Here is a 69,763-nt window from a genome sequence, read left to right as displayed (position 1 = left end):
GCTGGGGCCTTTGTGCCCATGGTCACCAGCTCTGTCCTTCCAGCTTCAGTGTGCTGAGGTCAGAGTGAGCGCAGGGCAAGGAGGGCTGGGGTGGCCTCACCGATCCGTTGCATCCCTGGGGGCTCCTTTGCCACGCAGGCCGCAGTGGCAACCGTAGAAGCCATAACTGGATGCGGCATTCTTTCTTGTCACCAAGGAGATCATGGTATGGAAATTCACAAGATCCCCCTGGGCCCACATTAGGCCTGAAAGGAAATTGATAAATAACTGGTGATGGGGTGCCAGGCCCCATGTCCCTCCTCTCTGCCTCTCTCTGCTTCTCTCGCTCCCCGCCGTGGCCTCTGTTCTCCTCCCACGGGGACAGGACTGTTGTAAAGGGAAGGAAAACTTGGGGTTTGTGTTTCTCCCCCTCCCCTGGGGCTGCCCCATGCTGAGCTCAATGTCAGCTCTTACCAAAGACCATGATCACTGCCAGTAGCAGGAGCGTCCGCATGCTGAGAGTTCTGTGCAGGACGAGGGCAGCTGGATAGGTCTGGGCTCCTCTCCTAGGTGGCCCTGGCTCCTGCCTTGGCTCCTATTCTGCCCAGCTCACAGTCCTAGAGCACACAGGCATGCTACTGCACTGGCCCAAGTCCAGGGAGAACGCCCAGAGTACCCACCCACGCATGGCTCCACCAGGGGGCTCCTAACACCACCCCGAACCCTCACTGCTCTGTGGAATAGCTTTGCATACGTGCAGGCCCTGGGACCGTGGAGACCCCACATGAGACATGAGTCCCCTGTTCCTCAGAAGACTGAGAATTCTTGAGAAGCTGGAACCAGGTTCACCCACATATTTGGGAACTCTCTGAGGTCAGAGGTTGTGTCCCCCAAACACGTTTCACCCACGTCCCTATGCTCAATTCAAGCCTTGGGAATTCCATCCAAGGTATCAGAGTCCCAGTAATTTTCTCCAGAACTAAAGCAACACACCGCAAACCTTTCCAACCCTATGCACGTGCACACATACACACCCCTGTGCTGCTACACGGATGCCCCTGGACATCTACCTAACTAGCGCACATGGCCTCTTGTTTAGCCTGCTCACAAAACCACACAACACACTTGTCCACTCACGCCCTTCTTTTACATACCAAGTTGTGCACAGGCATGCTTATGTCCACGTGGGCTCACAGACAGCACACACAAACACACAGCACAGCCATTCTCAAAGGCAGCAGATGAGCAGGGATTCTAATGCCTGTCATGGAATATTAATTTCTGGGTATTTACCTCTCAGAAGATGCTGGAACTGATAGCTCCAAATGACCCTCTTGTTCTTCCTGAACAGCTGCTCTTAAATAACTGCTTCCCCTGGGAAGTCGGGGGCTGGCGAGGCGCAGGGGTGGAGGTGGGTGTGGCCTGTTGGTGGACTTGAAGATTAGCATGGGCCTGGGTAATCCCCTTTTTTCCCCCTCGTCAACTGGCAAGACAGAGCTGAGGACTGGACAATCTTTCATGCCACGAGCTGCTGCCAGAATAAATTTCAGGTCGTGTTGAAGCCTTTCCCATGGCTGAGCGCCCAACTGGGTAAATTTCCATAACCAGCCATGGGTGTGACCACCAGTCAGTCACCTCCCTGCAGCCAGTTTCATGGATGGGCACACACCGTGCTGTGGCAGGCACAGTGAATGGGCTGCTGCATGTGGCACTGGGGAACAGGAAAAGGGCATTCGGTGCTACCCATTCATCTCCTCAATCCTTCCTTCCTTCATTCATTCCCAGGAGTCCACGCTGAGCCTCTCCGGAGTTCCAGGACCTGCGCAAACCTCTCAGGACTTGATGAGACTGTTCCCTCATCCTGCCCGTGGGCTCCAGGGGAGCAAGGGTTGAATGGGGAGGATTCTCCTTCCCCCTAACTGGAGCAGAGCCTGCACCTTCTCTGCCCCCTCCTCTTTATTCCCCTCCTCCTCTCATCCCACATGAGTTTCCAAATTCAGGAAAAGCCAGAAGCCGCTTTGAAGTTCCCACCAAACCACTGCCTCCACCTTGTACACGCTCCTCACCTGTTTTGGGAGACGGGTCCATTAATGCTCCCTGAGGGTATTAGTCCTTTATTCTTCAGTCTTTGGGGATTCAGTGACTCTAGCTAAAGTAAATTTTTACCTGAAGTAAATATCTTTCTTCCTGCCCTCCAATCTATGCTGGGAATTCAGTTTCCAAGGTCTTTAGTAAACATCCCAACACTGGTCCTAAAGCCCCTGCCGCCGAGGCTGTGGTGTTCAGGAACATCCCCTCTGCGCCCACCATCTGCAGCCCCTTGCTGTGTACAGCCCTGTGTTCGCTCACACATGAGCGTTTTCAGGAAGGGCCACTTCCAGGCTGAGACCAGGAGCAATCCCTGGCCTCTCTGGGCCTCCCATGTGGACCTGCAGGTGGAAGCAGTCTGGGTTACGGAGACATAGCTCGGAGGACTGCTGTCCTGGAAAGTTCTGCTGCCTCCACGGACATGTGGTGGCAGTGTGAACCAGAGATAAACTTCTGCTGAGTTAAGCTGCCGAGAGCTGAGCTCAGCGCTCGTTGCAACCTTACCCACTTTATCCTGAGGGCCATCAGACGGCTCTTCTCTTGAAAGTGGGATTTCCTTCGTGTGCCAGAGCTGTGGTATGGGTTCAGTTGCATCCCTCCTGCTTCTCCCACTTCCTATGTTTAGGTCTCAGAATGTGGCCTTATTGGAAATAGGGTCATTAGAGATGAAATTAGTTCAGATGAGTTCTTAAGCATGGAACCTAATCCTAGATGACTGGGGTCTTTACAGAAGGGGATGTTTGGACGCAGACGCTCACGCCTGGGTAGAATGCCCTCTGAAGGTGAAGGCAGAGATGGGGCCATGCTTTCACATGCCAAGGTGCCAGGAAACTAGCAAAGCCCCCGAAGGTAGTAGCCTGGCCTGGAGCAGACCCCCGTCTCAGCCCTCAGAGAGAAGCAGCTGTGGGGCAGCATCTTTGTCCTTTGCCTCCAGATCTGTGGGCCGTGATCTTCTGCTGTTTAAGCCACTCACTTGGGGGCGCTTTGTTCCTGGTACAAAGCCATAGTGAACAACACAGCCCCCAAACTCTGGGCTCCGTTCAGTCCTGTTCCGTTCCTCCAGTGGCTGGTTTCAAGCCACCATCAAGGTCTAGGGGTCTCGCGCCCTGGGGTGGATCATCACCTGGCGTTCAGCATCTCAGCCTCTGGAGCACTTGTAACTACAATAGGCAGAACCCCTCCCCCCCCCTTACATCCTGGTGTCCCAGGCGTTGGGTCCAGGCGTTGGGTCCAGGCGTTGGAAGTGCTTCAAAACTCAAGGGCCTTTTGATATCAGACGGTGCCTCTCCACTTCCATCTTCTCAGCAATGTTTTTGGGAATTCAAAGTCTATGATTTGACCCTCTGTTCATTCTCTTTCATCCAGGGTCTAATCTCAGCCCTTGGACATTGATGAACAACCACTGCAACTACAAAACTCTCTGCTCTCCTGGGGCTTACACTTCCATGACGAGGAGACCATGGGAGGTAGATGAAAACCCGAATGTTCTCTAATGCATAAGTTTGCAAAAATCCTCAACAGTAACTAGCAAATAAAATCCAACAGAAGATCAGAAAGGTCATACCCTGTGATCAAGGAGGATCACAACAGGGAGCAAAGATGGTTTAGCATTTGCCAATCATTAAATGTAATATGTCACATGAACAGAATGAAAAAACCCAAAACATATGATTATCTCAATAGATGCAGAAAAAGCATTTGATAATTCAACCTTCATGATAAAACCTCTCAACAAATTATATGTAGAAGGAACACACTTCAAAATACTAAGGACGATATATTACAAGCCCACAGCCAGTATCATACTGAAAGTGGAAAAGCTGAAAGAGTTTCCTTTAAGATCTGGAGCAAGATAAGGATGTCCACTTTTTTTTTTTTTTGTACCAGGGATTGAACTCGGGCACTCAACCACTGAGTCACATCTCCAGCCCTATTTTGTATTTTATTTAAAGACAAGGTCTCACTGAGTTGCTTAGTGCCTCATTTTGCTGAGGCTGGCTTTGTGCGAAACTTCAGTCTCAGCCTCCCAAACTGCTGGGATTATAGGTGTGCACCCCTGCACCTGGCTAAAATGTCCATGTTTGGCATACTTATTTAATATGGTATTGTAAGTCTTAGCAAGAGCACTTAGGCAAGAGAAAGAATTAAAAGGCATCCAAATTAGGGAGGAAAAAGTCAAATTATCCATGTTTGCAGATATGGTTTAGATATGTGGTGTCCCCCAAAAGTTCATGTGTGAGACAATGCAAGAGGGTTTAGGAGTGAAGCAATTGAGTTATGAGAGCATTAACCTAATTTGTGTATTAATCCTCTGATAGGGGTTAACTGGGTGGTAACCGTAGACAGGTAGGGTGTGGCTGGTGGAGGTGGCTCATTGGGGATGTGCCTTTGGGTATATATTTTGCCCATGTTGAGAGGAATCTCTCTCTCTCTCTCTGCTTCCTTTTCCCAGGTTCTCAGCCGATTTCCTCCACCACACCCTTCTACCACCATGTCCCTCCAGCCCAGAGCCATGAGTCAGCCATCTACAGACAGAGAGACCGCTGAAACTGTGAGTCCCCAGATGAACTTTTCCTCCTTTAATTGTTCTTGTCAGGTCTTTTGGTCACAGCAACAAAAAAACTGACTAAAACAGAAATTGATACTGAGAAGTGGGGTTGTTATGATGACCCACCTGACCATGTGGTTCAGAAGCTTGGGAGCTTTCTGGAATTTGTGGAAGGAATTTTGGAAAGTTTAGTGATGCAAGCTGGAAAATTTTTAGAATGTTGTAAGAGGACTTTAATGGACAATTCTGGTGGGAGTTCAGAAGATCAGAATGCCAGTAAGACTGTGGACAGCAAAGACTGGGCTCATGAGGTTTCAGAGGAGAAGGAAGACTCTTGGAATTTGGACTTCAGGCCATTTGTGTTATGTTCTGGCTAAAAAGTTATCTACACTTTGCCATGTCCCGAGACTATCTGTGAGGCTGAACTTAAAGGTGATGTACTTCTTGATCTGGTAGAAGAAATTTTTAGGCAGCATAGTATTCAGGCAGTGGCGTGGATATTGCTGGCAGCTTTTAGCCAAATTTATTGTGATAATCAAGAGCAGTGTTATGATTTGGATGTGAGGTGTCCCCCAAAAGCTCACTTGAGACAATGCAAGAAGGTTCAGAGGAGAATTGATTGGGTTGTGAGAGTCTTAACCCAATCAGTGAATTAATCCCCTGATGGGGATTAACTGAGTGGTAACTGAAGAGCTAGGGTGTGGCTGGGGAAGGTGGGAACTGGGGGAATGGCTTTGGGGTATGTATTTGTATCAGGCAAGTGGAGACCTCTTTCTCTGCTTCCTGATCACCCTGTGAGCTGCTTCTCTCTTCTGCCATGCTGTTCTGCCTCAAGTCCTGAGGGATGGAGCTGGCCTTCTATGGACTAAGGCCTCTGAAACCATGACCCTTTAAATAAACTTTTCCTTCTCTGCAGTTGTTCTGGTCAGGTCTTTTAGTTACAGCAGAAAAAAAAAAGTTGACTAAAACAAGCAGGAAGTAAAACATAAAGATTTGAAAAACACAGTTTGGCCAGAAAACCTTGAGTAAAACTGGGGCTAAGGAAGGTGTGCTTGTTAAAGACATCACAGCCACTAAAGAAATGCTGAATACTTTTCCAAGAAACAATAGTAAAGATGACCTCAAGGCATCTCAGGAATTGGCATCCATTTCAGGCTCAAGGGTGTAAAATTCAAATTCCCACGAAAAAAGAGCAGTGAGGCACCCTGCTTGCTCAGCCACCCAAGCTCTCAAAGAATCCCGTAGCCAGGTTCCCTGGAGGCTTGGCTACTGCTCAAGATGGCGGCAGAGTCTGGCAGCAACCACATGGTGCTGATTCTGCAGGAATGCAGGCCGCTGGAGTTAGGGGGTCATAGAGGCTTCCAGTGAGATTTCATGGGAAGGCCTGGGAAGTCAGCCAAAGTGAAGCAGGGTCAGAGTCCTTGTGATGCATGGAGATATGAGAATGAAGCCAAAGCTGCAATGGAGAACCCTGAGTTTAAGAAATGCCAGTCAAGGAAAGCTGCAGGAATTGAGCAGAGAAAGGCCAACAGAGAGCTTATGTGGGCTGCAACCACCAATGCCATAGGGTGGAGCTGCAAAAGCCCTTCGGAGAGAACGTCAGGATGCCACGTGCTCCACATGCCAGACACGGAACTATAGGACTTGTTTGCCCAGCTGGGTTTCGGTCTTGTTCTGGTCCCATCCCTTCTTTCTATGCCTCTAAGACTCCATTTTGGAGTGGAAACTTTTACTGTGTGCCTTTATATATTGAGTATATGTAACTTTGCTTTTGGCGTTCACAGGTACTCATGCTGAGAGTTTGCTTTGAGTCTCAGTAGAGCTATTGTACTTTTGGACAGTCTTGGAACAGTTGAGACTATGTGGACTCTTGAAATGGACTAAATATATTTTTCATTTTGAGATGTGAATGAGCTTTAGGGGTCCAGGGGTGGAATGTTATGGTTTAGATATGTGTTATCCCCAAAAAACTCATGTGTGAGATAATGCAAGAGGGTTTAGGGGTGAAGTGATCAGGCTATGAGAACCTTAATCTAATCAGTACATTAACCTGCTGATAAAGATTAGCCAGGTGGTAATGGTGAGTTGATAGGGTATAACTGGTGGAGGTGGGTCATTGGGGATGTGCTTTTGTTCGTGGTGAGGGGAGTCTCCCTCTCTCTCTCTCTCTCTCTCTTTCTTTCTCTCTCTCTCTCTCTACTTTCTGGTGCCACATTCTTGTGATGGGTTGACATATTTGACTCCATGGAAATGTTATAGGCCAGGATACATGGACAATTACTAAACAGACTCCATTTAATGAGACTCCATGTTACGTAGGAAATGCTTCTCCCATGGGAACACCCCACCTCTGTACCCATCAACATTTGCTTAGCATGGCATGTTTGGCAACACAAAATGGCAATTCTTACTTAATGTAAAATTGTTCTTTTTTTGGCTCCTATTTTTCTTGGACAATTACCACCTAGACAATGATTGTCTAGATGTTAGTAAACATTCTTTAACTTGTACCCAACTAAGGTTGTTTTGACTTTCTGCTTATAATATTAGATCTCATGATGTTAGTTTGTAGTTTTGAGTCATAGTAACAGACACTTATGATTGATGTACTGACTTATGGTATAAAAACCCCTGCAACCCTATAGTTGGGCTGTTCTCCCAATAGCCATTTTGGGCATTGTGTGAGACACTCAGCTGGCCTGCTAATAAAGACTCTCAAATTTGGACTTCTCAGTGGTGATCGGTCTGTTCTTAAGCTGCACCCCACAACATTCCCAATTAATTTCCTTCCCCACACCCTTCCACCAATGTTCTGCCTCCCGTCCAGCCCAGAGCAACAGAGCCAGCCATCTGTGGACTGAGACCTCTGAAACTGTGACCCCCAAATAAACTTTTCCTCTTTAAATTGTTCCTGTCAGGTCTTTTGGACACAGCAACAAAAAAATCTGACTATAACAGCTGATAAATTTTTTATAGGTAGGAAAGCCTAAATACTCATTAAAAAAATTAGAATTGATAGATGAATTCAGTTAAGCTGTAAGATACAAATTCAACATACAAAAACCAGTAGTATTTGTATAACAAACTTGTTGAAAAAGAAATCAAGAAAGCAATCCCATTGATAGTAGTTACAAATAATTTAGAAATAAATTTAACCAAGATAATGAAAGATCTGGCCATTAAAATTATGAATCATTGATGAAAGAAATTATAGAGGAAACACACACAAAATTGGAAAGATATACTATGTTCATGGATCACAAGAATTAATATTGTTAAAATGAACATACTACCCAAAGCAATCTATAAATTCAATTTGATTCAAGACTTTCTTCACAGAAATAGAAAGAAACAATCCCCAAACCAGTATGTTACCACAAAAGGCTCAAAATATCCAAAGCAATCCTGAGCAAAACAAAACAAAAAATAAGCACATCAATAAACAAAACCAAAGCTGGAGGCCTTAAAATACCTAAATTGAAAACATACCACAAAGCTGTAATAACCAAAACAGTGTGGGTACTAGCCTAAAAACCAGTGCATAGATTGATAGAACAGAATAAAGAACCCAGATATTAATTCATATACATACAGCCAACTGATTTTTTTTTTATAAAGGTGCCAAATCATACATTGGAGAAAAGTGATGGGAATACTAGATATGCATATGCTGAAGAATGAAATTAGTTCCCTTCCTCTCGCTAAACACAAAAATTAACTCAAAGTGGACTGAAGTTCTGAATGTAAGAACTGAGACTGAAATTGGCACAAGAAAACAAAGGAGGAAACACTCTGTGTAGGGAATTTTTTTTTTTTTTTTTTTTTTTGCATGGGATTCCAAAGGCAAAGGCAAGAAGAATAAAAATAGACAAAGGGGTCATATCAAACAGAAGTTTCTGCCCAGCAAATGAAGCAATCAACAGAATTAAGAGACAACCTATTGAATGGGAGAAAATTTTTGCAAACTGTTCATTCAACAAGGAATTAATACAGAGAATACGTAAGAATAGTGTAGCCATTATGGAACACAGTAGAGGTCTTAACAATCTAAAAACTATGATATGATCCAACTATCCTGCTATGGTGTATACATCCAAAGGAGAGGAACTCATTATATAAAGCTATATCTGAAATATCTGAACTCCTGTGTTTGTTACAACACCCAGTCAAGGTATGGAATCAACCAAGGTGTCCAAGGCAGATGAATAAGGAAAATGTGCTATGTGTACATGATCCACTCTTATTCAGCCATGAGAAAGAATGGAATTCTTGCATTTGTAGCAACATGGATGGAACTGGGGGCCATTATGTTAAATGAAATAAGCCAGACCCAGGAAGACAAATGCCACATGTTCCCACTCATTTACAGAAACTGAAAAGTTGATTTCATGGGAGGAAAGAGTGGAATAGTGGTCGGTAGACACTGGAAGGGCAAGGGTGAGGGAGACAGAAATAAGGTAGAAGGGGGGCATTGAAATGGAGAGGAGGAATCAGCTCCGGTTTCCTATAGCACAGTGTGATAACTACTGGTTACAATGATCTGTGTACATAGAGAGTTCAAGCTTTATATTTCAGAATAACTAGAAGAGGACAAAAGTTCCCAACACACAAAAATGATTAACGGTTGAGGAGATGAAAGTGCTTGTTACCCCGATTTGATCATCATGTACTGAATACATGTATCAAATTATCACTGTGCACCCCACAAAGATGTACAGATCATGTCTCAATTAAAAAGCAAAAAGAAAAGTGTTCTTCCCATCCTCGCACCCCGTGACACAGCAGTGTGTCCCCAGTTGTGTGTGGGCTCTCCACTCCACATCGGACAGTGCTCCAAAGATCAGCAGCCAGATGTCCTTGAGTTCAACTCAACCAAGACTAGTCTAACTGGAGCTGGTGTCACATTCCTCAGGGCGAGGGCTCCGTCCCCAAGATGGCCCACGTCACCTGCTAATCACAAGGCCCAGGTTGTGTCTTCTGCTTCCGACCCACTGACTGAAAATACGGGTTCCCTCGATGCCTTCCTCAGATCCTGTTAATTTGCTACAGTAGCTTAGAGAATTCAGGGGACACTAATAAACACTTATCAGCTTGTTAATAAAGAATATTATAAAGGATATGGAAGAACAATCTGATGAAAAGGTACATGGGTTATAGAAGGGTCCTGAGTAGGGGAGCTTTTATGTCCCCAGGGAGTTGGGGTGCTCTGCCCATCCTGCACCAGAATACACTCACCACCCTGGAAGCTCGTAAACCCCATAATGCAGGGGTTTTGTGGAGGCTCGTCATGAAGGCACAAGCCATTCCTTTTCCAGCCTCTTTCCCCTCTCAGCAAAGTAGATATGTAGATTTGTTTAGTTATTCCACAGACCAACAATAAAAGCCATAATAAGTAAACAGCACAGTATGTTAGGTGGTGAACACACAGTAGAGAGAAGCCAGGGAGATGGCTGGGGATGGAAGGAATGTGGGGGTGAGGGGTGGGCTGCCACTTCAAATAGGATGGATGTTCTCAGAGGGGAGATGCTCTCAGGGTAGCCAGTGCTTGCAAGAGCTTTCTTCAATTGTAAATAATCAAAAGAACCAGCATCCTTTTCAATATCAGGTCCTGGTAGCAATTTTTCTATTCTCTGCCTTCTACTTTTGCCCTTGTGAACATGTATTGCTTATCTGGTTCTTATTTTGAGATAAATTTTCACTTACAGAAAATTTGCGCACCTCGAGTTCCTGTGTGCCTCCCACTCAGCTTCCCTGATACTGTACCTCCCGCGAGGTGTGGTGCCGGTGCTTGAGATCCCAGCTCATCTGCAGATCTCACCTGCATTTCATCAGTTTTCCTACTAATGTCTTGTTTCTGGTCCAGGATCCAGTCGGGGGTCCTAGCCTGTGGGTACTTTTCAGCTCTCCTTGGCCTCTTCTGATCTGACAGCTCCTTTTCCGTGTTTGTCTTTTATGATCTAAACACTCTTGAAGGTGTTGGTCAAGTTCTTGTAGAACGTCCTTCAACTTGGATTTGTCTGATGCATTCTTAGGGCTGAGGTGAGGATGTGCAAGGATATCAGGGAAATGATGTCATGTCTTCAATGAATCTTACCAATAGGACCTGATATCGATCGATGTCTCATTATTCTCCATGTTAACCTTGATCACTTTGGTGTCTTACTGTTTTTTCTTTATTATTGCTCTGGAGGAAGATACTCTGAGATGATATAAATATCCATTTCTCATACTTTCTTCCACTCACTATTTTTAGCATTTTTACCACTCATCAATGGTTCTTGTCTGCAACACTTTTTCTGATTCCCTGATTCCTTCAACGATAAAAATTGAAATTCAGCTGCTGGTTAGAAACTCTCCTTGCATTTAGTCAGAGTCGTGTGGGCCACGGCCTGGATAAGTGTCCCCCAAAGGTCTGTGTTAAAGACTTGGTTTCCAGCCCAGGTGCTGTTGGGAGGTATGGGAACCTGAGAGGGTGGGGCCTAGAGGCATTAAGTTAGATTACTGGGGTAAGCCCTTGAGAGAGATATTTGGGCTTTGACTCCTCTCTTCTTTTGCTTCCTAGCCCCCACGAAGTGAGCATCTTCCTCCACCATGCACTCCCACCAAGTCACCAGGATCTGAAACTCCCAAAACTGTGAGTCAAAATAAACCTTTCTTCCTTATATCTTGTTGAAACTCAGTTATTTTGTCACAGTGATGGAAAGCTGAACAATACAGCGTGGACTCATCATTTTCATGCATGGGTTGTAATTAAATATCATCTTTATTTTCACAATCAAATTGTTCCATCTTGGCCATGGAGAGCTCTTTCAAGTTAACACCCAAGTCCTTTTGACATGAACCCACCATTTTTTTTTTAAGCATTCTCTTACTTTCTGGAACCTAAGGTGTTCTGAAAATGTGTTGTATTTCATCATTTTATCTCACCAAGTCCTGAAATCAGTGTTTTCCCTGAGGGGCCCTGGTTCTTTTGTTGTCAGAACATGTTATTTAGAAACAAAGTTCTGGGAGTGAGAGGTGCTCAGAGCTACTGGGCTGCCACTGCTTTGGGGCCTCCTCAGGAGTCAAGGCTGGGAAATACACACACACACACACACACACACACACACACAGAGTTCATACTATACCTCTGATTCCAACCCAACACCTTCCTTTTCTCTACAACTCCTTTCTCAGCTAGGAGTGTCATTATTCACAATAAGTATAAGCCTTTTTGTCCAATGCTAGTGTGTAGAAATAGTTTCAGAGTTGTTCACCTGTACCTCTCTGGCAGGCAGATTTACAATCTGGTCTACAAGATTTGTGTATAATGCTTTTCACTTTAAATCTTGTGGTACACCATCAAAATACTGTTTTGCAAATGTAGGGCGGTGATTTTCTTCTCTTTCCTTGAAGTGTTTATGCCATTCACTTGTAACATGTGTTTGTATATTGGTGACTGCTTGCAGTCCACTCTGGGTTCCACCTACCTCCCGATAGATTTTATTTATTTATTACTTGGGGGTTGTTGTAGTTTGGATCTGGAATATTCCCCCGTGACCCCATGTATTTAACGACTTGGTTCTTGGCTTGGTGCTATTGGAAGGTGCTGGAACCTTAAAGAGGTGGGGCCTAGGGAGAGGTTTTAGGTCACAAGCAGACGTGCCATCAAAGGGGATTATGGGACGCTGGTCTCTTCCTCTCTGTGCCCTGGCTGTGTGTGGGCAACCTGCTCACCACACATGCCCGTCACAGTGTGCTGCCTTGCTCAGGCCCAGAAGCAGCAGGAGTGGACGCATGCATATTTTCTTTTACCTCTTTTTCCTTATATGAAGAGTAGCAAATGACAGACATTTTTGTACCTTTTCACCCAAGAATGTATCAAGGAAACTACTCCAGAGTAGCCATAGAGATCTTCCTCTTTCTTTTCTTTTTTTTTTTTTGCGGTGCAGGGGATTGAACCCAGGGACTTCTGCTTACAAAGCAAGCACTCTACCTGAGCTATCTCCCCAGCCCACTCTTTCTTTTTACACAGTATTCTACTGCATGGGTGTATTAAATCTTTTCAGCTACACTCCCAGGATTGCCAGTCAGAACGTCTCCAATATTTTGCAATTGCAAACAGTGCTTCAATGGGTGCCTTCATGCATATGTGCCTTCATAAGGTTGTGTGTGTATCTTCTGGATAGACTCCTAAAGGCAGGATTAGTGGGTCAACGGGTAGGAGCATATGTAGCTTTGTAAGGTGCTGCCAAATTCCTGCCTGGAATGGTTGAACTAGTCTGCTTTCCTGCTAGCAACGTAGGAGACTGCCCGTTCCTCCACAGCCTCGCCAACAGGATGTTTTTGCTAGACTTTTAACTGCATGCATTCCTCTTATATATTTTTTAAGTCCTTATTCCCGCAATAAATATTTATTGAAGATGTGCTCAATAATCCAGGCAGCATGTGTGGAATGCAATGGTGAGAAATACAGAGGCAGTTTCTTCTCCGATGGTGTTTTCAGTCGAGCAGTAGAGACAATGATCATGTGATCACACACATGCAATTATAGAAATACAATGCGCTGGATCATTCCGTGATCTACTAGGTTAATCTAGGAGTTGTCTTTCTCAGAATTCCCTTTTCCACATGGTTCAGGGTTGGAGCACATCAACAGGTGAATCTACAAGGTTTTAGGAGGTAGAAGCAAATCGGTGTCCATTATTCCCCACAAGAATTCTGGATGGACAGGTGCTCAGGTTTCTAGAAGGTTCCATTTGTTCCCATTCTCTTCTGCGTTGTGTCCAGTTTTTCTTCCTGAGTGCTGGTCTTGATGACTGGCTGCAGCCCTTGACCCACCCCTGAGACCTGGCTGCACCCCAGGAGGGTGCTATGGGACAACGGCCTCTCACAGACTTCTCCAGAAACCCTTGCCCATCTGGCTTTGGCAAGTGGAGATGGCTTCTCAGATTTCCTGCAGGTTGCAACTTGTCCATCTGCCCAGTGCTTCTGGAGGCCGAGTAGTAATTCTTCTCTGATCCTCTGACTCCCTCTTTAGGAATTTGTTTCCTGAGTCCTTCCTCCCAGAACGGTTGCGCCTCCTGCTTCCCGAGACGAATCTCTCACCCTTTCATGCTGACGGCAGTTCTGCTTCCCTGACCCACGCACAGAGTAAGTACTGTGCAAAAATACACATGGCGGGAGTCCTCAACTCGTCTGGGAAGGAGAAGGCTTCCAGGGAGACGACATTGTATCCGAGGTCTGCAGGGAGCTTAAGAGTTAACCACTGAGTGTGTTAACTTGGCCCACTTGACATTTAGTCCAACCCACTAGTGTCTCTCTCTGGATTCCAGAGTCTAGAAGTCTGAATGCCACCTTTCCTTTTCTCTCTCTCCCTGTCTTCCTTTGTTTCTTAAAGTGGCAGGAGTCCAAGTAAAATTGAGGTGAAAAATACAGAGTCCCCACCTATTCCCTCCACCCCAAACATGCAACCTGATCCACCGTCAACATCCTGTACCAGTGTGGCACACCTGCTGCAATCAGTGAATTGACTTTGACATGTCACTATTGAATAAAGTCCGTAGCTTACGTTACGGTTCACTATTGGTGTTGTACATTTTGTGACTTTCAGCAAAGGTATAATGACATGGACCCACTCTTAAAGTACCATTCAGGACACTTTCACTGCCTGAAAAGTCCTCAGTGCTCTACCTGTTCACCCCTGCCTCACTCCAAACTCCTGATGTGTTAGCTTTCTGTTGCTGTAACGAAATGCCTGAGACAAATAACTTAAAGAGAGGTAAGGCTTATTTTGGCTTATGGTTTTATAGATTTCAGTCCCCAGTCACTTGGCCTCATCACTTTGGGGCTGTAGTGAGGCAGAACATCATGGCAGAGAAAAACTGCTTACCTCGGGTGGCTAGAAAGAAAACAAAGAGGGAGGGACCAGGGTTCCCATATCCCCTTCAAGGGCCTGCCCAGAGCGATCTCACATTTTCCCCTGGCTCCACCTCCTGAAGGTTCCACTGTGTCTCAACAGTGCCACAGGCTGGCAACCAAGGCTTTAACACATGGTTCTGGGAGACACTTAAGACCCAAATCATAATACCTGGCAACCATTGATTTTTACCGTCTCCACAGTTGTTTTCTTTTCCAGAATGCCAGGTCCTACAGTCTGTGGCCTTGTTTACCTTGGCTTCTTTCAATTAATCTATGACTTTAAGGCTCCTTCATGTCCTTCCACGATTTGATAGGCCATTTCTTTTTGTCAGTATTTTGTACTTCAGTCATTCAAACAGGTACGCAAGGCTGCCTTGTAGTAGCTGTCTAGTGACGTGTGTTTGTTGAGCATCTTTTCATATCCTTCACTGTGCATCGTCTCTGGTGAGATATCTATATAGATTCTTTGTTCTTTATTTTATTGAGTGTTAAGAGTTCTTCATATATTTTAGATGATATTTCTTTATCAGATAAGTCCTTAAAAGCATTTTTTCCCAGTCTGAAGATTTTCTTCTAATTCTCTTGGCAATTTTTTTTTTTTTTTTTTTTTTTGTAGAGTAGAAGTATTTTATTTTAATGAAGTCCAATGTATCTAAAAGTTCACGGCCAAACTTGAGGCCATCTAGATTTCTCCTGTGTTATCTCTAGGAATTTTACAGTTTGTGTTCTCTTTGGGGCTATGATCCATTCTGAGTTAATTTTTGTGAACAGTGTAAGGTCTGCATCCAGGTTTGTTTCTTTTTCCTGTGGATCCAGTTGTTCCAGCACCACTTGTTGAAAAGATAATTGTTTACTCATTAAGTTGCCTTTGCTCCTGTGTCGAAGACCAGTTGATCATATTTTTGAGCTTACTTTCTGTTGTGCTCCATTGATCTTTTTGTCCATTCTTTTGCCATTACCACACTGTATTATACTATAGCTTTGTACTAAGTCTTTAAGTCAGGTAGCGTCCGTCCTCCAACTTGGCTCTTCTTTAGTAAGGTGTTGGCTATTCTGGGTCTCTTTCCTCTCAATATAAAATTTAGAATCTGTTTGTCAATATCCACAAAATAAATGGATTACTTGAATTTTGATTGGGATCATTTTGAATCTGCAGATAGAGTTAGGAGCAACTGACATTCTAATAATTTGAATCTTCCTCTCCATGATCATAGAATATCTTTATTTAGTTTTTTAAAAAATTTCTTTCATCAGAGTTTTGTAGTTTTCCTTATGTAGATCTTTTTTTCTAATCTATTTTATCAACACATATTAATTGTACCTACTAATAGGACTCACTGTGATATTTCCACATGCATGTACCATGCACTGATCATCTCCATCCAGTCTTCTTCCACTCTGGCCAGCACCCCTTCCCTCAGCATCCTTCCCAGCCCTAGTAACTGCTGTTCTACTTTCAAGTCAACTTAAAAAAATTTTTTTTTCAACATACGAGAGGGAACATGCAATGCTTGTCTTTCTGAATCTGGCTTATTTTACTTAACATGATGTGCTTCTGTTTCACCCGTAAGGCAAAAATGATAGGATTTCATTCTTCTTTATGGCTGAGTAATATTCCATGGTGTATATGTACAATATTTCTTCATCTGTTGATAAGTACCTAGGCTGAATTCATATCTTAGCTAGTGTGAATAATAACACACACACACACACACACACACACACACACACATACACACACACACAGATCATGGGTGTGCAAGTATCTCTCTCATATGTGACCTTCATTTCCTTTGGGTGTACACCCAGGAATAGGATGACTGGATTATATGGTAGTTCTATTTTTAGTTTATTGAGGGACCTCCATCTGTTTTCCATAGTGGATGTACTAGTTTACATTCCTACCAATAGTATATAAGTATTGCTTTTTAGTCATATCTTCACTATCATTTGTTGTTTTTTAAAAAATAATAATCATTATAACTGGTAGTTTCAATTTGCATTTCTCTGTTGGCTAATATATTGAGCACTTTTATTAGCCATTTGTATTTCTTCTTTTGAAAAGTGTCTATTCAGAAAATATCCCCATTTTTACTCGGGTTGCTTATTTTTTATTATTAAATATTTTTAGTTCTTCATACAGTCTGGATATTAACCCTCTGATGAATGGCAGGCAAATGTTTTCTCCCACTCCCTTGTCTCTTTCCTCTGCTGATTGTTTCTCTTGCTGTGCAGAAGCTTTTTAGTTTGATGAAATCCCATTGATCAACCTTTGCTTCTGTTTTCTGTGCTCTTGGGTCCTATCCTGAGAACCATTGCCTGAACCATTATATTGAAGTTTCCCTCTGTGCTTTCCACTAGTACTTTCAGGTCTCACATTAAACTCTTTGATACATTTTGAGTTGTTTTTTGTATGGGGGGAAAAGGGATCTAGTTTCAATCTTCTGCAAATGGGTATTCAGTTTTTCCCATCATTATATTTTGAAGAGGTTCTCTTTTTACCAATGTATGTTTTTGGTACCTTTGTTAAGAATCAGTTGGCTGCAGAGGCATGGGTTTATTTATGGGTTTTCTATTCTGTTTCATTGGTCTATGTGTCTGTTTTTATGCCAGTGCCATGCTGTTTTGTTTCCTATAGCTCTGCAGTATGTCTTAAAATCAAGTATTGTAGTACCTCCAACTTTGTTCTTTTTGCTCAAGAATTCTTTGGATATACAAAGTCTTTTGTTGCTTCCATTCCAATTTTAGGATTTTTTTCCCCAGTTCTATGAAGAATGTCATTGATATTTTGATAGAAATTGTATTGAATCTGTAGATTGCTTTGGGTAGCATGGACATTTTAACAATATTAATTCCTCCAGTGTATAAAACGTAGGAAGTCTTTCTACTTTTCTTTGTCTTCTTCAATTTCTTCCATGAGTGCTTTGTAATTTTCACTGTAGAGATTGTTCACTTCATTAGATTTATTCCTAGGTATTTTATATCTTTTTTGGTGGTTATCGTGAATTCAAATTGCTTTCATGATTTTTTTTTCTCAGCAAATTTGTTTTTGGTATATAGAAAAGCTACTACTTAAAGTTGATTTTGTATCATGTCACTGTGCTATATGAATTTATCAGTTCTAATAGTCTTTTGGTGGAATCTTCATCTTTTTCTACATGTAGAATCATAGGGTCTGCAAACAGAAAACTTTGACTTCCTTCTTTCCTATTTATATTTCTTGCTTAATTGCTCTGGCTAAAGTTTCTGTACTACATTGAAAAAGAATGGTAAGAAGGGACATCCTTGTCACCTTCCTAACCTTAGGGGAAATCCTTTCCGTTTTTCTCCACTCAGTATGACATTGACTGTGACTTCCTCAATGTGACCTTTATTATGTTGAGGTAAGAAGTTAGGGAGACAATGCAGGATATGAATGAGAAACCTATTAAAGAAATAGATGTTTGGAGAAAGACCCTAATAGAAATCTTGAAAACAAAGAGCTCAATAAGTCAAAAACAAAATTTACTTGAAAGCCTCAACAGAAGATGAGAACAAGCAGAAGAAGGAACATCAGAGTTTGAAGACAGGTCTTTACAAGTGTCATATTGATGAAAAATAAAAGAAAATAAGAAAGAATGAAGACAGCATTCAAGACCTTAGGGGAACCATTAAATTATTAAATATCTACATCATTGGTTTATCTAAAGGAGAAGTGATGGTTAAGGACATAGAAAATCTATTCAATAAAATAATAATATAAAAAACTTCCTTAGTCTTGGGAAACAAATGGATAAAGAAATAATTTTAAAATCTGCAAGAGAAAAGTGCCAAGTCATATTTAAGGGCAACCCCATCAGATGACAGCAGATTTCTTAGCAGAAACACTACAGGCCAAGAAGCAATAGAATGATGTATTTCAAATCCTGAAAGGAAAATAATTCTGACCAAGATTACTATATCCAGCAAAGACATCCTTCAGAAATGACAAAGAAATAAAGATATCCAAAGATAGATAAGCAAAAATAGAGGGAATTCATGATTACCACATTAGCCTTATGAGAGATACTTAAGAGAGTCCTGAATTTTAAAGTGAAAGATAATTACCATTATAATAGCATATGAATTTATAAGCCCCACTTTGAAAGTAGATGCTTTACTACTCAATAGTAACTTATATAAGACTCATAAATATTTTGTAAGACATATGTCTATGTTTGATTTTGGGTGGTGTGAATATAAATTATATGATTTTTAATTTCAAATTCCAGTTGTTCATTACTGATATATGGGAAAGTAATTGACTTTTGTAAATTAGTCTTATATCTTTCAATCTTGATTAATTGGGTCAAGAGGATTTTTTTTGTTGCTGATTCTTTGGGATTTTCTACATACAGAATAATGCCATCTGCAGAAAAAGACTAGGTTTTTTTCTTCCCAACCAGTGTATCTTTTATTTCATCTTCTTGCCTTATTGCATTTGTTAGAACTCTTGGTACAACCTTGAATAAGAATGTGAGAAGAGACATTCTTGTCTTGTTCCAGTCTTAACAGGATAACATCTAATTTCTCACCATTAAGTACAATGTTAGATTTTTTTGGTGGATAGTCTTTATCAAGTTGAGAAAGTCCCTTTTAATCCTAGTTTGACGAGAGTTTTTATCATGAAGGATGCTGAATTTTGTCAAGTGTTTTTCTGCATCTACTGTGCAGATTTTTCTTCTTTAGCCTGTGGATCCCATGGGATGCTCTGTCCAGGAAACAAACTGCCCGTTGTCCTCTGCTGCCATCCCACAATAAACACAGAAGATTTCTGTGACCTCAGAAGGTGTATATTGTTTAGATGTGAGGTGTCCCCCGCACCCCAAAGCTCATGTGTGAAACAATGTAAGCAAGTTTAGAGGTGAAATGATTGGGTTATGAGAGCCTTAATCTAACCTGATAGGGAATAACCAGGCGGTAACAGTAGGCAGTAGGGTGTAACTGGAGAAGGTAGGTCACTGGGGTGTGCCTTTGGGGTATCTATTTTGTTGCCGGAGAGTGGGGCTCTCCCTCTGCTTCCTGTGTGCTGGGTCCTGAGCCACTTTCCTCCTCTGCACCTTTCTACCTTGATGTTCAGCCTCATCTCAGGCCCAGAGCAACGGAGCTGACTGTCTATAGACTGAGACCTCTGAAACCATGAGTTCCAAATAAACTTTTCCTCCTCTATGTTGTTCTTTTCAGGTCTTTTGGTCATAGAGGAGAAAAGTCCGACTGAAACAGAAGGCATGAGATTTCTCCCCACGTGCGAGTAAGTAATCCATTTTGCAGCAGACACCAGCTGGATGTCCTCCAAGTCATCTCAGTCCTGACACCATCTATCTGAAGATAGCCTTAGGTCCAATAGGTTGAAGGCCGAGTCCCAAGACTATTCTCGTGTCTCCCCTACCCCACACTTTAGGTGCCAGTCTTAAATCCCAGGTTGTATTAACTGTGTGTCTGACTGAGTACAAACCAGGATTCCCACCACCCCCTCCATGGGTTCAACTAATTTGCTTGAGCAGCTCACGTAACTCAGGGAAATGTTTATATATAGAATATACAAAAACTACAGGTAAAGAGATGCCTAGGTCAAGGCGTTGGGGAAAAGCGTGGGGCTTCCATACCCTTTTGGGAGTGCCACCCTCTGGGAACCTCAGTGTGTTCAGCTGTCCAGAGGTCACACGTAGGCACGACAGAGCATGGACAACTATGTTCAAATGTGAGTGGACCCAGGTCAAGGCCTGTCTGCTTCACTGTCTTTATCAACCTCTCTGTGCACTACTCCTTCCTCCCTGGCATGGGGCCGGAACCCTCTGGAATGAGGAGGAACTTTTGACCTACTATCTGATAAGGGTAGGTCCAAGAATTTCCTTATGGCCAGCTCCAAGATAGAAAGGTAGGGGAACAGGAGAGCTTCTACAACCTATCTTGGGCAAGAGAAATTCTAGTTTCTGTGGCCTGCTCTGGGGAGTAAATTATGAGCCAAGAACTATGTATAAAAACGACATTATGTGTATATACATATATATAATATTACAAATACACTAATTTATTTTAAAATATTGACAGCTTTTTATATCTGGCATATACCCTCTTGATTTTGAGGTGTGATTCTTTTTAGGTATTATTGTATTTGATTTGCTAATATTTTGTTAGGTATTTTTTCCACTATGTTCACAAGTGATGTTGGTTTATATGTTCTTTTTTGCAATATTTTTGTATTAGGGTAATTCTGGTCTCAGAATGAGGTTGGGAGTATTCTCTCTGCTTCTGCCTTCTGAAAGACATTGTAGAGAATGGGTGTAATTTCTTTTTTGAAACATTTGATTGAATTTACCAGTAAAACCATCTAGGCCTGGTGGCTTCTGTTGGAAGATTATTTGCTATTAATTCAATAGATATTGACCTATTAAAATTATATGCTTTGCGTGAGTTTTTACAGATTGTGTCTTTCAAGGAATTGTTTCATTTCATCTAGAGTCTCAAATTTGGGGGTATGGATTTACTCAGACTATTCCTTTATGATCCCTTTAATGTCCAGATCTGTAGTGATGACCCTTATATATCAGTGACTCACGTATTCTATCTTTCTGTCTTAGCTGTCTGGCTAGTGAATTATTGATTTTGTTTATCTTTTCAAAGAACTAGCTTCGGGGATCATTGCTTTTCTCTGTTGATGTCTTGTTTTCAACTTCATTGATTTTTTTTCCTTAATTTTTTCTATTCCTGTCCTTACTTTGGATTTAACTTTACCTTCTTTGTCTTGTTTCCTAAGGCAAAGCCTAGCTTATTGATTTTAGAGTTTTCTTCTTTTCTGATGAATGCTTTCAATGTTATAAATTTCCCTTTAAGCACTGTTTTCATAGCATCTCATAAATTTTGATAAGTTTTATTTTCACTTAGTTTAAGATATTTTAAAATTTCTCCTGAGACATATGTTATTTAGAAGTGTGCTGTTAGTCCTCCAATTATTTCCAGATTTTTCTAGCCAACGAGCTTCATGTTACTGACTTCTAGTTTATCCCATTGTGGTCTGAGGGCAGGCAGGGTGTTGTCTGTGTTCTTTTCAATTTGTTTAGGTGTGTTTTATGTCCCAGGATGTGATCTGTCTTGAGGAACACTCCTTGTGAGTTTGAGAAGAAGGTGCTGTTTTGGGGTGAAGTATTCTATACATGTCGTTTAGATCCTGTTGATTTATGTTGTGTCTTCTAGTTCAACCACAGCTATATCAATTTTCTGTACATTTTCTGCTGATTCTGTCCATTACTGAGAGAAGAGTAAGTCTTCAACTACAATAATATATTCATCCATTTCTCCCAACAATTCTATCAGTTTGTGCCTTGCACATTTTGATGTTACTGTTAGTGCATACACATTAAGGATTGTCAAGGGTTATTAAAGAACTGACCCTTTGTTGTTATGTAAATGCCCTTCTTTGTCCCTGATAACTTTCCTTGCTCTGAAGTCTATTTATCTAAAATTGCTGTAACTGCGCCTCTTTCTTTCAATTAGTGTTAGAATGATATGTCTTTCTCCATTCCTTTGCTTTGAATTCATATGTCTATTTTTAAAGTGGGGTTCCTGCAGACAGTATGCCTGATCATTTTTGGAGCTAAGTTGATGAATGAGATTCAGGTTCTGTAAATAAGACACCATTATATGAGGCTTGAATTTGGAACTGAATTTAGTGGCAGAGAAAAATCAGGGTTGCCTGAATCTGTTTTGAGGGGGCACTGCGTGTCAGAGGTGCTGAATTTTGGAGCCACAGCAAGTTCTTGGTTTGACAAGTGCATTAAACTTCTGATAGGGATTAACTGGGCAGGGAGCCTTTGGCTGGAGGAGGTGGGTCCCTGGAGGGGCGCCTCTGGGGTATTTATTTTGTCCTGTTGAGGAGCATGCGCTCTCTCTCTCTCTCTCTCTCTCTCTCTCTCTCTCTCTGTCTCTCTCTCTACTTCTTGATGTGATGTCCTGAGCCACTTTCTTCTGCCCTGAAGCCCCAGGGAATGGAACTGGCCTTCTGTGACCTGAGACCTCTGAAACCGTGAGCCCCCAAATAAACTGTTCCTCCTCTAAAATTATTCTTGCCAGAGCAGCGAAATAGCTGACTGAAACAGGCCTGGATTCCCACGAGGATTCTGTAGGAGGTGCATACCTTCCATAGATGGTCGTCTTCTTACACGGAACCCTGGCTGACGCCCTAGGGGATGTTTTGGGGGCGTCCTAGGCAGGGGCAGTTGACAGTATTGTACAACACACAAGGTGCAGCGGGAGAAGGTCATCTGGCGAGACCCAGAAGGGAAGCGTGGGGGGAGGTGTGCTGGGGTCGGATTGCCACAGGCCTCTGGCCTTCTTTGCTCAACCAATGACACTGTGACGCCTTGCTTCAAAAGCTGGAGTGCCAGGGGTCAGCCTCTATCCTCAGGTTTAAGCTGGATGTGAGGACAGCCTGCTTCTGGAGAATGATTTCAAGCCCCAGAGGCCAGTGTTGGCGTGACCTCTAGGAAGCGCCCACAGCGCATTTGGGGCTCAGTGGAGCAATCTCGGAGCAGCGGAGGGCTGGGCTGGGCTGGGCGGCCCGCTGTGGACCCCAGCCTGGCGATCCAGGCCTCCGTGCCAGGTTGACTGCCTCTCTCCACCGCTCTGGCCTCTCTCTGGGAACACCCATAAATTCACCTCTTCTTCATTTCCAGAGAGCAAAGTCCATTCTCACCCTACCCCATTCAAAACGAGTGACTCGGGATGGCCGTCTCTTGCCACTCACCCCAGCCTGGCTGCCCCACTGAGCACGATTCTGAATGTGAGCCTCTCCTTTGTGCTCGAAATGAACAGGGCCCAGGAGAATCCTCTCCACATGTCTTACTCCAAGACCAGCCCCGGGGATAAGCCACCTCCAGCCCTTCCTTCAGCACGTCAGTCCCCTGCTTCTTCGCTGGGCTCTGCAGATGTGAGTGTCCAATCTGAGCCTCAGGCAAGGAGCTCTGCAAAGCCTGGGGACTCTCCAAGCACAGAGGCTGCGTATGTCCCTTCAGACTGAAGCATGAACAGGCACTGATCTTTCCCAGCAGGCGGCGGATTGCCTGCCTCTCACTGTCCTCTATCTCCCCAGCTAACGTTCTAAGAAGGCGTCAGAAATCCGTCCTTCAAGTCAAACCGGATGGAGCAGCGTTTCAGTGCACTGAAGGTAAACAGGGAGATCCTCTGAGGTGAAAACCTCTGGTGGCCTTAGAGGGTCAAGGAGAGTCCTCCTTCTCTTCTGAGATGAAATCTCAGACAGACCCTGTCACAAGGTGAGATGGTCAGCCTCTGTCTTTCTGGGTCCCTGGCACACAGCACAGGCCTGTTGAGTGGAAGGCCGCCCTCGGTGCGCGTGGAGTGACTGAAGGAACGGCAAGCCTGAGGACAGGCCCCATTCCAGACTCCAGGCAGACGGGGGCACGCCGAGGCCTAGGCCCACCCGGGAGCGGTGCTGAGCTGCTGGTCAGCGTCACAACTGGCACATCACCGGACTGAGCTGTAGACCAAAGCTTCTAGAGCCCGGCCTGCCACTGAGAAGGACCAGGGACGGTTCTGAGATGCCCTCACTCTTGGCTTTTGCAGGACGTGGACTTATTAAACCGCACCAGTTCAGTTTCCTCATAGCACAGAGGCGCTGTGGTCAGGGCCGGCTGTCCATTCAGGCATTTCTTTGACTTTCTGAGTTTGAATCCTTTGGTCCCAGGGGGCAGCTAGAAACCTCTCCAACCAGACGTGCCCAGGCACCCTGAGGTCAAGGCGACGGGGTTAGAGGTGTGGGGAGAGGTGGGTTCTGTCTTTGCCCAGCACCTGGTCTGCCCACCTTGGAATGCAAGTCTTCCCTGGCTTTGAGACTGAAGCAGGCATCTGGAAGGCTGGGGCCTTGTGTGGCCTCTGCTCTCCTGTCCGAAGATGAACACAGGGCTGGGAGGAGAAGCAGCTGGAAACTGGAAACTCTCTTCCTGGAACAGCAAGAGCCAGACCCTGCTGGGAAGGAACGTGCCCAGGCTGGCAGCGCAGAGCCCACCACTGGAAGGGTCCTTGCTCTGATTTGGATCTGGTTTGTCCCCTAGGGCTTCATGTGTTGGAAGCTGGGTCCCCAGGGTGGCAATATCAGGAGGTGGCAGGAGCTTTAAGAGGAGGGCACTGAGGGTGCTGCCTGCAGAAGGGATTTCAGTAGTTCTTGCTTTCGTTGCTGTCACGTGATCTCTCTCTTACACAGGCTCCCACTGTGGTGCTGCCTACCGTGATGGGATGTAGACAGGAAGGCCATCGCCAGCATCAGGACAATGTTGTTTGATTTCCAGCTTCCAAAGCTCTGAGCTAAATAAACCTCTTTTCTCTATAAAGTACCCAACCTCAGGTATTTTGTTACAGGAATGGAAAATGGACCAAAGCCCTTACTGAGGGTGAAGCTCAGTCATCTTATTTTACAGATGAAGAAACCGAGTCTCAGAGAGCTCACGGCAGAACTGAGCCTCCAATCCTCTCTAAGCCTTTCCACTATGCCATAGCTAGATGGGAGTATGACCTTTGTAAAACACCTCCCTCTCCTCTCCCCATGTCTGCCACCTGCTTGTGACACTCTTTCAAGTAAACAAAGTGTCCTTGCTAACCCCAGAGTAGCCCTTGTGGGCAACCTTAGAAGTGACCTTTGCAGCCTGTGGAATGAGATGGGTACTCAATCTGTACAGACACAATTCTGTGGTGGCCTATTGTCTGCTGTGGAGTACAGGGACCCTGTTGACAAGCTGCACTCAGACACACGAACTTCCAGTCTCAGCTGACTTGTTTAATTGAACAAGAAGTTTTCACGCCTTTGGAAACCGAGAGTGAACATGATTCAGGAAGAAAATGAGTGAAAGCAGCTGTCCTAGGTGGATTTCAGTATTGTCGTGAAATTGGATGTTTCTCTCTTCCTCATTTATTGAGCATGTTAGAGGGTGGAGACTGAATCTCTGTTCGTGTTTGACCGTGTGCTCGCCTGACCTCCTGCTCTAAGTGTGGCTTGTAGTCCAGCAGTGTTGGGATGACCAGGGGGCCGGTTAGGAAGGGAGAGTCTTGGTCTTCACCCAGACCTAGTAGATCAACTCTGTGTCTTAGCAAGATCCCCACGTGATTATTAGGCACCGTAAAATTTGGGAGGCACTGCCCAGGAACACTGAGGCACGTCAGACTCAACATAGGCCCTGAACAAAGGAAGAAAAGAAAGGCTCGACATGCCTGTGTTGTGATCAAGGACATGGGCAGCCTGGTCAGCGGCAGAGCCGTTGCCTAGCATGCTTGGGCTCTGGGTTTGATCCACAGCACCGTAGAAATAAAAAACAAAAAAGTAGGCATTCATTTAAAGGCATTAATTGCAATGAATCTTTTTAATGGACAGACTGAAATGATCAGTAAATGACTAGATAATATCTTGTTTATTTTTATGGTTTAACTATACGTAACAGCAGGATCCGTGACGTCCTAACCACACATGGTGTCACATAACTTGATCAGTCTCACTCCCCAGCACCTTCTCTCTCCCTCCCCTGACTGCATATTTTAGTTTACTGAGTGCTGTCACATTCCACTGGTTTTATAATGGTTTCAGATTGACATAGGAATGGCACAGAATCCCATACACCCCCGTGCCCCAACACATACAGAGTCTCCCCTATTAGCATCAAGCATTCGCGTGGTGCATTTGTTACCTTTAATGAATGAATGTTCATACTTCGTTATTAACTGAAGTCCCCCATTGACTTTAAGGTTCAGTTTGTGTTGCACAGGTCTGCGGGTTTCGACAGATGTATGCTGTCACGTAGCCTACATCCAGTACGGAGTGACTTTACCGCTCAGTAAGTCCCCTCACTCCATCTCACTGTCCTGTTTCCCCAACACCCTGGCAGCCCCTGGTCTTACCACTGCCTCTGTGGCTTTGCTTATTCCAAAATGTCATCTACTGAGAATCATACAGTAGGTGACACTTTCAGATTGACTTCCTTTATGCTCTTAAGCTTACTCCATGGTCAGGCACGCGGTGGTGCACACCTGTAATCCCCCAAATTGGGAGGCTGAGGAAGATCCCAAGTCCAAGGCCAGCCTCAGCAACTTAGCAAGGCCCTAAGCCACTCAGCGAGACCCTGTCCTGTCTCAAAATAAAAAAATGAAAAGGGCCAGGGATGTGGCTCAGTGCTAAAATGCCTCTGGGTTCCAAAACCAAAAGTTTCCTCCAGTTTTGGAGACCTGCCAGCGCGTGTATTTTAATCTCTGAAAACATCCCCTTGTGAGGGATGCACCACCCTTTCTTCATTGAAGAACTTCTTGGTTGCTTCCAGTTTGGGGCAGTTATGAATAAAGATGCTAAACACATCCGTATGGAGATTTTTGTGTCCCTCCAAGTTTTTATCTCCATTGGGAAAATAATCAGGAGCACAGTGGCTGACGTGGTAAGACTGTGTTTACCTTTGTCGAATGCTGCCGACTGTCTCCCCCGTGGCTGCACCACTTTTAGTTTCCACCAGCAACGATGAGGCCTTCCTCCCTGAGCCTCAACATCCTCGTCGGCACTCAGGTCAGCCTTGCTCTAACCCCTCTAACGGGCTGTCCCTTGAATCTGTGGTTCCCTAATGACACAGGCATCGAGCGTCCGTCATCCGTATGTCGTCTTCGGTGAATGATTTACCAGACCTTTGGTGCATTTTTAAATGGGTTGTTTGTTCCTTGTGGAGTGTACAAGCACGTCATGTTTTGAACACAGTCCTTTGTTATCTATAGGCTTCGCAAACATTTTCTCTTAGTCTGTGACTTGTGCCTTTCACAAAACAGAATTTTTAAATTTTAATAAAGTCCCATTTAGCCATCCTGACCCAGCGCCATTTTTGGTGGTGTCAGGTTGGTGGCTTGACGTCAGTCATGTTGGGAGGGTTTACATGATGGAAATCGACACTGTCAGTCAGGGACTTTCGCCTCCCTGACAAGGTCTGGTTGGTGAACATCTGTCAGCAACCACTGCCTGCTGCTAACCTACTGCGTCTCCCCAGTTGGTCGATTTAATTCTAGTTATGACCTCTATTTATTGGTACCAGGGATTGAACCCAGGGGTACTTTACCACTGAGCTGTATCCCCAGCCCTTTTTTATTTTTATTTTTTAAATTTGAGACTAGGGTCTCACTAAGTTGCTGAGGCTGGTCTTGAACTTGGGATCCTCCTGTCTCAGCCTTCTGAGTCACTAGTCTTCCAGGAGTGAGCCACAGAACTTGGCTAATTATGACTTTTTCAGGCACCGGAGTTTTTTGTTTTGTTTACATATGTGAGATATTGATGTTTTATTTTTCTTTTGATTTAATTGTTCTAACTTTTCACATTTCCCCCACTAATATAGAAGGTATGGATATCTATCATTTAGATTGTGATAGAAATTCCTATATAATACAAATTGCTGTTACATTTCTCAATTTTTTACTATGCTATTTGCATAAATTACTTTTCTATTAATGATTAAACAATATTCGGATTATTGATATAATTTTATCAAAATTATTATTTGAGAAATAAAAACCAATTTGTACCTAAATTAATAATTGCACATAATTTAATTAAATCAACACAGTAAGGGAGACAATAATCTTTTATAACTTCAGGAAATGGACTTTTAAAAAATATCTAAAATATAAATATAACTAATAAATATAACTCATAAATATAACTAATAATTATATTTTGTGAATTTTTCAGAATTTGAAGAATGAAATGAAAATTGATAATGACAGTAACTTTCTGTTTTGCTTACGACATGCTTATAAAAGTACCTGTTGTATAACAGACACTTAATAAATGTCTGTTGAAATAATGAATGAATTATGGTCATGAATAAGACACAAATAACTGCCATCCAACTGACAGCTTAGCCACTTGAATAAGATAATAATAAAAAAAAATAGGTAGGAGTGGGAAAAAGACAAAATAATTATGTGCAGATGCTATTATTTCTTTGTGGAAAATCTAAAGGACAATTATCAGAATAAACTAGTAAGAGAATTTGATGGGGTGATGAAGGTAAGAGCAATAAGCCAACATCAAAGGCATCCCTGTGCACCACCAATAACTCATTAGAAAATGTAACGGGGGAAACTGCCATTCACACAAAGAACACAAACTGTAGAATTCCTAGAAGAAAATCTGAAAATCTTTGTGAAGAAAAATCTTAAAACTTCCCTGAAAGAAAAATTTAAGAAGAACAGAGAGGAAGAGCAAGGTGCCTTCCAAGTTGTCAGGTCTACATTTCATCAGGTGACCTATACAATTCACTGCGAATCCCATAAAAAATTCCATGGAACTTGAAAACCTGATTCTAAAATCTACAGGGAAGAGTAAAGGTTTAAGAATAACCAGAATATTTCTGAAGAAGAAGAAAGAAGAACTCTCCTTAGTATATGTGAAGATTTTTTAAATGATAGAATTAAACAGAATGATATTAGGGCAGGTATAGAAAAATAGATAAAGCAACGTGAAGAAAGCCCAGAAAATAGACCAACAATGGGTGGGAGCTTACGTGATGGATGATGTACTAACATGAGAGGCCGGGGCAGGGGAGTGGCTCAGCGGGACAGCATTTGCCCAGTGTGGGTGAGGCCCTCGGTTCCATCCCCAGCACTGCAAAATTAATTAGTTAATTAACTTTTAAAATAGGAAAGTTTGCACTGCTCAACAACAACAACAAATACTGGCATAACTGACCTTCCCTATAGTGAAACAAAATTAACTTTCAGTCTCACACCACACACCAAAATAAACTCCAAATGGATTCAAGGATGAAAGTCTTAAATGTCAAAACCTAAAAATCTAGAGCTAATAGGAGAAAATTCCAGAAGAATATCTTCATGGTGTCATAGTTAGGAAGAACTTTTTAAACAAGACACTGAAAGTAGATTGGTAACTTTTTTGACATCAAAGTTGAAAGCTTCTAGACTCCTAAAGATGCCATAAACAACGTTGAAAGGCAACTGGAGCGTGCAGAGAATATGTGTGCGATATGTAGAGGGAGAGACTGTGGTCTTGCCCCCCAGTTTCCTGCTTCCTGGAGGCAGTACCTTCTGGAACCTGGGAGCATCCTCTGCAACCGCCCCTCCCATAGAACAGAGTAGGGAAGGACCAGGACACAGGTGAGGGCAAATGGGTCCAGAATTAGCACAGGTGTAAACAGGCTGCTCATTAAAGGTGAAGTCCAATGTCTGGCAGCACCTGCAAAAACTCTCAGCCGCAGTAACAGCCGGGGAAAGCCAGTTCAAACCACCATGCGCTCTCATGCTCATCAGATGGGGAACAGGGACAAATGTGACCCTGTCCAGTGCTGGCTGGGGGTGGAAACGGGTCCACCCTTGGAGGAGAGCCTTCCAGGAATGACTTGACGGTTGACAATCTGTCCGCGCCCCTCCTGACCTAGGAGGCATCCCTGTTAAAAACGCTTATCCTGATAACCACCAGGAAGGACAGACAAGTTCAAGTTGCAGAATATTCTGCAAGAGAATAGCCTGGATTCACAAGTGTCACTGTCAAAAAAAAAAAAAAAAAAAAAAAGAAAAAAGAACTTTCCACATTAAAGGAAACTAAAGAATTACTGAAGTTAAATCCACAAGACGCTAATTTTAAAAAACTATAAATAAATGGAAGGAAGATCAGTGGAGAAGAGGAAAGGGAACAGTGGGGCTCAGGGAAGGGGAAGTACTGGGGACTGAACAGAGCAAAGTCTATTCCTTGCTTGTATAATTACATCAAAATGACTCTAAAATCACGTACAACTAAAATGAACTAATAGAAAAAATAACATTTAAAAATTTTTAAAAATAAGAAATAATTACAGATAAATGGAATGTCTGGTTTTTATTTGAATTCTAGAATGGGGAAAAGCAAACAGATTATTGATAAAGGACATTAGATAATAGAAAAAAGGGATAGATATGTCAAATGTGTGGTTCATAACAGCACTGTATCAATGTTCAGTTTCTTGAGTGTCATAATTATATTTGTTATGTAAAAATGCTTTGTCCTCAGATGATGTGTGCTGAGTTATTTAGGAAGAAAGTGTTTACGGTTTACCCTCAAATGTCTGTGTTTGTGAGGGAAAAGTAAAGCGATTATGGCAAATGTTAACATTGGTGAACTTAAGTTTTGTAGTATGAATCTGGCAACTTTTCAGTAGATTTCAAATTTTTCAAAACAAAAATTTAGAGAAAATGTTGAATATAACTTTCACTTTTTAATACATACCTTAGACTAAATCAGATCTATAAGTGTCAGTGTAGGTGCTGTGAATAAAGAAAATTGCCAATTGTTGAAACTATCATTCCATGTTTGTAAAATAAATAGAAAACAATGTTATACATTGTTTATAGAATCATGTAGGTAATACACATCAACTTCACCATCTGGTTATCTTGGGTCAGGGAAGGAAAAGACAGGAAGAGTAAGAGGGGCCTATGAAGCATGTCAACTTAAATCTGTAAAACTTTAAATCTTCAAAAAATCCCCTCCCCCAAAAAAAGGAAAATAAAAACTTTTCTTAATAGTAGTTATCTGGGGTGAATTACAGAGGAGTTTCAGGTCTAACTTTACACATTTCTAGATGTGTTTTTAAGTCCCCTTCTTTCTGACCATGAGAAAGAAAAAGATTGTGAGTTCAAGGCCAGCCTCAGCAACTTAGCAAGGTCCTAAGCAACTCAGCAAGACCCTGTCTCTAAATAAAATATAAAATAGGGCTGGGATGTGGCTCAGTGGTTAAGTGTCCCTGGGTTCAATCCCTGGTACAAAAGAATACAAAGTTTAGTATTTGTATTTTGTCAATGATGCTAATGAACTCGGAGCTGCCAATCTAAATAGACACAGAGGCCTTGGGACCAGGGAAGCCTCCGTCAGCCCTGTGAACTTGGGCATCTCTGGAAACAGCCCTCCTCCCTTGGAGTTCGTATCTGTGACACGGGAGAGATCAGGTGTGGCGCTCAGCACAGTGATTGGCACACGGGAAGCAATCAGTGTCAATTGCCACTCGTGGCTGCTCCTGCTGCTCTTGTTCCCAGCCAGCTCTGGCTGGGTAGGTGCCGCTCCACCTGCTCTGGGCTTCTCTCTCCTTCATTTCTGCAATGCTTTAGGTGGCTGGTCTGTGTGCGGTCTGCACAATGAAATTCTGAGCTCCTTAAAGGGAATGACTTCAATTTATGCATCTCTGATCCCCAGGCAGAGACTGGCACTCAGCTGGTACTCGGGAAATAATTTTTGCATGAATGGCCCAGCGCATTTCTGGCCAGCGGTTTCTGCTCTCAGGACTCACTTCCAGAAGCACCTTTGCTTCCCCTTTGGCTCCAGGAACTCCCATCTATTTTCCTCCAGCCCAGATCCTGGGACATCCCATCCCCAGCTCTGTGTTCAAGCTCCTGTCCTAGCCGAAGCATTCAGCAGGCTGTCCCATCTGTAGGAAAGTTCTGAGCACAGGGCCGAGGTGGGGGTTGCTTGGGGCTGAAGGGATTAGCAAAGGCTTGTGATGTGGATAAGGCCGTGACCTGGATAATTCAGGGCTCCCCCCACCCCCCGCCCCACCACATGCCGGAATGCTCTGGGTGACTGCCCAGGCCCCTTTGGCGGGGGAGCCAGCACACCAGGCTGTTTTGCTAGACTTTCTGCAGCTCTGAAGGCAACCGAGGCTGAGCAGGGTGACCCTTGGGTTCTCCTCTCCGCTCCAGGCCGTCTTCAGCACCTGCTCCCATTCAGCCGGCGAGCCTGCCTCCCTGTGATCCACAGCCTATGGATCCCAGTGTCCTGGCTGGAGGCTGTCACCCTGCCGGCCTCTGCCAGATGAGGCTGTGCATGGGGACAGGCCCCAGAAGCAGGATCTGAGACCAGGCCAAAGAGGTCAGTTATGACACAGGGGGACCACACAAGCTGGGGAGGAGCAGTCAGGGCCCCAGCTGGAGAGGGAGAGTCTGGAGCTGGCAGAGTCCACCCTGAAAGGGACCCTGGGAGGGATGGGCAGGCGGAATCCCTGCCAGAGGATCCCTCCAGGCTGCTGGGTCCTTTGTCATCAATTTGTGAGACCCTAAGGTCTGGGGTAGTTCTTAAAGCCAGGCCACTCCTAAAGGGAAGACGGAGGCTGCCCAGAAGATCATTCCCGGAAGAGGGATCAAGCCAGGGCAGGGTCGCAGACAGGGTGAGGAGGACTGTGTTTATGTCAATCTGAGGCCTCGACTGAATTTCTCTCTAACCCAAACCACAAGATAAAATTCCCCTTTGGAAAAAAGAACTGTCAGTGTCTATTTAGCATCCCTTAACTTTTGGGGACATCGCCTGCGTGGCAGCCACTGTCGTGCACAAACAAAGGCACCCGGACATGGCGTGGTGCCCTCCTGGCCTTCCTTCCCTTCAGTCCAGCCCTCCTCTCCCGAGGTTCCCTGACCCTGTCTCTGGAAGGCACTTAGCTCTGGGCTGTGTACACGTGACCTTGGAGTCCCACCGATCAGGCTCAGCTCAGAACTTTGCCACTGCCCTGCTGTGTGATGTGGGGAAGCCAGTTCTTCTCTGAATTGCTGGGTTCCAATCTGCAAGGTGCGTATTGTTAAAGGGGGAAATTACACAAATGTCACCTTGTAGATCCTGATGGGCTTTGCTACTGTTGTTGCTGCTGCTGTTTTGATCCTAGGGTGGACCAGCAGTCCAGACAGAAAATGGCCCAGAATACTCTCTATGGGCAGGTTGCATTTACAGTCAGAGAAAAGGAAGGGACCTCAGAGGGGAAACAGAGTTGTTTTATTGGTTCCGGCTTCGGTCTGGTGTATTTGAATGTGGTTCGAATAGCTGGCTGCTTGTGATCGGCTGAGACTCAGCGTCTGTAGGAGTGGGTGACTATTCTAAGCAGGTACCGTCTGTTTGCACAAGTTGGATTTCATTTCACTATGTACAGAGAACTCTTTGGACCAAACTAAGAAGTTGTCGGGTCAACAATTCAATTTAACAATACGATAATGCTATGTACCTGAGGATCTTTTTAAGGACAGGATAAGCCATTTAAAGACATTAGCATCGCATCTGTGCTTAATAAGCGTTGGATGTTTCTATCAGTCATTCAACCTTTTTCCTAGGACTCAGTCTGTGTCACACAGTATACCGGGTCCTTCCAGGGATGTTGACCAATGAGATGTCCTCGAGGGCTCACAGGCCAGTGTGTTCAGGCACTGATTAACTTAGGCATCGCACTGGATCCTGGAGACAGCAAAATCAAAGACACAACCCCTGGCCGCACGCTGTTCCCACCCCATGGGGGGACATTGCAGCACACTCCGAACGATGCTTCGATGAGGGAGAACACAGGGTGCTGGGGGACCCCGGCACAGGGGACCCTCCCGTTCAGGGAGGATGCGTGCACGAGAAGACTTTCTGGGAAAGGGAGACCGAGCGTACTCATTTGTCTAACTCACAGGCAATCTCGTGCCGCAGGGCCTTTGCTTCAACAACCTCATGGCTTTGTTTAAGTGTCACCTCCTCTGTAAGACCTTTCCTGGCCACCAGTGGCTGCTCTCCCCATCAACAGCCCTCCTTCTGACTGACTCTCTTTCTCTCTCTCTCTCCCCACCTGCCCATCTCTCTTCTCTGCCTTATTTTTCCCCATAGCATTTGCCACAACCGGAGGGACTGAATTTTACTTATTCTCTTATCTGTTTCTGCCTCTTTCCACCAGCATGCAAGGTCTGTTTTGTTCATGGCTGTACCCCGGTGTCTGAAATGGAGTTGGGCACATCTCGGTGCTCACTAGTGACTGAAGGATGCAAATGGTAAACCTAGGAAGAAGGGTAGGGGTTCAGTAAGAGGAGGGTCCCGAAGTATGGGACTCAGTTCGGTAAGAGGAGCCGGAACGGAGGGGCTCGAGGGGTGACAGAGAGGGGGAGGAAGATGGAAAGAGAGTGAGAAAGGAGAGAGAGAGAGAGAAGGTGGGGAGATGAGAGAGAGAGAGAGAGAGAGAGAGAGAGAGAGAGAGAGAGAGAGAGACCGGCATGCTTGGGGATTGAGAGTTCCCATCAGCCTCTTCCCGGGAGCAGGTGGTAGAGAGGAAGGCTGGACAGGGCAGCAGGGAGATACCTGGGGTGGGGGACAGGGACCTCCAACCTGGGTGGGACATGCCATGTGCTGTCACAGATGTGAGAAAGGCTGACTGGGCACAAGGCAGTCTTGAGCTCTGCTGGGGAGGGGTTAGCACAGGCATCTGGCACAGGCCCAGGGAAAGAGCCCTTTTGGACTGTTCGAGAACAGGGCCATACACCTGCCACGGAATGTCAGGCCGGGTGGCACCTGTGGTTCACCCGCTCCATCTCCCACTTGACGCTGCTGCTTTCTGCAACATCTCTGAACATGACCCTGGTGTGAATAAAATGTTGGGGAGTGGGGGTGAGCCCAGAGGGTGGGTGCTCCCTCCAGGCCGGATGGAAAATGGTAATTTTTCTTTTTAAAAATCTTGTAATTTATTTTTTAACATTTTCATAGACTAGCACCCAGACTCCCTGGTCGACGTAGCCGGCGGCCTGTGCTTTGGCAGGTCGCTTGTGCTTCCGATCCCTGAACAAAGTTTCTTTCTCTAAGAACTAGAGTTGGGGGGAGGTATCCCATTCCTCAGACCCCGCCCACCACACCTCATGTCTTTTCCTGAAAGTGGCAAATGACAAGTGCCGTCAGGGTACAGGTAACTCAACACCCGAGCCAGCTCATTCTGTTCCCGGGACACAGGAGGTTCCTCGGCTCAGGTTGAAATATTGTCCTCGGAGCATGTGTGCTGGTCTCGGCTCTGAGCTCTGGAGCCACGTGGAGGGACTCACTGTCTGGTTGGTCAACCATTAGGAGGACTGAGTTCAGGGACAGGCCACTAAGACCCCTCCACCCAATGAGCCCCTGTGATGCAGATTGAGCACCAGAAACCCACGAGGTCAAAGATCAGGATCAAGGCAAAGCCAAGCAGGCCCTGTGCCTGGGTGAAGCTGCTTCTCTGGGAACCCAGGGGCAGCGCAGGATTGCCAGGTCTCTGAAGGAGAAACTGGAAATCTGGATCCGGCTAAGATTGCTTAACATTTATATCCTGGCAACTAACTTCATTTAAAAGAAAGCGCCGTGTAGGCCAAGCCCAGCCTGCCCTAAGAGTGAACAGAGTCCTGGGTGGAAGGTTTATCACCTCAATCCATTTCCACCCCTCCGGCACTTCCCAGGCTGTGCGCTCATTGGCCCAACCGGAACTCAGCTTTCACGTCTCAGTTCATCCGCTGGGAAATCACATACGCTTGGGTTGGATGTCTTGTGATGATCCTGACCATCCAGTGCCTGCTGGGTTCACCCCCTGGGTGACGAAAGGAATGTGGATTGGGTGGCAGAGGGGTGAGGCTGCTGATGCTGAGTCCTTTCCCTAGCCATGTGACCTCGGGCAAGCTACCTACCACCTGCTCTTTGGTTTCCTTACTGATAGAGTGGGAGTGTGACGCCTTGCCAGACTTTGTGAGGATTCGGGAAAACGGCAGGGCTGAACTTGAACTTGCCTTGCACTTGGGCCCTGGAGGATGCTCACTGAATGCTGAGTTCTTCCTTCCCGAGCCATCAGCCTCAGAATCCCCTGCCACGGGAAGGGCCAGAGTGGACAGAGTGCGTGAGGAGATCTATAAGGTTCCAGAGGCAGGCAAGTGCCCTGCCGGGGGGGAAGTCATGGAAAAGCACCTGGCAGAGGAGACTCCAGGTGGACTTTCAGTGAGCCCTGGGTCTTCCTGTCCTAGGGGCCAGGGGTGTCTCAGCAGCTCAGGTTCTTGGGGCAAGAATGTCCAGGTTTCTCTGGCTGCCCTCAGTGGGACTTCAGGTCCTGGAGGAGCCTCATGTCCTAGACCCAGCCAGTGCCAAAGAATGGGCGAGTTTGTCAGATGCTGCTTCATTCCACAAGTTCTTCTCGAGGACCTATCATGGGTCAGTCATTGTTCTAGGTGGGGGGTCAGAGGTGAGCAGAGCAGAGTGCCACCCTCCAGAGTCTCTTGCTCTGCCGGGATAGAAGCAGTAGGAGGTGTTTGTAATCACTGAAGTGTAGACTGCTGGAGAAAAGGGAACTGGGAGGGACTGGACTGGGAGGGAGACGGTGAATTGAGTTCTGAGGTCCCCAGGGGTCACTGAGCTGGAATATCAGGCAGCCATGCATCGGTTTCTAGAGAGATGATAGTGGAGGTGTGAGTGGAAGCAGCCGGGTGAGCGTGGAGCTAGCCAGAGGAGCGATGCATGCACTCAGCCCACTTTTCCTGAGCACCTACTATGCGCCATGTGCTGGGGCACAGAGGGGCAGCAGACAGTGCTTAGTCCTTGTGGGGTTCTCAGTCACCTGAGGAAGCACTCTCTGCGGACGCGTCTTGTTATCACAATGACTGACTGCAGCTGGTTCTAGCAGTGTTCTAGTTTACAACGAGAAAACTGAGAGCAGAAGAGGTCAAACAGCCAGCTCAGGGGACAGAGGTCTGAACCCAGGTCTGTACCTGGAAGCTCGGGGTCCTCGACCTGGCTTGTGCTCATGTTCCTGCCCAGTCCTTCTTTTATTAAGTGTCACCTGTTGAGTCCAAACCAGTGCCAAACACAGCTTGGCCCAGCACGTCCCAGACACCGGCACGGAAGCAAGAGTAAGATCCCCGAGCAGAGGTGGGCTCGCCCGGGTGGGCGGAGGAGAGCAGGCAGGGCTGAGGATGGGTGAGCCCAGAGGGCAGCCGGCACCGTGGGCCAGAAGGAAGGTGCTGGAGAGGGAGGAGCTGGCCCTGGTCGGGGGCAATGCCAGCCTCAGGGGTGCCTGCCAGCAGGCATGGCGGAAGCCACGGCGCAGAGGGTTGGGAGTGAGGGGTGGAGCTTCTCTGGGCAGAACTTTGGCTTTCAGAGGAAGAGGAAAGCTAGACAGCGGTCATTAGAGGCGAGGGAGTTTGGGTTTTCTTTTTTTGTCCTGGTTTTGTCTGGTTTAGGATGACGAGATGAGGCGGAGAAAGAGACAGGAGGACGCAGAGCGGGTTTTCCCGTTGAGCTTGTCGCCCCGGCCACAGGACGTGTTCATCCCGAGCCTTCGCTCTCGTTTCCCCACCAGCAGGCGAGGTCTCTGCCTCATTCGCAGCTGGATCCCTGGCAGTGCCTGGCATACAGTAGGCACTCACAAATTATAGATTTTTTGCCTTGAATTGAACTCACAGGGTTCCCCAGGGAACCCAGTGGTTAAGTCCCAGGGCGAGAAGGTTCAGGGGGCCCAGAGGAAGGGCTCCTTCTGATGCTGGCGGACGGGAGGAGGGCAAGGAGGGGCAACAGCGCACCTCAGAAAGCGTGTCGCGGGGGACGGTGGTGCCGGGATTAACAGAAGCCCGGAGCGGCCAAGAGTAGTGGCTGTCTGTCCTGAGCAAGCACACTGGAAGGTTGACTGTCGTTGTGGGCATATCCCGCGTCGCCCCTGCTCTACGTGTTGTCCACGCGCGAATCCTGACTCCTCACAAATCTCAGAGGCAGCCGAATGGCACCAGCCCGGAGGTCTGCAGTCAGTCGCCAGGAAGCCGGGATTCGAACTCAGGATTTGTAGTCTGTGATGCTGAGCCAACCCTTCCCTAGCCGGCCTCCTTTTCTAGGCCTTACTTTGTGTTCCTTCCTCACCAGGAGCCTCTGGGGCCGGGGGCAGCTATTGTTTTCAAGTTTCACATGAAGAAGCAGAGAAGCGCGGTGATTTGGCCAGGGTCACTGTCTCAAGCGAGCTAAGACGTTAACAGAGACCCAGCATGTTTGTCTCTTTCCACAAAGTCAGAACTTACTGAATAACAAAAAATGTACAGGTCACACTTTTCTAGGGTCACCTAGTAGTCACAAGCAGGGCCAGGACAGGTGCTCTTGTTCCAACCTGTCTTTCCGTCGTCTGTAGCAGCACGTTCACACATCGCACTCTGCGCAATGACATAGGGAGGCTACAGAGAAGCTAAGGAAGGGCTGAGGGTTCGGGAGGCCAAACCGAGAGCACAGGCAGAGCAGAGGAGGCCAGAGGAGGCCAGAGTCACTGGAGGTGGTCGGATGAGATCAGGAACCAGTCCAAGAACTCGTCCAGGGTGCAGAGCTGTCCAAGTGCAGGAACTTGCTGTTGGCCAAAGTCCGGGCGATGGCAGACGCACAGCGTCAGCTTGGAGTGTTGGCCTGAGATGGCAGCTCAGAGTGGACTCTCCTGCTCGGCTCGGGCAGGAAGATCTGCACCCTACTAAAGCCCGAGGACAGAGATTGGGAGGTTCGTTGCTGCGGCGATTTTCCTCGGCAAGGCTCGTGACGAGTGACCAGGTGATGGGGTTAAGGGGCGGCCACGTCCACACTCAGGTTATCCTTCCGTCTGTGGGTCTCGCTGGTGGTCTGGTGTGTTCACTAAGCCACGGGCCTGGTTTCTGCACAGGCAGCCGTGAGCTTCTGATTAATTTGGGAAGTTCACACATGGTCATCCCTAGAGCACAATTAATTTATTTATCAGTTATGCCTTGTGGCCATGCCAGGCAGATGGTGGCTTTTCCCTTACATGAACAAGGCGTAGGGTCATCCCACCTCAGCACCTAAGGCACAATGGGGCAGCTCATGGCTGATTCACAAATGGAGACACTCGGGTTTAGACACAGCCTGGAAAGTGCTGTTCTGATGTCATGGAGTCGCGCAGAGCAGGACACGGCCCGCTCGCCACCATCACGCAGCTGCCCAGGGCTGAGCTGGGACGCAGCTGGCATCTCTCCACCTGGAAGCCTCGCGCTTTCCACAGGGATGAGAGGCTGGAACTCAGCAGACTCAGGGGCCCCGGAGGAGCTGACGGCTGGACTCTCAAGGCAACTTTCTGCAGCACCTCCACAGGGGGGTTCCCAGGCTCCAGAGAAAGCTGGGGGTTGGCAGGTTGGGAATGACAGGAAGAGGACAGGGTTGGGCCAGGTGCCACGTGACTCCCAGGGCTGTCCCTGGGTAGAGACAGAGTGAGACAGGAGTGTGAGCCACGGGCTGGGGAAACTAGACCAAGACCCCCTGGGTGGGACCCCAGAGCTCCAGTCCCAGGACCATGCGGCCCAAATCAAATCCTCCACAGTGGGCCTCCTAAATCCAACAGGACTGTGGCCTGCTTCAGGAAATAACTGCTCTGGAATGCAGAGAGGGAAAAAATCCCCAGGGGTCTTGAGAAGGGATATAGGGCTTCTTATGTGAGTTACCAGGAATCTTGGAGCAGACCCAGGCAGGGGTGTGGAAGGCAGGTGGAGAGGCCCTTAAAACCAGGCAGCGGGCTGCCGCCTCTTCTCCTGGCCTGAGGACAGAGCGAGGCTCACTGGTGAGAATCTGCCTTTGCCTGACGCGGGTGTGGGGAGCAGGACCCAGAGAGGGGCTGTTGCAAAGAGACGCCTGGCCCCCTTGGTGAGGGAGCAGGGCCCAGGGAGAGGCCGGCCTCTCTGCCTCCCCCACAGACTGAGGCCATCTGTATGGGGGGGCCTGCCACTTTTCCTCCCAACTGGGGGATGTGAACAGGGGCTTCCTGGGACACAGGGCTCCTGCCTGTGGGCTTGGAGGTCCTGTCCTCCAGCGCCCGCCCTCAGACCGCAATCCACCTCACATTACGGCAACTGCGGTTCCACTCTGAAATTATCTGGTGGCTGTGCCCGGCTCTCTGTGGTCATTTGATAAAAATAGGCAATGCCACATCCTCCCCAGGGGCCTGCGCTGGGCTCCAGCCACGGCCCGGCTCCAGGGCAGCTGTCAAGGCCGCTCTGACGCCCTCACTCAGAGCACATTCAGGGTCCCCTGCTGCCCCCACCCCCAGAGCCCGCAGCCGCGGAGCTCTGACCCTGCGTGGGGGTCGGGCTCAGTCAGGTGTGGAGAGGCCAACGGATGGGAAAACGATGCCTCGTAAGGGTCTGTTCTGCACAGGGACCAGGACAGGAGGGCCTGCAGGGCCCCGTGGAGCAGGGCCGGTGTGGGTCTGGATGCAGAATTCTGCCAGCAGAAAGGCTCAAAGGCCTGAGCCGTCACTGTGATTTCCAAATGACAGGCCTGGCAGGGCCTGCGGTGGGTTAGGCTCGTCTCGTTTGAGTCACTGCAGCGGCTTCCCCAGCTGCGCAGAGCCCGGATGCTGGCTGGGGTGAGCCTCGGATAATACAGGTGCTGGCGCCGGGTTTGGGTTGGTGGCTTTGCATGTGAGAGGTGTCCCTGCAGGGCAGTAGGTTGAGGTCTCCAGGAATTAGCGACCCCTGGGAAGGACCCTGATCCGCAAGGCTCCCAAGACTTCAAAGCATCATTTAAAAAATTACAAAGCATGTTTAATGCACAGGTGTTGCTCAGAGGCAGGGGAATGGCCAGTCAGAGGAGGAGATGTGCCATCCTGGGCTAAAACTCTGGGTGATTCATGTCACCAGCCTGAGCATCAGTTTCCTGAGTCTAAAACCAACCACTGCTCTTCGTCCATTAAATAATAACTGTTCAAGGGGACAGAGCGCAGGATTAACGGACCTGCCCAGCCGCTGGTGGGTTTGAGGAGATGGTGGACAGCCGGCACATCAGATGGGTCCAGAGGTCCCGTGGTAACTGACCCTGTGTCCTTCTGCAGCTGAGAAGCAGAAGAGACAATTGGTATGAAAGGGGGGTGGGTCCTAGGGCCATTTTCCTTGGCTGTTTAGAGCCTCAGCGTGGAGGCTGTGGATGAACAGAATGTTCAGGAATGTTCTTGGAGCTCAGAGGAGTTGCTGGGCAATTGCCAGCCTGGTAGCCAGGAGCCCCCAGGAGCCTGGAGCCGAGTGTCTGGAGGCCAGGCCCTGGGAGGTGGCAGGGCAAAGGCAGAACCCTGGCACAGGGGACTCTCCACTCGGGAACAGCATGTCAAGTAGAAGGGGAGACGCTGACTACAGGCCAGCTGCGCAGCTGGGGATCAGCAGGGATTCCGGGATTCAGCAGGGATTCCGGGATCCGGGGAGGGAGAAGCAGGCAGCTCCTGGTAGGAAATGTCGCTGAGCGGCCCACACAGAGGCTGGCGGTGTCCCAAGGGTGGAATTTCCTCTGCCTTTTGGCTGTGACTGCTTTTGGACTCCAGACCAGTGCTGGGTGTTTTTGCCAAAGATGCTTCTAAGGAATCGTAGGAGGCGCTAGGCTGTTGGAGAATTGACCCCTGGAAGGGAGCCTGTGGCGCAGGGAAGGGCCTGGGTTTGCGTCTTGCTCTGCTCCTTGCTGGCTGTGTGACCTCTGGCAAGTTCCTTGAGCTTTCTGAGCCCTGGTTTCCCACTGGTAAATGGCAACGACGATACCTGTAGGGCTGTCATAAGCACGGAGGTCCACTTATTCAGAGGGTAGACACAGCGCCTGGGCTCAGAGAAAAGTTGTACCTTTAAATTCCTTTAAAATCGGGAGGATAATTGATATGATAATAACAACTACATAATAATGAACCCAATCTAGCTTCTATTTGTCAATTAATGCAAATATAATTATATATGTGTCTATGTTTAAAAGTATATGGGTGTGTTTATTTATTTGGGGGAAGGGCCTACCTCCAAAAGGCCCACAGAGTATCTGTGGCCCACGGAGGCCACACGGGGGCCTGGGAAGCCCCTGTACCTCCTGGTGCTCCGGTTCCATCCTGGGCTGGGCACTCCTTCCAGTGCTGAGATCCGCAGGTCAGTTGCCACCTTCTGCCCTCTGTCTCCAGGGAGCCCCTGGACCAACTCCCGGAGGTGCCTTTCTTGTGTTTTCTGGCTGGAGTGGTCTGTTCATCTGTCTGTTGCCCCCAACGAGTGGAATGGGCGTACCTGGCGGGGAGCCCAGAGGGCTCTGCCTGGGCCACAGGGACGTCACCTGCTACACGTGTCATGGGCTGTGTTTCTTTTCCAGAACCTCGGAGATGAAGGGGTTCCTCACTCTGGCTTGGTTCCTGGCTTATGGTAAGTGCTGGCCCCATATCCCACCCGCTAGGAGTGACAGGGTGGTGGAAAGTCCAATCTCCCGGGTCGTAGAGCCCGGGATTTGAAGCCCAGCTCTGCTTTCACTGCGTTGATGCTGAGGCCAGCCAGAGCCTTCCCTGAGCCTCTGCTTCCTTGTCTGATGCAGGATGACACTGAGGACAGTCAGAGCAGGGACAGAATTCCGATGTTGAATGTGTGAGGTTGTGTGCATGAAGATATGCAGCTTGCAAATATGGGAGGTGAATTTTTTTCCTAGGATGCAAAATAAAATGAGGCCAAAACAAAGAGACCAAAGTAGAACCCAAGACCCTTATCAAAATAGTCCAGCCCACAATTCCTGGGCCTACCTCTCAGCTGGGAGGTGATCCTATACCTGGCTTTAGGCTCAGTCACAACCTCTGTCCCTGCACACAGCCCTGAGAGGCAGTCCTGCCCTTCCAGGTCTTGCCTGATCTCTGAGGACCCCAGGAAGAACCCCAGTTGGCGCAGGGAGGGGAGAGAGCCTGGAGCTCCTGGATGCAGCAGGGCCTCTTCCTTCCAGCCTCAGGGGGAACCTCAGTTTCCCGCTTGGTAGGATGAGGGAGCTGGCCTCAGTGATTTCCAAGGGTCCTGTCCTCCTCTGATGGTTTAAAAGATGTTAGAGGAAGGGGCCGGGGAAGAAGGGACGTTGCGAGAGGGACAGGAAGCCCCTGTCGGCCTGTTTTGTGCAGATGTCGTGTGAATTCTATCCAGTGTGTCTCGGCCCCTCACCATGCGTCTGCCTCGGTGCTCAGGATTCACACACTATCTTGACAACACCAAGAGGTGGGTGCTCATTTTAGGCCCCCATTTTCCAGATGAGGAAACTAAAGCTCTGCAAGATGAAGTGACCTTTCCAACACGATATTCAAGTTAGTGGCTGGACCAGAACTTGAACCGAGTCAGCTAATTTTCCAAGTCCAAACTCGCTCCACCTCTCCAAGCTGCCTGCCCCTCCCCACCTGGCTCCCTCCCACTAATTAGGAGGATAAAAGGGTGGGAGAAAGGGCCAGAGGTGCCGGAACGGGCGCAGCAGTGTCACGTGGCACACGGGCTGTCTTTCAGGTGTGCCTGCTGTGCTGGGGGGCTTGCTGGACCTGAAGTCCATGATCGAGAAGGTGACAGGCAAGGACGCCCTGAAGAACTATGGCTTCTACGGCTGCTACTGTGGCTGGGGCGGCCGAGGGACGCCCAAGGACGGCACCGACTGGTGAGCTGATTGTCACTAGCCACTGATGTTCTGGGCGCTGCACCCACATGTCTGTTCAGGAAGATGAGTGTGGAAGCGCCATTTTGTACTCCGGAAAACCGAGTCCTGGAGAAGCTCACCAGCTTGCTGAGACATTCAGGAAGCTCCCAAACAACTCAAGATCTCGAGGCCAAATGTGCAAAACAAACAGTCCTAATGCCATGATTTTAAAAAGCAATGATAATTTATTTTGCTTGCGAGTCTGCCATCTGGGGAGGACTTGGTGGGAGGGCCGTCTCTGCTCTGCTCAGTTCAGCTTGGGCAGCTTGGCTGGGATGGGAGGATCCACTTTCCAGGTGGCCAATTTCTAAGGCTGGCGAGTAGTCGTCACTGTGTCCCGGCCGGGCAAGGGCCAGGTCCTCAGTTCCTCCCCTGAGGCCTCTCCCAGCACGTTTGGACTTCCTCACAACATGGCGGCTCTTGAGTTCTAGGAGAGAATATTCCCAAACTGCAAGGGGTGGGGGGGAGGCCTATTTATCATCAACCTCAGATATTCCACAGTGTCACTTACACTGTCCCCTTGGATGAGCCTGTCACAAAGCTTTTAAGAAGAAGGAGTATAAGTTACAATGAGGCATGAAGAATAAATTCTGATATTCTAAGTTACACAGCAGATTGACCATGGTTAGTAATATAATGGATATTTCAAAATAGCTGGAAGAGGGGATTTCTAATGGCCTCACCACACAGGAATGCTGAATGTCTAGGTGAGGGATGTGCTACTTACGCTGATTTGATCATTGCCTTGAATACACATGTATCGAAGTACCACATTGCACCCCATAAATATGTGGAGTTGTTATGTGCTACTTAAAGAAAAAGAAGGGAGCTAGGTGCAGTGGAGCATGCCTATGATCCCAGTGACTTGGGAGGCTGAGGCAGGAGGATCACAAATGGGAGGCCAGTCTCAGCAACTTAGCAAGACCCTGCCTCAAAATAAAAAATAAAAAGAGCGGGAAGGGGGTGACCTAGATTCCACCTCTCAGTTGAGAAGTGTCAGTTAGAAGAACGTGAGGTGGGGATATTGTTTTTCGGGAAACTCGACCTATGGAGTTAACAATCCTGATACCTCTAGACACAGGTAATGAATGGCAGGTGGTGGCTGGAGTCTAGCCCCTCGCTGGGAGGAGCAGTAGGAGCTGCGTGGTAATGAGCTTGAGTCGGAGACATCAGCGTGCGCTGTTTTTCTTCATATAGATGTGGATGGCTGCTTGTAGTGCCAAGAAGTAAAGAATCAACCAAAACAAAGCCCCACATCAGCAGGAGCACGTCAGAGAAGTAGAGACGTCATACAGATAATGTGTCAGTAATCGGGGAAACCGCGTGTTTTGCCTATAGGATCACAATTTTTCAGCAAGTCGAAAAAATTTTAAATGCAACCTGCTTTGTTTAACATACTAAAGATTAAGTTTTGTGCTCAGTCGGCAGTTCCGTGCAAATCACATGTTGACTGAGGATCCCAGGCCCCTCCCATCTAGGCCTTGGCCATCCCCTGTGGCCTCAGGGTCCTCTGCTGGGTCATCTCCATCCAGTCCAAAGATGGGAGAGGAGGGGACGCGGGAGACAGGTGGGAGGCTCCCCTGGGGGGCGTGGAAGTCATCTGCACCACTTCTGCCACATTGTCCAGGCCACACCTACCTGCAAGAGGGCCTGGGCGTCCTCTGACCACGAGCTCAGCAGGCAAGGGCAGGTCAGTGAACTAGCCAGCGGCATCCCTAGTGGAGGAGAGGGAAGGACTCAGCCACGGTACCAGGTCCTGTTGCTGTCCGGCCATGTCCACTAAGGCGGCCTCTGCAAAAGGGACATGGTCAAGCTTTTGCACTGCTTAGGGATGTCAACCCCAAATAACATTGAGAGTCACCGAAGATCCCAGTGTTGATCTGGGAACGGCAGAGTGTTGCAGCAGGAGTACCCGTGCCCTTGCGCACTATGGGAGAATTCCAGAAGGCTGCAGGAAGGGGAAGTTTGTATCAGCAGAAACGGGGAGATTGACAGGAGCGGCTCGGAGGCAAAGCTCATGCGAGTTGGGGGCCCGGCAGGAGCTGGCTTGCGGGGCGTGCGCTCTGTCCAGAGCCCTGTGGGAACTGTCCCAGTCTTAAAGAACGTCAAACACAAACTTTGTTCCAGTGATCTGTGTGCGTGAGGCAAGCTGTATGAGGCAGAGGCCACACGGAGGACAAGGGGACCTGCTCGTGGTTCTAGAAGGCCCTTAAGACAGCACTTACCTGGGGAGGCAGGCAGGAGTCCTCCCGGGCTTGACTAGAACGAGCTCAGACGGGGCTCAGAGGTCCCGCTGGCTCAGGGTCCGAGTCTCCCCTTGCAGGTGCTGCTGGCTGCATGACCTCTGCTACGGGCGGCTGGAGGAGGAGGGCTGCGGCATCCGGACGCAGTCGTACCAGTACCGCTTCGCACGGGGCCGGGTCACCTGCGGTAAGGCTGTGGCTCCACTCAGGCCCGGACTCTCCTGCCTCCGAGGCCAGCTGCCCGGAGCTTAGCCAGCCTGTGTCTTGTGGTGGCAGAGCTGGGGGCTGGCGGGGGACTGTCGCAGCAGCAGCAGTCCTTGAAACATCTGAGCCTGAACTTTGACTAGGTGCCAGGTGCTTTGCTGACCTCCTCATACCTCATTCTCACCCCGATACCCAGAGAGTAGGTCGAGTCTCCCCCATTTTGCACACAGAAACAGGGGAGTCCAAAGGCTTGCCAGGGCACGGCAGGACCCGAGTTCGGGCCCTCTGAGTTCCGAGCTAAGTCTGGGGGTGGCATCTCTTCTCAGAATTATTCCTCCCCAGCAGCCATCGTCTCCACCGCAGGCTGGGAGCTCCCTGAGGCCAGGAGCCGTGAGCACCCCCTCGGTCAGATTATGCACTCCCCCGGTTTAGGAGCTAGGCCTCCATCAGACGGTGAGCCCCTGGAGCAAGAAGCGCAGGGGAGAGTGCGCAGACTCGCAGCCCGCCCTCCGACCAGACCTGGAGCAGGTGTTGGCCGGGCAGAGCCTTCTGGTCCTCACTGGGATTTGCTGTGCCTTTTGCAGAACACGGGCCTTTCTGTCCAGTGGGTCTCTGTGCCTGTGACCGGAAGCTTGTCTACTGCCTGAAGAGAAACCTCTGGAGCTACAACCCCCATTACCAGTACTTCCCCAACATCTTCTGCTCCTAGCTGCTCCGGTGGCTCCTGTCCTCTCCTGCGGCCACTGAGCTCCCTCTGCCCTGGGTCCTGAGAGATGCGATCAGGCCTCATTCTTTCTCCACGCTCCACCAGGCCTGGAGGAGCCCCAGGGTTCCTGCCTTCCAGAGTCCCAAGGTCCCGGGGGCCTCCACTTGCAAGGACAGCCCCTCTGGGCTGGCCCTCTCCGCTGGCCCCAGGTCCAGGGGGCACTTACTTTTCTGTCTCTGGAATCAGATTGTCAAAACCACCCTCCAGGGAGTTTTTCCTCAAGTCAAAGCAAAACCGTTTCCCTAAATCTGCTGAATGGGTATTAAATAAAACTCACCCTCCAGGCTAATGAAAACCACGCAGGCATTTCCTCTCGGGTGGGAGTCCCACCTCTTTCTCCAACTTTGGGCACGAAGCCCAAAGTCACCTGCATTCTCTCAGAGCAGAGGGAAGTCTGGGCGCAGGGAGGATCCCCAAGAGCTGCGGGCCAACTCTCAGGCTCATTTTTTAAAACCCTGGATTCTCCCCGCCAAGCAGTGGGGTTCATTCTTCCTCAAGAGAGTAGAGGGAAGATAATGGGTGATTACACCAGCCTGGGCATCAAACCCCAGCTCTGGCTTCTCCAGCTGTGTGATTTTCAGTCCGTTACTGAACCTCTCTGATCTGCAATCTCTTTGAAAAATAAACATTCCTTTAGTTGTAAAATGAGCCTCCTAATACCCTTCTTGATTCAAATACAGGGGCCGCAGGGGTTCTGGGACTTCATAGAGCAGTTCTTTTTTACTTTTTTTTTTAAATAGTGTTCAGCTATGTGGTTTATTTTTACCAAGTAAGGACACTTACAAACCCAACTCATCTATCAATTTATAAAAGAAAGGGCATTTTAACACCAATCCCACAGGAAGAAAGGATATATTCCAAAATAAAGGAGAGTCCTTTCCAAGACAGGAACTTGGCTTCTTTACACTGACGTACTCCAAAATAACCACATGATAAAGGGGATCTATATTTAAAAACCTTCAGTGTTGAACATTTCTAAGTCAAATTTAATTTTATGAGACTACCCTCAATGTACTAGTGTTTTGATGTAGCCTGGTGTCTATATTTAACAACGCAACACAGAGTAGGGATCCGGTGCCCAATTTCCTCATGAAGTTTTAGAAAGCAAAGTCATTTCCCAGATCCAATGTTGTATGTGTATGAGGAGAGAATAGGAAGTTTCCCTCCAGGGCCAGGTGAGGGACGCTCTGAGGTTATAAAAGCAACAGGCTGATCTGGGTTTGAGCTAGAAGGGACCTTGGGGGATTTTCATTTATCTACTAGAAAATTTAGCTCAGAGAGGTTAAGAGACTTTCTCACAGTCACACAGTGTATCAATAGCAGAAGTAGGATCAGACCTCAAGTCCTGGCTCTACCAAACCCTGGGCTCTGCCCACTCTCTTGCTCTGCCTTCAACTCCAGTTCACAAAGGAAGAAAATGGAACCCAGAGCAGCTGAAGGACTCACCTACACTGGGACTCTCAGGAACCCCCCTGGATTCCCGTCAAAGGCCAGTTACAGTTCTTCTGTGCTCTAATTGCCTCCTTGGTTTCCGAGGTCACCCGGGACGGGCAGTCTGTCTGGGGCTCTAGGCTTCATCCTCCATGGAAGAGACCCCAGGGGATCCGCCTTTTCTGCTGTGGCTGGCTCTGGGGAAGCAGTAGAGCCAAATGAGCCCCCTTTGTCCTGCAGGGGCCTCATCAGAGGTCATTCATCTCAAAACTGCCTGGCTTCCCTTTTCAGAGAGACACTGGGATATGCAGACCCTCCCTGGACAGATCTTCATACATAAGCAAGCGGAGACACAGATCTGTGCCCAGAGGACAGGTGACCTTGTAGCTGCAGGTCCCCTGCCGGTGTGTGAGATCGGGCTCTGGATCACAGAACCACCCCCACACTGATAAGATCCGTACACACGAGTGCTTGGAGGAGGCGCTCGGCCCTGTCCCCCACGGAGAAGCGGTCAAGGGAAGCCCACTGGCGGAGACCGAGTGGGAGGTCCGGGGCCTGCTGACGCCACCGCAGGTGCGTGGAGTCCCGCCAATCCTGCCCAGGTGTCCCCACCCAGGTAGGGGTGGGCCCGGAAGCTCAGGGAGGCCAAGTGCTCTGCCCCAGGACACACAGGTCTGGAGGAGGACAGGTGGGGAAGAAGCAGAGGGCTGCCAGGTGCCAGAGGTGTTGTTCTTAGCCTATAAAACATGGCAGCACGCGGGGGAGCCGGCGCCTGGGCCAGGTCTTGCGACAGGCGCTGGATAAAACGACGTTTTGTTTTGTACCGGGCGGGTGTGGTAAATTGGGTTGCATAACGTAAGCCTAAGCTCCTCTTCCCAGAATTCCTGTCCCCGCAGAGTCCTGGGTCAGCAGGGCCAGGGAGGTGATTCCTAGGAGCTCTGGTAGCAGAAGCGAAGCCATGTTTCCTTTCCCACTGGGAAGGTTGGGGCCGAGCGTGAGATCTCTTTGCAGCTCAGATGCGCTGCCACTGCGGGCTTGCCAGCGGCGGGAGCCCGGGGGGCTCTTCCTGGGGCTTCTCCGACTGCAACTCCCCCCCCCGCCGCCCAACCCTGGGACACACCAGCAGCCACCCTGTGGGCCGAGGGTGTCGAGAGCCACACGGATCTGGTGCACGCCGGTGGGTTCCTCTCGTCTTCCCGCATTCAGTCTGTGCAAGCCCTCCACCCCTTCTCGTCTGTCACCTTTCCTTCCAGAGGGTCGGTCGCAGTGCTAACTGCAGGCCGTCCCCGCCCACGGAGTGCCACGCCAGCTCTCTACCTGCCTGAGGTTAAAATCCCTACATCCACCTACAGTGAGAGACAGGGCTCGCCTCTGCCGGACTCCATGATAAGGATTTCAGACAGGAAGTGGCTCCCAAGGAGCAGAGCCTCCAAGACAGGCTCTGCGACTTGCTCCAGGGGTGTCTGGGACCGACTCCCTTATCTGATAGAGTGACAGGCAGTCATGGCTGGTGCTGAATGTAGAGGGGACACTGATCGTCTGTGGCCTCCCGGGATGAGGCCATCCACTGAGCCCAGCTTTTCTGCAAGTGTTTCGTCCTCACAAGCGCTGGGTGACCGAGTAGTTGATGTCACACAGCAGATGAGTGGAAATAAAACCTGCTGGGAGATGGAGAACTTGGAAAGAGAACATGATGGACTCGAAGCCTTCGATTCTCACTCGAGATAAGGGACCCCAACACCTTTGCCCACCTCTGGAGAGGACAGAGACCTGCTGGAGAAGGACTGGGTGGGGCACTGATCGAGGGGCGCCTCGCGGAGCTGCCCCAGAGGTGGTTTTGCTGCAAAAGCAAATCGACACGCTGCCCTGGCACCTGCTTTGCATCTATTCGGCTACAGAATGGCTGGTTCTCCACACCTGTCCGTCAAACCGTGATGGACAGCTTGCAGGGCCGGCAATGGCCTGTCACTTTCCTGCTGCCTGGCTGCCTCTGTTCTCTAGCCCTATGGTGATCTGGTCCAGAGGGACCTTCATCTTCTCTCCAACTACAGGACATCACGTTTGATCCCGTTGGTGACATCATGCTGGATGGACCAGCTGATCACGAAGAAACATTACTTAGCACTCGATGATAAGTCATCTTTGTGCCTTAGGGGAAAACACATCCCACAAAAACATAGGAGGGGGCTCTCCAGTGGCATCTCTAGGCCCTGCCCTTTGACACGCATCTGGCCGGCCTCATTGAGAAGGAAGCGCAATTTCCTGTGGGCCATTTGGATTTGGGAGACACGTAGCTCACTGGGTCGTTACTTCAACCCTTTCACCAGATGTCCTGAACAGCTGCCAGATGGTGGACCCCAGAGCAAGAGCAGGCTCCGCGGCAGGTGGTAGGCAAGCTGCTCCCTGCTGGGGCGTGTGACCCAGCAGATCCCACGGTGCTTGAGACAGTGAGCTGGAGATGCTGCCGGGAAGCCCCGATAGGCCTCCAGGCAACGCACAGGGTGGACCCTGGGAATCTGGGAGCAGAGCCACGCCAGCGGCCACAGGGAACTCTTCCCCTTTGCAGAGATGCCGTGGGGCTTGCTGATGGGCCTCTGCAGGACTGACCAAGCAGGTGACCAAGCATTGTGAGCCTGAGTTGCTTGTCATGAACTGGCTGCTGTCTGACCCACCAAGACATAAAGGTGGACAGGCACAGCAGCTGTTCCATCACCGGTGGGCATGGTGCACGTGGAAGGGGCCAGGACAGTCCCGATGGCACAAGTGAGTGGCAAGGACAAGGAGCACAGATGCCACAATCCTGACACCCGCTGCATAGCTTCCCTTTTTTTTTTTTTTTTTAAGTCAGTTCTGGTGGCTGAACAGCAATGTTCTATCACTGAGCTATAACCCTACCCTTTTTATTTTTATTTTGAGACAGGGTCTCGATAAGTTGCTGAGGCTGGCCTTGAACTTGCAATCCTCCTGCCTCAGCCTCCCGGGTTGCTGGGATTTGGGCATGTGCCACCACCCACCACCTCCTCCACAATGAGTAACTTCCTGAGTGAGTTCCCCGTGACCAGCGAGTGAGGAAGACCCCGGCCACCCTCTCAGCTGTGTGCGGGCACCTCCAGGTCCCCCTGCACAGTTTGCATGAGGTGTTCACGTGGTTAACTCTGTATCAGAGGGGACTGAGATTCAACTGGACTCACACTAGAGTACAGAAGTGAACTCCACCTGGGATGGACGAAGGGACTCCCCATCCTCATTAGGGGAGCCACATATGTTCTAGATTACAGAAGCGATGGCCACTTTCTACTGGACAGAAAGATGATTTTGCTATTCTCTTTATTTGGCAATCATGGTGGAAAGATGTGTATAGGGAGGAGGAATCAACAAGAGACCTCTGTGGATGTGTGTCGTGTTCATTAGCTAAGCTGGAACTTCTTGCCCAGATTCCCATCCCTGCCGAGGTCCAGGCTGGAGAGGTTGTGAGTGACAGCTGGAAGCCGATAGGAAGCCCTTGTCACGTGAGGTTCTCATCGGAAAGCCGGGGCTGAGCATGGACTATTGCTGGAGTTAAAGCCTGTCGCGGTGCCTGTTGGCAGACAACTCAGCCACTGTGGGATCTGGACATCTCTAGGGACAGTCTGGACAAGGGCTGGGCTTGCCCTTTGGCCTCCCCGTCCCTGGTGACTGCCCGATCTAGCTGTGCTGGGTAAAGTGTGGGCACTTTGTTAGATGCCAGGCTAGGCAGTGTCCTCAGAGCCCTGAGGGGGTTGACCTGGTCCCCTGGTGTCATTTGGGAGGTGTGGTGTCTCCATATGGTTTGCCCCAGAAAATAAGGTTGCAGTCATTGCAGTGTCCAGGTGCTGCTGCAGACACCAGGCCACCTTCTGGTCACATCTGCAGATCTGCCCCTGGCACTTGCTTCTGTACTGTAGGGGTGCCAGGCTAGCTCAGGTGCAGGTAAGGGCCGCAGAGTCGGGACCCAGGCTCCTGGAGTTGGGTAGAAGCAGGCTTGTGGCGAGCAGCCTGCAAACTCGTTTACTGTAGGAACACCCGTTCATTTTATAGACTTTTTGCCCAATCACAATGTGCCGCGAGGGATCAGACCACCAGGCTCCTTTACAGGTTCCCTAGGTAACACTAGGTCAACTTGGGGCAGTTGTTCATATTCCTAGGTGGTCAGAGCGGAATGCTCCTCTCTGCACGTTTACACACTTGAGATACAAAATGCTGTGAGCCAAGAACTAGGATTTCTCCCAACACTGTACCAGGCAAGGAAGGAAACTGGAGCTCTTGTCTCTGGCCAGTCAATCAGATAGACCCATTACCCCCGCCCTGGCAAGACCTCTCAGGAAGATGCCAGGGACCCTCCTCCTGCTGGACTTACAACGCCCACAGTTACAGAGTACATCTTCCCTGGGAGAGGCTCACTGTCATCAATCAAGGGTCCTTTAGCCATCTTCTCTCTCAGGAACTCCCTCTAAAGCCTTCAGTGGCTCCCCAGTGCCAAATTCTTCAGCTTGACTTTTAAGGTTAGTTCCTAATAGCTACACCATCTTTCCAGTTTGATCAACAGAATTGTTACTTATCCCCAAAGCCCCCCACTCTCTCTACCTGTGAATTGCATTTTTTTTTCTAGTAGCAACAACAACAACAATAAAAGTGACCATTGCTGGGCCTGCTGTATGCCAGGGATTTCCATACAGATTATCACATTTAATCTTCCCAGCAACCAGCAACCAACAGGTGAGTATAATTATCCCACTTAATGGGTAAGTCGAGACTGCGTGTGTGCCCAACACTGAGCAATCCAAGAAAGATGGAGAGGGGATTTGAACCTGGGTCTGTGCAAATCCGGAAACTGAGCTCTCTGGGTCAGATCTGCCCTTTCCTGCCTCGGCCCTTCCTGTTATGCTTGGCATGGGACCCTCAAGGTAGTGCCCAGTAAATGTCTGCCAAGTTCCATCCTGTGCACACCTCTGCCTCGTGGGCCTCCGTCAGTGGGGTCCAGAGCTCGGGTCACGGCTGTGTCTGGGAAACCACACCTGCTATCAGAACTAGGAACTTGAGAGCCATGGTCAGAACTAGCAACTCAGCACAGAAAACCTGATTCTTGGAGACCCCGGACAGAGTTCAGCTCCGTGAAGACCAGAGGTCTCAGCAGCAGCCAGGGCAAGTCAAGAGCATCCTGAATCCCACCCCAGGAAGCACAGGAGACCCTGCCGAGCTGGGTCTAGCCTAGCTAGAGTCTGCCGGCCCACATCATCCCAGTTCCTCACTCGGGTGGTTTGACATCCTACTCATCAACTTGGGGAACTAGAAACCCAGTTCTAGTTGTGACCTTGTGCAGACAGTGACCTTGGGAAGGCCCCTCCCCCTCCTTGGGCCTCAGGGTTTCCACCTTAACAAGAGCAGGTCTGAGAGCTGATTTGAAGTCCATGAGCGTGCGGCCCCATGCGCGTGGACATGTGTGAACCTGTGCTGCCAGGTCACAGGTCAGCCTGGCACACTCCCCCGTGGCTGTGTGTGCGTGGGTTACTGGATCCACGTGTGCATTTTATTACTCTCCGTGGGTTGCCATCAAAAGGCCTGGGAAGCCCTGGTTCCCATGACCTCTCAGGACCCTTCTGGCTCTGAGATAGGAGGTGTCGGAGTGGCTTCCCTGTTTCAGCCTTAGGTATACACAACCCCTATGTTCCCCTGGACTCGAGGCCCCAGACCCCTCAGCCTTCTCTTCCAACATTGGATCAGAATGGGGCTTGTGGCCTGGGATCTCCAAGCCTCTGCTGGCGTCAGTGCCAAGACGTTCAGTAGCCACCCAGGAAGGGGACAGAGGAGCACAGGTGCTCGGGTCCCGAGTGGCACAGAGAGCCAGGCCAATGGGTCGGGTCCTGCAGAGCTGGTGCTGTTCGGGCTGTACGATCAGATGGAGTGTGTGTCCCGTGACTTCAGACCTGTGGTTCCAACCCCGCTGGCCTGTTTCCTTGGCTGTCAAACAGCCTCATGACACCTTCTTCGCTGGGTCGTTGAGAGGGTACACATAAAGCATTCATGACGGTGGTAGGCATACAGTAGGCACTCGATAAATGGCACCTGTCATAAGAGAGGACCCCACACCCAAGTCTCAGGGTTCCGACTTCAATGTTTGGTCCTAAACAAGTCTTGGGAGCCAAGGCAGCAGGTGTCAGGTGGAGGAGGGAAGGCGGCTGCTCTTCTCGCCCTAGCTGCCCCACGTACCAAGCTGGATGTGGCCTACGTGGCACTGCCATTGTGTGGGTCCCACTTGGGGTCACTGATGAGCTCTCGGGAGGAGGGGCAGTGGTCCTGGGTGAGGCAGCATCTGTGGGGGGCCCTCACTGGCCCAGGCTGAGCAGGCAGGCCTGCAGCTGTTCCCGACCACAGCCTCAGCCTCCCCGAGTGCTGGCCAGGCCTGGGCACCTCCCCCAGCCCACCAGCAGAAGCCCTCCCTGCCCAAGCCGCTCCAGTCTGCCTCCAGGGCAGCCCCCCTGCAGACCTCCTTCCTCTTCTGGGCTCCCATGTGGTCCTGCTCCTTTATCCACCCAAACACCCAGGGTTAGTCCTTCAACACACGTTTATTGAGCATCTACTTACACCAGGCTGGGCAAGGAACTGAGGTTCACAGCAAGAGGCTCGGGCTGGGGAAGGGACTGGCTCTCAGTGGAGGGGCGCCCCGTGGGATGAGGAGGGAGGTCGGGGAAGGGCTTCCAGTTGACCCTAGAGGCTGATGTCTGGGCAGGAAGATGGTGGCCTACCAAGGCCTCTGGACTTCATCTCCAGCAAAACAAGCAGATGGGCTGTCTTTACACTAAGGACCCAATGCATGTCCCCCAGGGCCATCCTCCAACTTCCCAGTGACACAGCACATCCAGGGGCCCTGGCAGAAGGGAGTAGCTGTGCCAGGTGCGGCCTGGAGGATTCTGAGGCTGCCCCAGGGACAGGAGGAAGGGCTGCTCAGGATGACGGCATCCCCAAGCCGGTCAGAGACTAGAACTCCCCATCTTCAAACCAGCTCCCCAGTGATGCTCACTGTGGCCAGGTGTTGGGACCTGGGGAGAGGCAGGTCTGGGGAGGCCGTGTGGTCACCCACTGTATTGTTACTGCAGGCCAGAAGGGAGCGAGCCAGCTTGATAGGCTCACACACAGCCACAGGTGTGTCCTGGACATCCCAGAGTCGGGACAACTTCAGTCCTGGTACTAACTTTCCAGATTTCTAGGTTTGAGACGGTATCCCAGAGGTCAAGGCATAGGAGCCCTGTCCTCCTGACAAACATCCCACCCTCACCACCCTCACCACCCACAAATGCATGGACATTTTATCACTTCTCTAAAAATTAAAAACATTTTTCGTATTTTATTACAGAACGTTTTCTTAAGATGTAGTTACTCATCTGCCTTCCTGAACCAGCTACAGCCCTGAAACTTTCTTGCCCTTTCTTGGATGGTTCTAGATCATTGGGTTAATTCCCCCGTGCTGGCCTACAGCTGCCCCACCCCGGCCCTAGCAAGAAGCTGGCGAGAAAGTGAGATGAACCTTAGAGAAAGAAAAGTCCCATCTCAGCATCACCTCCTATCAGCTCCAAAAATGCAGAAACTGGGGACCAATAAGCAGCTCAATTGTGAAGTCTGAGCGGCCCGAGTCAGAGAATCTGAAAATTGTTTGGTCCCTACGTGGAAAACGCTTTGAGTCATCAATTTTAAATTGCTGATCTAATACATTCAGAATGTTGTGTGATTGGTTTCCTATAAATCAAAGTGAGCCAGCTGCCAGACGCCCCGATATTACTCAGGTTTCAAACAAACTTGTTGGGTGTAAACCTAGAACCTGTCATTATCTTCTCTGGGCATCTCTTTATCGAGACAGTTGGACTGTCCTGTGGGACAGCTCGTCACAGTTCTGAAGAGTGACAGCTCGCCAGACCCCCTGCAGAACTGCCCAGACCTTACACTTTTCGAAGTGTTTCAAGCCCAACGGGAACCTCGTAACATGCCCTTTACAGAGTGAAATGGAGGGACAGAGAAAAGTGTCCTGCTGAAGGTTGTACCCAAGCTAGGACTTGAAACAGGACCCTGGGGTTGGGGGCAGTCCCAGCTACGGGAGCTGGTGACCAGTAGCAGTGTTACAGAGCTCCCCAGGGGACCAGGCTGGGACTCGTCCAGGTGCCCCTGTGCCTTGCCTGGTGCCTGTCACGCCCCTGCCCATCCCAGTGTGGGCCATGTGCCAGGTACGTGGCACACTGAGGGCTCCTGTGGACCCTCTGGTGGAGCTACAGTGACCACCCCGTCCTGGGCACGGGGAAGTTAAGGCGCTTGCCCCTGGGCCACTGATGATGAGCCACACTGAGGCCTTGACCCCAGAGCCCACCCTCCGGGCCAGCCAACTGGCGAGAATCAGTGTGGCCACCCCTGCTCAACACGGGGCCCCTGCAAGGCTTCTGGTTGGACTTGCAGCCTGGCTGCTGGCCCAGGAGGGCAGCATGACCTGTCAGTGGTCCCCCCCAAGCCATGGTGACAGCGTCCTGCAGGAGCTGAGGAAGGGCCACTTCCCGGGCCTGCAGGATCGTTCCTGGAGCTCTGGCCAGCTGCCCCAGAGAGAATGAGCCCTGCGGGAAGGAAGGAAAGAAAGAGACGAAGGTGTATCAATGCCGCCTCCGCTGCTGCTGCGGATGACATTCAGGACAACACACAGCGAGGGCCACACTTCCGCCAAGCTCCAGGCGGGTCTCTGCAGGCCAGATCCGCCCCGTCGTTCAAGTTTCACAACACCCTGTGGGGACAGTACTGGGACTCGCTTTTTATGGGTAAAGAGACGGAGGCTCCGAGAGTGTCCACGTCATGGACCCGAGATTCCACAGCTGGGAGCCAGGAGGGGGTGCAGCTGGCAGCTGGCGCGTGGGAGCCCGTGCCCACCCTCTAGACCACAGTGTGGTGTCTCACCCTGTGCCTGGCACGTTTCCCATGGAAGTAAGGGGGGCAAGCGCTGGTCCACGTTTGACTTATTTAGTTTTCTGTGTAACTGTTTTTCCACTTTTGTCACTTGGGAGTCAATGGGGAATTGCAGGACAAGGCTGGAGAGGAAAACCGTTTCCTCTTCTAGGCTCATCCCTGGGGGCCTGCGAAGGAAATAAAAGAGACTAACCGGAGAGGGTGACTTTATTAATATGTGTGCGCATGGTGGTTCACAGAAAAATGAAACAAAGCTGTTCACTCAAGGGCCCCTGTGTCCCCTTAAAGGAAAAAGTCTGGGCCTCAGGGGTAACAAATGGCGGCGAGATGGCTGGAAGTACATACGCTGAACCGAGGAGGACGAAGGCTTTTCTGGTAAGGTCTGTCTGTGTGAGCTCATCTCAGCCTGAACCCAGAGCCAGGGAGAGGAGTTCTGTCTTCTCCCCTGGCAGATGAAGGCCAGGGGACTCCCTCCTCCACCGGAAATGTATGCCCTGCCTCTAGTCGGATAAGGGCAGGACCGGGAAGCCGCTTCCTGCCTCTGTTCATTCTCAACCGCCTTCAGCTCGAAATAATCCTTATGTCCTCCAAGTGGCACATTTGGCGGTGGCCTCTTCTGCTGCCCTTCACCAGTGGAGGATTGTTTACTGAAGGGCGTGGAGCCAAGAGTGACAGGAGCAGCCTGAGCTGGAGTCTCCGGAATCCGGGGCTCCTGGGTAGCTCCCCAAGAGCTGAATGGCTGTCCCTCCTGCGCTGTGGCCTGTAGCGCTGCCTGGCGGGGCTTCCCAGGGCAGAACCAAACAGCCCTGGCTGGCACAGAGGCCCAGTCCTGCCCTGAGCAAGCCTTTCCAAGGCTTCAACCATGTGAAGGTGAAGGTCACCTGGTACTCAGTGTCCTTGACACCCTGGAAATTTCTGCTGGCTCGTCCAGCAACTACAGACTCTACCCCACCTCTACCTAAGGAGAAATTTCGATTTAATTTAATGTTAATTTGCAGTGCTGGAGATGGAACCAGGACCTCGCACAGCTGGGCAAGAGTTCCCGGCTGAGCCACGCCCTTTGGCCCTGTTCTATTTGTTTTTGGGGATTTTTTTTTTGTTGGTACTTAGGATTGAACTCAGGGGCATTTAACCACTGAGCCACACCCCCAGTCCTTTTGTGTATTTTATTTAGAGACAGGGTGCTTAGGACCTCGCACTTGCTGAGGCTGGCTTTGAACTTGCGATCCTCCTGCCTCAGCCTCCCCAGCTGCTGGAATTACAGGTGTGCGCCACTGTGCCCGACTCAAGTTGTTCTTAACGGATGCTTTTTGTTGATGACGTTGCTCCTGGTTCTCCCTGTACCAGAGGATGTAAATTTCCTTCTTAAATAAAGTATTTAAATTAAGTGAAAGAGAGAGAGAGAGAGAGAGAGATAGAGAGAGAGAGAGAGAAGGAGGAAGGGAAGGAGGGAGGGAGGAAATACTCAGCCTGGGGAAGGTCCCCATGACCCGCCGGGGTTTGAGCAGCACCTTCTCAGCCCCTCCTGGGTGGCAGATGAAGCAGTGGCAGCTCATGGAACAGGGCTGAGACTGGAGTTTGGTCTGGAGCGTGGCCTGAAGACTGTCACCTGAGAGCTATGGCCAGGCGGGACCACGGTGCCCAGGTACCAGCAGGCTGATCCTCTGGGTTGGCGGAGGGGCAGGTCTCTGCGGCCCTGGGTGTTTAGGCAGAAGGCCGAGCAGCAGGGCTGGGGGGCACTGCGGAGCAGAGGGGGTGTCTACACCCTGTTCAGTGTGGGCCCCCCCAGGAGCTACAGATGCTGGGGCAGCTCCTGTTACAGATGCGGCTTCCTGCCCCACCCCCACCCAGGCCCACAGAGCTTCAGGATGTGAAAATAAAAGGTAAATTCGTGATGGAAACAGCACCGGAAGAGTTTTCCGGATGGAGCCGGAGGCCACGAGGAAGCAGGAGCTCTGCGTGATCCACGCTTCGGTCTGGGGTGTGAGCTCTGGTCCCTTCTGCCACCAGTGGCGGGGACATCTCTATCGTACCCAGAGTCTCAAGACACTTATCAGGAGGGTTGAGGATCCTGTGTGGACGTTTTTACTAAGCATATACTTATTTTCTCCATCTTTAATGAGTCACAAAGACCCTGCACCTATTCTCAACTCCCACAGAAGTTTCCCCACAAAAGAATCGTTGCTGCCCTGATACAACACTGCCTGCTCCCCTCGGCCCCCGCCTTCCTCCAAACGCCGACTGGGAGATCCCTGAACCTGATTTCCAAATCGCAATTCCTAAGACCCCAAATAAAGTCCTTTTCGTTACTGCAGTGGCTGAGTGTGCCTTGACCCGCAAGGTGAGGGCCCCAGCGCCTGCATTCCAAACGGGGCCCTCCCCGGGGAATTCTTTTCCCTCACTGGTACTGCCTTTGGGAGTCACCTTCTGGGAGGGCAGGGTGGCCCCGGGTCCAGGGTTTAACGGGGTTTTTACTCACCCTTGCCGGCCTCTGCCACTTCTGCTGATCAGGTGACCCCAGGTGAGACGTTTCACTCACCAAGAACCTGTGTCCCCATCTGTAAGCTGGGAGCAAGCCCCACGCTGCAGGGCCACGCGTGACGGGGACCCGGGTGTGATATCCTTGGTGCTGGGATCCTGGAAACCGGGTCTTCCCTTCCCCCACTCAGAAGGCAGAGCCACCACGGTAGAATTGTCACCTCTTCCTTCTGCTCTGCCCTTCCGGCCCAGGGGCATCTGGGGTCAGGGAAGGCACTTACTTCGGTCCTTCCAGAGCCAGGAACACCCGCAGCTTCATCTCCACTGACCTGCGGTGGGCAGGGCACAGCCCCAGCTTCCTCTCATCAGCTGCCCACTGGGGTGGGAAGAGGGAGCCCCCCGAAGATTGCATCTGACTTCATTCCAGTGACCTCCAGGGAGCAAGGCAGGGTTCCGGGCAGAGGGTGGAGGGTTGAGTTCTGCTCACTGGAAGGAGGGACTGGGAGGTGGTAAACATGCCCCTTTCCAAAAATCTGCCCACTGGCCCTTCCACTCTGTCCCAACTCTCTCGCCAGTGGCAGATGAGCACGAGGAAAGGGATGAGGGTTGGATCGAAAATTCCCTTCCATTGGGAGGCATTAGCTCCTCCATGTTCATGATGATGAATGAAGGATCAGAGAAGTTACTCCACTAGCCCAAGATCACCAGCTGGGAAGGAGCCCAGCTGAGAGACGTAGGATGGGCGTTCCTATCAGTCTATTCATTCACTCATTCATTCGCTCATTCAACAGAATCGCCCATTTCCCCAGCCTTGTCCTGGATGCTGGAAGGGCTGCATCCATCTCTGTCTCCCAGGTACCCCCATTCTGGTTGAGTGTTGGGGTGACGGAAACAAACAGCTCAAGAAGTACTTGACCAAGGACCACTGGGGTGCGTAGCGCAGGGAAGCAGAGCGGGAAGGACAGGAGTGGAGAGGGGGGCGGCTTGGGGTGCTTTGGTCGGGGGCACAGGCTGTTTTCTTAGAGGGAGAGCTGGGCTCTAGATGGGGAGGGGGCCGTCTTATCAAGAACCCCGGGAGCAGGAACGCATCTCTGGGCTCAGCCCCCGAACTGCAGGCCGTGGCCAGGAGCCCGAAGCTGAAGGAAGTCCAGAGGAGCCTCAGCCTGCCTTACGGTGCCTGCTGAGCTTCCCCTGACCCGCTTAAAGTCTTTTTTGATTTTAAATTTAAAAGCAACTGGAGGACTCTATCTGAGAGCAGGCGGGTGCCCCGCAGAAGAGAAGAGGATTAAACAGCTTGTCCCTGACTGCCCTGGGGACAGGCATGAGCGTGAGTGTCAGGGACCCCAGTCTCCCTCAAGGAGACTGAGACAGGGCAGGAGCCTGGCCCCACGGGTTCCTCGCAGCAGAGTCAGGACCTGTGAGGACAGGGATGTGGGAGCAGGAGCCACGGGGAAAACAGGCAGGGACCGGAGAATCATGGCCGTCATGCAGGCCCCAGGCTGGGTGGCCAGAGTTTGAACCCAGGATCCGAGAGGCTGGGTTGGTGTAGAATAAGGAGCTTCAGGTGGGAGGGCTTCCTGCCAGGGCCAGGCCACCATTGTCCTCGGGTGATTCTGACCCTCTTCCTGGTCTCCTGCTTTGCTATACCCGCCCCCTTCCGTGTCCCTGGGAGTGGCTCATCCTCCCCTGGGGCACCAGGGCTGAGTCAGGCGCTGTCCCAGTACAGAGTGTGGGAGTTAAGGTTGAACTCAGCCCCGAAGCCAGAGAGACCTGGGTTCGAGTTCCGGCCCTGCCACTTCTCGGCAGTGACTCACGGCGGCGGTTTCAGCTTCTGCAGCTGCAAAACCCAGGTAGCCACCCTGGAGCCCGCGGGATGGAGCCAGGGGGCGGGCGCCGCCGTGCCCGATGCCAGGTGTTCCTGTGGGCCCCTCTCCTCCCCCTCTGGGTGTCCTTTGGCAGCGCGTGACCTGGAGGGAACAGGAAGCTCCGCGACTGTGCCCTTCAGTTCACGCGGGTGCAGGCGAGGGACGTGGGTGGAGATCGATGTCCCCGGGGCTGCTCCTTCCTTTCTGCCTCTTGCCCAGTTTCAATAGCTGGGAACTGAGAGGAGCTCAAGGGCGGGAGGGACTTCGCTCACCTGGGGACCCACCGTCCTGGCTGCCTGAGGTCCCCTCCCTGCCTCCTGATCCTAAGTCCCGCGTCTCAGTCTACTGATCACGAGGTGCCTGTGCTGGGTGAGGGGAGGTCACAGGGAGACGTGCACCCTGCACCCAGTCCTGGGATCCTGACTCTATCAGCTACCCGCCCCTCAGGGACATTGACCCTGCCCCTCTCAAAGGAAACTGAATCCCAAGGTCTCTAAACCAGCCATTGCCTTGGCCCACCACTGGTTTAGGGGGCCTGTCCTGTGGGGAGGCCCACTGGCTGTGGTGGGCTAGACGCAGGAGGAGGCAGCATTTCTCGGCTGGACCCTGGCCTGAGGTCTGGAAACGGGGCTGCCATCTTGGAGCCACGAGGGACCAGACAAGGGCAAAGCCAGCACCTTGATTGTGGCCCACCCAGGAGCAGGAAAGAAACCAGGCTTTGATGACATCATCGAGTTGCCGAAGAGCCCAACTTGGAGCCTCCCTGCTGCCCGACTTCTTGTGACATGAGATCATCGGTGCCCTCAGCGTGGAAGTCCACGGAGCCGGTTACCAGCTGGAAGCTTCTGCTTTTGTCAGGGAGGGGGCTTCTGGGAATGGAGTCCAGGGCCTCGCAGGTTCTCCAGAACCCTGCCCACCCTAGCTGGAACCTTCTGGACAGGACACAGAGCAGACGAGGAAGAGGCTGGGCGGAGTCCCTGTGCCGCTGCCTTTGGCTGGCTTGGGAGTCTCGGAAGGTTCCTGCCCCCGCTCTGAGCACCAGGCCCCTCAGCTACCAAGTGAGGACAATCATGCCCACATCAGCCAACATGGAGGCTCAGGGAACCTTGCCAGGCCACCGGGAGCACTCATGGATGAACAGGGGTCAGCAGCTCCTGGGGTGTCTTGAACCTAGCAGAGAACTGGGTGGGCAGAGGGCGGCGCGGATAAGCCGTTTTCTCTCCTGGTTTCTCCTGGGAGTGACTTCAGATTTGGTCACTACACACCAACAATGATGATGCAGCTAACATTTAAAGGGGACATTGCCACATGCAGGGGACTGTGCTGAGAGCTTCGTTCACACTAATCTTACTGAGAACACACATACCAGTAACTCCTTATTGTTCACATACACTCTGCACACAAGGAAACTAAGATTCCCCAAGAAAGGCACATGGCGGGTCAGAGGAGCACTGGAATATTTTTAATAGACCTTTTTTTTAACAACAGTTTTAGGTTCACAGTAGATTTGAGCGGTAAAGAATGGAGATTTAGCAACCCCCTGGCCCTCTCCATGGTGGCTGTCAGAATTTGAACCCAGAGCCCAAAATTCTCAATCCCGCTCACACTGCCTCGCTGCAGCCACTGAGTTTCAGGAAGTCTGTACCATCAGTCACTGAACAAGTGTGTGTCACAGGCCAGAGTCTGGGTGGCACCAGGTGCCGTGTCTGGACACACAGCTAATCATACATGAATGACAGATTGTGGATCCTCATAAGAAAAAGTTTTCTGCCTAAATGTGTGTTTCCCTCCAAGCGGAGCCCAGACCAGGATTCTTATGCAAGTTTATTACTGAGTCCTCTCCAGAGAAACCTGTAGGGGAACCAGGAAAACAGGCCCGGCCAGGAGACGGGATAAGGACAAGAGGCGGTTCCGGAAGTCTCTGGGGCATTGGGCCATTCTGATCCCAGGAGGAACTCTGGGCGCTGTGCCATCCAGATGGCCCTGCACAGAGGCTGGGGGCTGGCGGTTATGCCCAGGGTGTTGAACTCTCTGATCAGTCACAGGTGGCCCCCTGGTGTGTGTATGGGGTGGGGGACGGTCAGGGCAAGGAAGCTCCCAGAAAAGAGACGGAGGGCAGATGTGAGCGTTTGGAAGCCAGCGCCTGGCTTAGTTGGGAGTGGGGGTCCTGAGTCCAAAGGGATCTGGCTGGGACACCAGCATCCAACCAACCCGTGTGGTTGGATCAGCTCGTCTGATCCCCAGCATTAATTGAGCACCTAGTATGTGGGAAGCCGAGGAGACCAAGGTGAGACTGACGTGGTCTCTGTCCTTAAGGTGCTGCCGTCCAGCTGGGGGTGGGCAGCTCCAGAAAGTGCCAGGGGAATCAGGAGAGCAGATGAGCAGGTGAGCCAGGGAATCAGGAGAGCAGGTGAGCCCTGGCGGGGAGGCGAGACCGGCCGGGAAGACCCTCCTAGGAAGCAGCCCCTTCTCCCTGAAGGGCCATCCACCAGGAGGGGACCACAGGGCCATTTCTGCAGGAGGATGCTGAGCAAGTGCCTGGGGCAGGAAACAGCCGGCCAGGCTGCTCTGGACGCAGGTGCAGCTGAGCCCAAGGCAGGCTGGACTCTAGGGGATCTCAGGGCGCAGTCGGGGAGAGTGACGCCGGGCCAGACGGCTGGCTCGAGGGGTTCATCCTGGGGCAGTGGAGGACCTTGGGGGTTTTAAGAGTGTCGTGTGGACAGAAAGATCGCAACGGCCCTTCAGGGCAGCCGCTGGGGCGGTGGCTTGGGGGAAAGCAGCCGGGCTTCTAGCAGGCGGGAGTGGGGCCCCGGCAGCGGGACCGCCAGTGGAACCGCAGGTGCTTGTTGTAGGAGTCCCGGTTGCGCTGCAGGCAGGCGGCCACCTCCTTGTCACAGGCGCACAGCTGCTGCTCACACCAGCTCCCCGTCACAGCTGCGGGTGGAGGAGGGGAGTTCAGCGTCTGTCCCTCCCCCAGACAGCACTGGCGAGGTCTGGGGCCTCGGAAGGCGGCCCAGTCCTGCTCAGCCTGGCCGGTGCCACCAGAGCCACCTGGACTCCAGCCCTGTGAGCCTGGCACGTCCATGGCCTCCCTGCCTCCCTCACTCACCCTTCCACTAAACAAGAATGGGGCACCCCCACAGGGCTGGCCCCGCAGGGAGAGCACTGCACGAAGTGGATCGGCGGGGTCAGGGGACAGGACGAGAGAGCCACAGAGTGAGCAAACATGGCAGGGTGGGGAGGAGCCACGGGAGCTGTGAGCCGCTGCAGCTTCGGCTCCTTCCAGAGGAAGCTGGGGAGGGCAGGGGGAGCGGGCCAGAAGAGAAGGTGGACGCCAGGCCCGCGCACCACCCGCCTCAGTTTCAGCCTCTGGACAGTGGGGCTAATGACCGCGGCTGCTCACAGGGCCACTGGGAGGGTTAAAGAGTGCCGAGCACTTAGCATAGAGCTGGTGCTCAATTAATGCTGGGTGTTGTTATTATTAAGCCCTCGGTTAGCTGGGTATGGGGGTGCACGCCTGTAAACCCAGTGACTCAGGAGGCTGAGGCAGGAGGGTCACATGTTGGAGGCCAGCCTCAGCAACTCAGAGAGACCCTGTCTCAAAGCTAAAACTAAAAAGTGTTGGGGATGGAGCTCAGTGGTAGAGCACCCCTGGGTTCAGTCCTCCGTCCAAGAACAAAACAAAAATAAAAGTCTTCAGTTACCAACATCTGCTGTAAAAAGTCCTTTGGATTCTCAGCCCTAGGACCTGCTACCATTCACAGAGCTGGGGACACTGTGACCTGGGGGCTAGGTGACCTGTCCTTTGCAACTCTGTGACCCAGGGAAACACTTCTAGTTTGGGTTTCCTTGTCTGTGCAATGGAGAAGGTCAGGGTCTTGCTGCCTCCATTCTGAGGATGAATAATGGAGAGAGTAACAGCAATAACACGGCAGCCGTGTGGTTTAGTGAGCATGTTCTCAGTGGCAGGCATCTGTGAGGCTCCGTCTGTTGGTTTCATTTGGGTTCTTGCAATAACTATGTGGAGTAGATTATAGATGAGGATACTGAGGTTCAGAGAGGTTAAGCCATGTGCTTGTGGTCACAGAACTGGTCAGGGCTAGGCCTGGCTTCCAGATACCGAAAGGATCAAACCTCCCTTTGGACCTGTTCTTACCCCATGCCCACACCTCCTTCTCTTCCACAGCCCAGCTACTGCCACTAGACACTTGAGAAGAACAGAGAGGTCAAGTAGCCTATGCATGATCACTCAGCCTCAAAGGCAGCGAGGGCCAGAACTCCCTTCCTGGTCCTCCAGCTCCAACCCTAATACCCAGTCACTCACGGCACTGGATGTTCCCCTGGGAAAAGGTGTAATTATAATAGTCCGTCCTGGGTCTGCATTGGTGGCTCCTCAGGTGGTTATAGCAACAGTCATGCTTCTGGCAGCACCTGGAGGGAGAGGACAGTGGGTGGGACAGGTAGGGTGCCCAGCTGTGTGGGTCACTGGCTAACTCAGGTCTCTGGCTGTCCCCACCCATGTGCCCACCTGGGCAGAGTCAAGGATAATAACAGCTCACGTGGATGCTTCCAGTGCGCCAGGCACTCATGTGAGCACAAATTCTCTCTTAATCCTCGTGCTGGAGGAACTGCATGATCTGCATTCACAGAAGAAGAAACTGAGGCTCACAGAAGTTAGCCTGTACGTGGTGGAAAGGGGACATGCCCCAGGCCTGGCTGGCCCCATCCCTCCTCTGGCCAATCCCCAGGGTGGTTGTGAGGATCAAATGAGATTCGGCAAAAAGAGGTGGCAGCAGGGAGTGTGGGGGCGGGCGGGGAGTGTCATCGCTAGATTAGGGACAGGAGTACAAGAGGGTCAGACCTGCAGAGACCTGGCTACCACCTAGGAGGCCGATCCCAGGAGGGTTGGGACTGTAACATACATAGTAGGTGCTCAGCAAAACGAATTCATTCAATGAGTCCATGGATGGAGAAGGAAGGAGAGCCCCAGGCTAGGACCCCGGGCCCGGGAAGGCGATTACCAGTCTGTGGCATCTTTGGGCTGGCCTCTGCCACCAGGTCCGCAGTGACAGCCATAGAGCCAGTAGTTGAAGAGGGGCACCTTCCTGGTCACTTGCTGGATCATCTTGTTCAGGTTCAGGATCCCTCCCTGGGCTGGCAGCGCACCTGGCAGACCCCAGGGATGAAGAAAGGGGACAAAAGTCCTGGGGATGCAGCGGGCCCCAGGGTGGTCCCTCCGCTGTGACCGGAGGAGCTTCGAATGATGAAGATGATAAAATAGCAACTAACACTGTCCTCAAAAATATAGCGCTCTCTGGGAGCGCTTGGCATCTACCGAGCCCTGGTTCAATCCCAGAACCGAAAAACGAGATAAATAAAATAAAATAAAAATATAATGACAGTTATGTTTCTATATGTTAAGTGCCGGTCTTTTCCTGAATTGATTTATCTCCATCCCACGAGGTAAATACTAATTTTTAAATAAATAAGCTTTCCAGTCTGGGATAACTCTAGATGTGCAGAAAAGTGGTAAGGACAGTCCAGAGGCCCCTGAGTCCCACATCCAGCTTCCTCTAAAGTTACCACTTTACAGTCACAGTGCCCAATGTGGGTCCCATTAATGACTTTCTTTTTTAATGGAACTGAAGGGACCATTTTTAATCCCTGTCTTTCAGATGAGCAGATTGAGGTTCAGTAACTTGCTCAAGGTCATGGTGGAGGCGAATGGAGTCAGAACTGGAACCAAGGTAATCTGGAACCTTCTCTGCCTCTGGGCCTTGACCTCCCATTCCCAAAGGGAGAAGTCCCAGCGCCCCTCCCTCCAGCCCGCAGACAAGCCCGAGGTTTAAAGAGCCCGTGCGGCTCCCCAGAAGCAGCGCGACCCCGTGATCGATGGTTTGCACTGCAGTCCAACAGCTGCTGGCTAGAATCGATCACAGGGGAATCCATTTCGTCGGGGGAGAGGACCGTGTCCGGCTGAGTTGGGAGAATCGGACATGCATGTGTCCCTGAGCAAGATCATAGGGCGTGTGTGGCCAGGTGGAGCCTCGGGGCTCAGGGAGCCAGGGTCAGGCAGCCCCTCGGTGACCCTGCCATGGTCCCCCACCCTCGGGAACAATGCTATCTACAGTGAAACTCCTCACTGGGGTGCACGTGAGAAGTTGGGAGGGACTCGTGTAGGGACAAAGGCTGAGATCACAGGCGGGTGATCTTGGGCTGCACCTGAAGTGAGCAGACTGCTGTGTCCCCTCCACACGTGGGACCCCACACTGCCACTCCTGTTGGATGCAGCGGCTCTCGCCGAATGAGATGCTAAGCTTCAGCTGGGCCGATACAAGGTCCCGGGCCTCTGCCATTATCTGGAATTCCCATTAGGAATCCCAGGATTCCCAGATTCTGAGCTAAGGAAGCCCAAGGCAACCAACCGCAGAGTCAGAGTCCACCCTGTGGACCAGCCGAAGACCTGAATCCAGGTCCTTGCTATTCTTCTGCCTCTGGCCTCTTCTCCGTCCTCTTCCCTCCCTCCCCTTCTCCCCTTTATCAGTGAGGACAACCCCAGCCTGAGACATCAGTTCATGCCATGCACCCCGGGGGTTGGGCCACTGTGTCTTGGCCTCAGCTGCCCCCAGGGGGGTGGAGAGACAGAAGGAGATGCGGCTACCATCCTGTGCACAAGCGTGTGGTAAGTTACTACTACTACTTACACCCGCCCAAGGCTTGGCATCCACGTTCTCACTACGGTCCTTCCACCATCCCCACGGAGGGGGTGCTCTGTGCCCATTTCACAGATGAGGATGTGGGGAGGTTGCGGGGCTTGGTCAAGGAGATGGTGAGGTCCTATCCGAATATCGGTTCCTCTCTGAATTTTATCTCTACCCTGTGTTGCCTCTTTACAGCTGAGAGATGAATTCTTGTAGCTGGATTGCAAATTTCCTAATGATTTTCACTGGGACCTTAGAGGAGTGTCCCTCTTCAGTTGCCGGAGATCCAAGACAACATGAAATTACTTTTTTTAAAAACACAAAACCAAGCTGGGCATGAAGAGGCCTGCCTATCATCGTAGCGATGCAGGAGGCTCTCAAGTTTGAGGCCAGCAGAGATTTAGCAAGTCTCTGTCCCAAAATAATAAAAAGTAACTCAAAGGGCTGGGGATGTGGCTCAGTGGTAGAGTGCCCCTGGGTTCAATCCCCAGTGCCAACAAGATAAAACAACAACAAAACCCAGGACTTTTCTGAAGTCACTTATTTTGGTGGGGCATGCAAATCAAAACAGGAAGTGATTGGCTCGCAATCACACTTTCACCTTTGGTCTGTTAAAGACTTCATGGAAGCCACCTGCCCCCTCCCCACAAGGGTCACTGGAACCTCTTCCCTGGTTCCAAGGTAACGAACACGAAAGGCCCCTCAAAACAGCACTGTGCATGCACAGCAGGTGGCTGTTATTCCATGCAAGGGTCGGGTGAGCACGTGGGGCCCCATTTCCATAACTGTGTCCTAGGCACAGTAGGTGCCAGCCTCAGGTTTGGCACACCGCCCAGTGTGGCTTCCCGTGGCATTCTGGCTGAAGCCACCGCCCTAGGTGCTGCCCTAGGTGGCAGCACTGATGGCTCCTTGCAGGGGGTGGAAGGGTGGGGGGCTGGGTGGGGGCAGGGGGGCAGGGCAGCTGCAACCCAGGCCATGGGGGAGCGTGCGGCCCAGCGGCGTCCGTCCTCGCTCCCCAGTGTGTGTCCCTTCCCCACTCACCAGCCATCACCAGCAGCCCACACAGCAGGACAAGGTTCATGACAGCTCCAATCAGCGCGCAGGCAACTTCTAGAAGTTCCCTTGCCTGCGGGCAAGGCCGGGAGACTTATATCAGATGCGCCCGCCCAGCCCGGCCCCTACTGTTCCAGCCCCAGCTCCAGGGGAAATGACCAGGGCACCTTCTGCTTCCTCTTTTCTGGAGTTGAAAAACTGTCATTTTTGTTTTTAAGATTTGGGTTATGTCCTCCTTTTCCTCTTTTTTTGCAGTGCTGGACTCAAACCCAGGACCTCACGCAGGCTGGGCATGTGCTCTGCCGCTGAGTCTCCTCCCAGCCCCTCT

The 69,763-nt window shown here is 50.1% G+C and overlaps 3 protein-coding genes across 10 annotated transcripts in view; 1 reads left to right on the top strand and 2 right to left on the bottom strand.

The window, feature by feature from the left end:
* The window catches only part of Pla2g2a (phospholipase A2 group IIA), a 4,212-nt gene extending 2,716 nt beyond the window's left edge, over positions 1-1,496 (bottom strand). The window contains exons 1-3 of the mRNA XM_047563795.1: positions 1,273-1,496; positions 454-596; positions 101-245 (exon numbers count right to left, since the gene is read on the bottom strand). Coding sequence (XP_047419751.1) covers positions 101-245; positions 454-493 — 185 coding nt within the window. The 5' untranslated portion in view covers positions 494-596; positions 1,273-1,496. The remainder of the gene's footprint in view (positions 1-100; positions 246-453; positions 597-1,272) is intronic.
* Positions 1,497-19,723: 18,227 nt separating this feature from the next.
* On the top strand, positions 19,724-47,584 carry Pla2g5 (phospholipase A2 group V). 8 transcript variants are annotated; one of them, XM_047567088.1, is made up of 6 exons: positions 33,060-33,104; positions 42,405-42,454; positions 43,186-43,279; positions 43,559-43,703; positions 46,066-46,172; positions 46,774-47,584. In XM_047567088.1, the coding sequence occupies exons 2-6, from the start codon at positions 42,452-42,454 to the stop codon at positions 46,896-46,898; spliced, it is 474 nt and encodes a 157-aa protein (XP_047423044.1). In that variant the 5' UTR covers positions 33,060-33,104; positions 42,405-42,451; the 3' UTR covers positions 46,899-47,584. The 8 variants fall into 8 exon arrangements, with proteins under 8 accessions (XP_047423057.1, XP_047423079.1, XP_047423044.1 ...); XM_047567093.1 differs by lacking the exon at positions 33,060-33,104 and adding an exon at positions 39,778-39,861; XM_047567101.1 differs by lacking the exons at positions 33,060-33,104; positions 43,186-43,279 and adding an exon at positions 19,724-19,784.
* Positions 47,585-63,127: 15,543 nt separating this feature from the next.
* On the bottom strand, positions 63,128-69,554 carry Pla2g2d (phospholipase A2 group IID). Its single transcript, XM_047552165.1, has 4 exons — positions 69,424-69,554; positions 66,703-66,847; positions 66,006-66,112; positions 63,128-64,615 (listed from the first exon to the last, which is right to left on the bottom strand). The coding sequence occupies exons 1-4, from the start codon at positions 69,461-69,463 to the stop codon at positions 64,470-64,472; spliced, it is 438 nt and encodes a 145-aa protein (XP_047408121.1). The 5' UTR covers positions 69,464-69,554; the 3' UTR covers positions 63,128-64,469.
* Positions 69,555-69,763: the final 209 nt, after the last annotated feature.

The sequence above is a fragment of the Sciurus carolinensis genome, chromosome 1 (genome assembly GCF_902686445.1).
Source record: "Sciurus carolinensis chromosome 1, mSciCar1.2, whole genome shotgun sequence".
NCBI classification, from domain to species: Eukaryota; Metazoa; Chordata; class Mammalia; order Rodentia; family Sciuridae; genus Sciurus; species Sciurus carolinensis.
The sequence above is the reverse complement of the archived record's forward strand: the minus strand, read 5'-3'. Positions and strand labels throughout refer to the sequence as shown.

Coding starts and splice junctions, on each gene's coding strand:
- Pla2g5 (XM_047567088.1), top strand. Junction 43,704..46,065: donor CCCAAGGACGGCACCGACTG/GTGAGCTGATTG, acceptor CTCCCCTTGCAG/GTGCTGCTGGCTGCATGACC. Junction 46,173..46,773: donor ACGGGGCCGGGTCACCTGCG/GTAAGGCTGTGG, acceptor TGCCTTTTGCAG/AACACGGGCCTTTCTGTCCA.
- Pla2g2d (XM_047552165.1), bottom strand. CDS start 69,463: ATGAACCTTGTCCTGCTGTGTGGGCTGCTGGTGATGGCTG. Junction 66,113..66,702: donor CCCAAAGATGCCACAGACTG/GTAATCGCCTTC, acceptor CTCTCCCTCCAG/GTGCTGCCAGAAGCATGACT. Junction 64,616..66,005: donor CCAGGGGAACATCCAGTGCC/GTGAGTGACTGG, acceptor CTCCACCCGCAG/CTGTGACGGGGAGCTGGTGT.